The following is a 72,089-nucleotide window of genomic DNA, read 5'->3' as shown; positions in this document are numbered from 1 at the left end:
CGTGCGTGGCTGAAGCGTGCTAGCTCTGTCTCTCTGCCATTAGAACAGAGGGATAAAGTGATCAGTGCTTGTGTCACAGAGAGGGGGAGGAATGAGCATGGATGAATGGATAAACACAATTCTTTGGGCCAAGCTTGCGCTTATTGAGTGCAAGGCCTCAGCACGTGTGTCATCGAGACACTGGGATTACAGCTGCTGTGTTCTGAACTTGCATTGCTGCAAACTGGATAATCCATCCGTGGACAGTTTGTAACCGCAAGAGCCACTTTCTGGGTTCATCAGTGTTGGGAACAGATTAGCGCTGGGTAGTGGATCTCATATGCCCTGGTCAGAGGCCATCCCTGAAAGGCTTAAGGGATTACGGCACAATGAATTTTCTCTCACACACTCATTACAACCAATGATATTTAGTCAAACGAAGACTTCGCTAGATTAACTATTGGAACTACCCACAAAGCATTACGTTGCAATTACGGTGGCGGTCCTTACCTGTTGCTGGAAAGATTGCTGTTGAGGTGCTCATTCACATATACAACTGTTTAGATCTTACTTTTTTAATGATGCTATTAAGTTTTCCCCACCCACAGTGTGGATATGGTATTAGATATCTGGATTCTCAGAATTGAGACTCATCTTTAGTCAGTGTAGTTGTCCAGATGTACGTTCAGAAATAAAGCTTTACCTCAAGTTCTCCAAAGCCCATGACGCACCAATCCGGTGACAAAAAAACGGACTGTTCTCACCTCATGTAAGCTGTGTCTGGTCCCATCTTGACCAAAAAGCAATGAAAGACAGGTGGCTTTTTATGTACTCTCATGACTTGGATTATTTGATTAGTTTGTCTCTTCAGTACTCACCCTCTTGTTTTTACTCTTGATTTGTTGCTGAACAGCCAATCAGAGCACTGAGTAGATGCCGATTTTTACATTCTGAATCAGCCAAACTTGCTTCTTTATGACTTCAGCAAGAGGCAACGTGAAAAACGTCGAACAAATGCACAATGAATTTTCTCTCACACACTCATTACAACCCCTGATATTTATTTAAACGATGACCTTACTAGGTTAATTATTGAAACTACCCACAATGTTGCAGTTATGGTGGCGGTCCTTACCTGTTGCTGGAAAGATTGTTGTTGAGGTGCTCATTCACATATACAATTGTTTAGATCTTACTTTTTAATGATGTTATTAGGTTTTCCAGATCCACAGTGTGAATATGGTATTAGATATCTAGATTCCTGGGATTGAGACTCATCTCCAGTCAGTGTAGTGTCCAGATGTACATCAGAAATGAAGTTTTTTCCTCAAGTTCTCTTAGGCCCAAGACACATCAAGCAGGTGACAAAAAACTGACTGTTATCAACTCATGTCATCTAGGTCTGGTCCCATCTGGACCAAAAAGCAATGAAAGACAGGTAGCTTTTTATGTACTCTAATGACTTGGATTATTTGATTAGTTTGTCTCTTCAGATCTCACCGTCTTGTTCTTACTCTTGATTTGTGGCTGAACAGCTAATCAGAGGACTGAGTTGATGCCGATTTTACATTCTGAATTTGAAACTTCCTTCATTATGACTTCAACAAGAGGCGACATGAGGAAAACTTCAAACAAATGCCTAACAGACACTCACCAATGACCCGATACTGCCCAACATCTGGCCGTTGACCAGGCTTTTACAAGAAATGACCTACCTTACTGTACTTTTCGTGCAATTAAAAAACGTGCTTTTCTGGTGTCAAGTTGAACAGCAGGCTCCTATGATAGCCAATAATTATTAACAATGTTAACAAAGTCTAATTAACAATTAACAAAGTCTACAGTGTTTTAATAAATGCTACCCATCAGGTTTTTCAGATCTGCAGAGTGAAGGAATCCCCCTGTCTCCTACCAGCCGAGTCCAAGAATGGAGACCGATCTTCAGTCAGTGCAGTTGTCCAGTTGTACTTTGATTACCTTCAGTAGCTTCCTCACTGCAATTGTGTAAGGTTGGGGGGGTTTGGGGTCGGAGGCTAAGTCCCTGTTTAAAGACACCACAAGCCCGCTGCATCAACAGACAGGCCATTTGAGCGCAGGGCCTAGGATGAGATGTAATTTCCCATCTGCTTTATGGGCAGTTTTGATCCCTGGGCTCTTGTCAGCGAAGCCCTCAGTAAAGATATCATCAGTAATATAAGGAGGACTCTGGCAATACTCAAGGCCTTAAAAGGCACTTTGCTTTTGCTGGCTCTCATGAATGGCTTAAGGAAAGGGAGAGCACAGGTCACGAGTAAACGGTTTGCAAACACTATATCGGATTGCACACATTAAGTGGCTTAAAAGAGAGCTCAAACATTCAATTACAAATATGTGACTTCCGTTTGAAGTGCTGAAAATATGCAGCTGGCCCAAATTATTACCTTAAAAAGCAGAGAATCTGTGCCTGATGTTTGCCTGATCATCAAATTGGTCTTTTAGACGATGAACAACTTTTGTACTCATCACCTTTTCACACACTTTGACAGGAGTGACTTAAACATTCGAAACAAGGAGTTCTCTGTGCGCCGCTGAGAACATATAGTCTCTCTTTGAATCAAATCCATTTCAAAAACACCAAATCAAGTCATAAAGCAGTAGTCGATGAAAATCCCTAGATTTGTAAAGTCTGTCTACCCTCTAATACTTTTTGAAATGTTTATGAGTTGGAATATTTGGAAGGAGCTCCTGCGATTGTCGTCTGAGAGTAGAGCAGTTTTTTGTTTCGCTCATTACGCCCTAACAGAACTTTGGCATGTATAATGACTTATGAGCACCCCGTTAAGTGAAGTATGTACTAAACAGCATGGGTTCTGGCCTGGCGAGTAGTTGCGGGAGCTCTAATATGAAACATTAACTTGGCTCAACCGCAGCATCACAACACATGTTATTGTTTGTTGCCAAACGGCACTTTAATTGAGAACAACAGTAAATCTGAAGTAGAGTAATTGGCAGACTAGTTGGGAACATGTGTTCACATCCCATGTCGAAGTTTGCATGGGTTAGTTTTGTTATTGCTGCTGATTCTTTTTGCGGTTATCATATTTCAATTCATTTGACAACTGCTGGAAGAGAAAATCTCGATTTGTGATTCCAAAAGAACGTTCTGAATGAGTCTTCAGACACAATTTATTTCTGTGTTTTTCAATTGCTCATAGTTCTTCGGTTCATTGCTTATTGAGGTAGTGGTTGCCGTTCGACTCGCATTCGGTAACCCAAGTGCACATTATCCTTTTTGGTTTAGCGGTTGTGTTTGTTTTCCTGGACCCAGGCCTCTTCCTGAGAGCCCTGACCAAGACAGATAAAATGGGGAACTGTCATAAGATTATTCCACAATGAGTAAATATGAGTTGTATTTGCACAGGTGACTTCATTTTCTGGCTTTCAGACGTCTTCCTGGAATTTGCCTCCATCCCGTTTCAGTTCATCTCATCTCACAAATCAGAGCCATGCATCCCTTTTCCTGCCTCTCTCGCATTACATTTCCGCTGATTTTGGCCACTATCTCTTTTTCGCTTGTTTTCCTAAACCGCGACACTCCCCCTCCCCTCTCACTCTTGCGATGTTTCATTATTAGTTCTTCATAATCTCCTCTCCTTGGCCCTGATCTTGATCTTGTCCTCCTAGGTTTTCCTCTATTTTTTAGCTCACTTGTTTCATGGCTTTCTTCCCAGCAACTTCTCGTGGAGTGTATGTTCCTCCTCCATATTCTCCAAAGAAACTATTCCTCTCTCCCTTCAGCCTTACCAGCCATTCTGCTTAGGAAACCCAGCTGTTTCCCCTATGTCCTCTGTTTCGTTCTCGCTCCCTCTCACTTTTCTGGCTGGCTTTCAAATGGGAGGATTGCACTTAGAGCAATAAAAAAAGTCTTTTGAGCTGGATGACTCTTTGTGTGAGTTGCATACCCAGATGTGTCTCCTCAGCCGTGATACATGTCTTGTGTAAAACATTCTCATTAGTTACTCAACACTCCTCATTCCCGGCCGACAAGGGTTTCCTGATGACAGTTTCCCCACCCGTCCACCCTCCAATGAACCTCCTACTATAACAATTCGTAGTCTTGATATCTCCTATTTAATGTTGGGTTGAGAATACAGAATATCGGGGCCAATTCATTTGACGTAGGCTGTTGTGGTGATTCATAAATGCAAATTAAAATCAAAACGCAAGAACCCATTAGTCATTTTATTTTGCATAGTGTGTCACGATGTACAACAACCATGGCTGTGTTTGGGAGGATTCATGACATCCTAATAGAAAGAAAGCATGTATTTTCTTTTCTTGGGCCTCCACAACGTGGGTTCCATCACATCTGTGACACTGACCAGTTGGATCACAGAGACTCTTCTGGTCAAAACATTTAGAAAAGTTCTTTTTGGAAGACTGTCATACCATACTGTAGGGCTGCACGATTCTGGCTAAGATGAGAATCACGATTTATTTATTTTATTTTTTTTATTTTTTACTCAAAGAAAGATCACGATTTTCTCATGATTCTGTAAATGTAAAATAAAGTCTAAAATGAGTAGGCTAATATTTTTGTTAATTCTCAAACATATGGTAAAACAGTGATAATAATATTAGGCCTATGTGTAGGTCTACTGTTGGTTAAAATGCTACTAATTTTGTATAGACTTGGAATGGTGAACTTGAACAGACTTTAAATTTGTGCTGGTTGTTAATTCACATAATAACTTTACATTACAATAATGATAACATCAGAATACAACCATTCATAATTCTAAAGCTCTAATCAATCTGTCATTGACAACATTATTAGACCATTTTTGTACTGGTAAAATGAAACATTTGTCATTGTCAGATTCCCTCCTGCATTATATTAAACATAATATAGGCTAGAGTAGTGATACTGACCCAGTAAACATTTATTTTCATGGACAACACTTTGTGTTTGCCATGAAAGAAAAAAATTTAATGATTGTCGTAATCATAATTGTAAAAGGTGATATGATCATGTAAATGATGTGCACGCTTTAGGTTTCACTTTTACTGTATAGTTCATGTCATGGCTGCCATCTTTCTGAGAGAAAAAAAATACATGCAAATGATCACTCTGTGCAACAAACTGAACGATATTAACAACTTTATCACCTGTTATTCACAGCCTATGCAGGTTCTGTTTACTAAAGTAGATATCATTGGCAGGCACGTGTGCATCCTCCCGGTAGAAAACAAACAGTGCATCAGCTCATGTCTGATTCGCAGCCATTAATGCGTCATTACATTAAATGCCATGTTTGGGTGGAATATACCTTATAAATACAGTATGTGACACTTTAAACACCATTTAGAGGTGTCCATGTTGCTGAGCAATGTATAGAAAATGATGTGAAGACTTGTGCTACTGTCTTTACACGTCTCTCCTGAGCTTATGTAATTGGCTGGATCGTAGAAAGGCAGAATTAAGATCACGTGTAGAATAGAATCAAGATCGTGATCTTTTTTTGATTAATCATGCAACCTTTCCATATTGTCCTCTTTAGTGCTTTTTAGAAATTTTCCACTTATGGTTTTAATTCATTCTGGGGTGTTTGTAACATCAAGATGGCCAGCATGGCACTTTGATGTTTTGGATTGCCTGTTTAGTTGTTTGTCCTGAAGTTCTGACAAAAAAAAAAAATGCCACACAATCAAATACTATTATTGTATTGTTTTCAGTAAGGATTTAGTTATTGAATATTAATTTAGGAATATTCTGCTGGCAGCACAGTTTGGTAGATTTTGTTTGCTATTATACTGTTCTAGTACTAATCTGACTAGGTAGTAGATTATTTCCACCTTTTTGATGACATCACACATTCCAATAAAAATGACAAGCAAAGTTTTACCAAGAAGAAACTTGACATGTTTCTTGTCTGTGATATGACAATGATTTATTAGCCAAACACAGTGACTATCATAATGAACAAAAGTACTGTATCGTCTAAAGCCACAATTTCCCCATTTCACGATGTGGCTTCCTGGCCTGTGTCCATTTTTGGACTATTTTACTTGTTTCCTTTACAGAAAAGGGGATTCCAGGCCAGAACGTTTAGTACAGCTCAGACTCTAAAAACACGTTTGTCTCAAGGAGCCAGAAAGCAAGGGGCCAAAGAAATTTTGGCAATGACTGTTTATGACAGTGACATTGAGCAGTGTAATAGCACTGTAAGCACAAAATTGCACTTTATTGCTCTGTATGTCTAAAAATGTGAAACTATGGGAAAGAGAGTGACACGTGTTGCAACAGAGCAAGTGAATAAAAAATTTCAGTAGTGTTTTATCCTAAAAAATGCAGTACAAACACTGTGAACAGCAGAACAGAAGTGCTAATATAGAGCGTTTTACTTGTAAACTGGTTATATTTTGATATGGGCGACTCGGTGGCACAGTGGGTAGCAATGTTGCCTCACAGCAAGAAGGTTTCTGGTTCAAGCCCCGGCTGGGTCAGTTGGCATTTCTGTGTGGAGTTTCCATGTTCTTCCCGTGTTCATGTGGGTTTCCCCCACAGTCCGAAGACATGTGCTCTAGGTGAATTGGATAAGCTAAATTGTCCATAGTGTCCTGGACCTCCAGGTTGGGGCTTGAGCATTGCGCTAGCGAAATAAAAATTGGATGTTACGAAACACCAATATGGTGCAGCTAAGTATCAACTTCGATATAAATGACCCTGGTTGTAAGCAAAGTCCCTTTAAGGGAAGTCATTTCACTCTGCGGCCATCTTTGAAACACCTCTCGGGCAGTATGCTCGGGCATTCTGTTTGAATAGGGAAACATCAAATTCTCCAAAATTGCTTGCCAAGCTTACAATTGAATTTCATAATAGTAATCACCAATAAAATTAAACAACAACTGTCCCTTTAGTTTCATTTCTAAACGTCCAAATCACAAAATCTGCAGAAACTCACGTCTGGTCCAAGCCCCTTCCCCAGAGTATTGTAGGTATATTGATCGATGATTGGCTCCTGTACTAGACGGCGGGCTTTTTTCATGATATGGTGACCGATGAAGGGCTCCTGTACTATAGCCGGGGCTTTATTCACTGTAATGACAGGTACACTTTTCCCGGTTTAAAAAGATACGAGTGACATGTTTTGTGTATTCTAAAGTCTTTGGAGTAAGTAAGAATAAGTATATTCAAGTATAAATTGAAGTTTGCTTTTGGTCCACCATATGCATGCAGCCAAGTCAATTTAGTTGGGAGCCTTAAAGATAGAATTAGACTGTAATCCCTTTTAAGCTTCACTATGCTCTTGACATCATGGAAAGAGGTCTGCAAAGCCAATGTCATCATTTGATGTTGCTTAACTGTTTCACTGACACTTTGGATACCAACTATACGGTTTGCACACTGCGAGGAACAGCATAGTCAGAGCCTTTCCATGCACCATGAAATGAAGAAAGTGTTCTAAATTGTTAGATACTGGTCATTTGTGTAGCATTAATTTAATGTAATAGGAAAAAGGACTGTACAATATATCATTTCGGCATCAACATCACAATGTGTGTGTGTCCGCAATAATCACATCGCTGGATATGCAATGTTAAGTTGGGATTATAGTTGATCAACAATTGAGTATACATCACATTTGTGAAGTCTTTGCAAAGTATAACTATTACAGAGTGAAACTTTATCATTTACATGTGTTTTAAAGGCATTTCAAGAGAGTGTAAAGTAGGGATGCTCATAATAACCAATTAACTATTAACCGAAAAGGTGCGTTTTTAACAGATTATTGGTATTGGGTAAAAGATAAAAAAATAATAATAATATATATATATATATATATATATATATATATATATATATATATATATATATATATATATATATATATAGATAGATAGATAGATAGATAGATAGATAGATAGATAGATAGATAGATAGATAGATAGATAGATAGATGCGAGCAAACGGCTTTTTGTCTCATTTTACGCTTGAGCAACTAAATGAATGACAAGTCTGTTTAACTGATTGTATTTGAATTACATTACAACATCGATGCTGTAAAAGGAATCGTATAAAATGAAAAAAAAACTCACAATAATAGGTCACTGGAAGTTTATCATTATGGGAAAAACACTAGCTCGGCATATACCCTATTGTATACTATCTTTTATTACTAAGTTTCCATCATTTTAATCATTCTAGCAATAAGTAAACTTTGATCCAGACTATATTTTTTCTCTCCCTAGTTTCTTTTTCTTTGCAAATACAAAGCATCAACAAAACAATGTAATGACACCATTCACATCCCAAAAGGGTGTCCTGTCCTTTCAAATGACATTGAATAAGTCCAGGACACAGGTATGATACATCACAGACGGCCTGCCAACTATAAACTATGATCACATGACCCAGTCCACCCCCACCTCCAATATTGTCTGTGTCCTCTGAACTTTGACAATAGGTTTAAAGTGTGTGCTGTTTTTGTAAGTGCAACATAAATCCAGTAAATTTCACCCCATTTTGCTATTGATTGTGATACCTTGGGAAGCTCTGGGAAATATGTCCCATTTTTGTAGTACAATTCATTTTTTTGCAGTCCTCTTTATCACTCTGTCACATGTATTATTTATTAAATTACTTTATTTAGGAACATCTTTAACATTTAAAACATGTCTTGAAAATGGCAGCTTTTTCTGCGTAATTCAGGTCATATCCTACATAGCATCACTGTTGGATGGATACCCAATATATCCAGACAAAAAATGAAAGGGAAACAGTATTTTTCCTTAAATTATAATAAAAAATTTTTTTGTCAAATTAGTTAATTTGCAAATATGAAATCTGACACCAAAATCAAACTCAAATGGAGCACAACCAGAGCATTTTGTTTTCATCAACTTACAGGGTATAACGTTTATAGCTATTTGGGTGCTCAGATTTTTCCTGTCCTGGTCAAAATCTCCTGTTTTAAAAAAATGAAGTGCTATGCAAAAGCTCTTTAATAGAGTACTAGATATGACTGCATGGCAAATGCTGCAAAGAAAATAAAATCATATCACAAACAAATGGCTTATTATTTGAATAAAGCACTTATTCAAACCAGATCTTTATTTACTCTGGCACTGCAAACAAAAACATAGACACTTCATTGGCCCGTTTTCGTGTGTTATTACCATGCATTTTCAGTGATCTCTTGCATTGCAAACCGCAGACAAACATATATGGTCCAAACTATGGACATCTTATTAGCAAGCTATCCAATCATGTGTGGTTATGCATTACTATTTCAACCTATAATTAAGGGTTTAGATATGTCCATTGTGGTCACTTGTGTTTGGGTTTAGTTCAGGGGTGTCCAAACTCGGTCCTGGAGGGCCGGTGTCCTGCAGATTTTAGCTCCAACTTGCCTCAACACATCTGCACGGATGTTTCTAGAAAGCCTAGTAAGTGCTTGATTAGCTAGCCCAGGTGTGTCTGATTGGGGTTGGAACTAAACTTTGCAGGACACCGGCCCTCCAGGACGGAGCTTGGACATGCCTGGTTTAGTTGATAGCATTCTCTCTTTCATAACACTTTACATAAGTTTTAAGGGAACAGTCAGTGTGATGCACAAGTTACATTGAACAAATTCATGTTGAGTAGTTTGAGCAAGTGGGAAAGCAAGAAAACTATGATTTTGATTCCAAACCCACTTATTTTGGTACAATGTACTATAGCAAAGTATAATTTATCACAACAAATCCCACAACTATCACATAATTGGTCAGTAGTCAAAGAGTAGGAGCTATTTTGCGGCTGTTCAGTCACATTCCACCACATGAGCATTTACTGTATGAAATCTATATGATCTGATTTTTGACTGCCATTAGAAGAAGTTCAAAGTGCACAAGCTGTAGAGTTATGGCCTGTTTTCACTGAGTGGTACAGTACGGTACGGTATGGGTCGGTACGGGTCACCTTTGTCAGGCTTGCCCTTCCAAAAGGCAAAATCCAAAACGATACCAATGGCTTGGTGTACGAGTACGACAGAAAGTTTCAGTTGACGTCATACTCGCTCAAGGAAATGTCAAAGTAAAGCTGTACAGGTCTCACAAAATACTTGTGTATAAATGTTCATTACTAACCTTTCTATGAACAGGATTTGAGTATAGCTGCAGATCAATGATAGGGTGAAATAGCATACTCCAACCTCTGCAAAATATTAAATAAATAAATGCAACATATATGAACACATACCCTTACAGAATCCGATATGTTAGCAATTACAGAAAAACTATGCACAGTAGCGTAACATATAGCCCAGTCAATGGCAGTTTGTTCATGTTTTAGGTTGTTGAAACAATTATTTGCTCCTTTGTTTTTCAGCTTCTCCTTAGTTTTTTCACCCATCAATCTCGCGTTTTTCCGTTTCTTCAACAGTCACGTGCACGTTATCATCGTCAGCTCAAGAAGTTCATTATTTCAAATATAGATGAACACGCAAGAAAGCAAAACCACTCGCACTTTAGACGGCCTTGTGCACAACTACGGGTCACAGGGTAGATTCTGCTCTTCTTCTTAGCTTTGTGGCTGTTCATCAAGACGACGACAATGTTTGTTTAAGCTCGGGTCGACTATGGCTCGTTATTATATGTATATATTATTACAGTGTAATGTCTCTGCTGTGTATTTAAAAATGGCACTTTCTTTGTTTTCATTCTCCTGCTTGTGCACAAGCTAGTGACAAATCTCTGTAAACCAATACAGTTCAGCTGCGCTTCTTGCTTCGCCTTTTGATACCCTTTTGTTGTGCTAGGTACCCTTCTGAAAGGGTACCCAAACAGTGGTATGGTACGGTTTATTTTTTGGTACCTTTTGACAGTGGAAATGGCCATAAAAGCGGACCAAAGTGGAAACTAGCCATTATAGGCCTCTGTTTTAACAATCTAAACGCATGGTCTAAAGTGCATGATGGAGGTACACTTAGGGCATGTCCAAATCCACATTTGCTATTTTGTCTGCGTGTGGTCTAAAAGGATTGTCTTTATTCTCTCAATGAGTTATGGCTGTGTTTTGGGCATAACATGTATTAAACCAATCTCATCTCCAATTCCATTTAGAGTGAGTTGCAGTTGAGTTGCACCAAGTGGATTTGCTGTTTGTGTGGCAGACCTTGTAAGCAGAAAAACTGAAAATGTCTGATCCGCTCACAGACAAGTTTAAAGCGCTTGAGCAGACCATGTACAGAACGAATCAGATTCCAACAAAGTCCCCTGACATGAAGGAATGAGATAGCGTTTTATATATATAAATAGATAGATAGATAGATAGATAGATAGATAGATAGATAGATAGATAGATAGATAGATAGATAGATAGATAGATAGATAGATAGATAGATAGATAGATAGATAGATAGATAGATAGAGTCAGTAATTAATAATCTTTTACATTTAATGCTTTATTTTTTTATATATAAAAAATTTCGTGTGTTGCTGCATATTCCTGTGTGTGTAATAAGTAATGTGTACATGCAAGTAGGTGTATATTACTTAAAAAAAACTGCACCACTGACTTAAGACCAGCTTTAAATTGGTCAGTGGTGCGGTCTGTTTCAGTTGCATCAAAACAGTAATGCACCAACAATGCGCCTTAACACACCTCCTTTTCAGACTAGCAGGGCACACAAATGGGTGCAAATTCATTCACTATTTAATAATTGTGGCGCATGTAAAAATGATACCTGCAACGAGGTGAAACTAGCAAAAAAAAACAAAACACATTTTGCACGTGGCGGCACGTTGCACCAGCTCTATGATAGTGCCCATAAACTTATGAGTCCAATGAAGTTTTAAGACTCAGTCACAAGCTCTTTCATCGGGTAAACATGTGTAAAACCCACAGACAGACATTCAAGTGCCCAATAGCATTGATTTATGGCAAAAAAAGGAAACACAACATGCTGATGAACAGATGAGCTGAATCTGCGTGAGAATCATATCCGCATCTGACAGTATACCGGACGGTGCGCAGAGGTCTCTGTACCCCACCACCAGTGCAAGCTCCATTTCAGGAATGCAAATGCCTCGGGCTCTGACAGCCTGTGATTTATCTCCTCATCTATCCTTGCACACATCTGCCTTTGCCCTTGTGTCTGCCTGTTGCTCATTCCTCCTTCCCTCCCTCCCTCTCCCAGGAGGCCAGGGACTCCCCTGCCTGCCCTCGGAGTTCGCCCAGGGCAGCGTTACAGCCGTCAGTGACCGCGCCACCCACAACTCCTCACCCGCCATCCTGCCAGGGTCAGACGGTGCAGTGGCAGGATAAGAGGTCCCTTCTCCCGGAGGAGAGCGGCTCTGAACTGCCACCGTGTCGGTGTGAGTCTGCGAGCCTCTGCCACTGCAGCCCGCTAAGTGCTTTACAGTACAGCATGAAAACACAAGTGACCTAATAACCACACTCGCTCTCTGTCAACAAGGATTACGCTCTGCCTGGAGTAAGAGGAGGCTGCTGGCAGGCTGGCTAGCACTCTCTCTGTGTATGTGTGTGTGAGAGTTTGTGTGTGGACAAACAGAGATGCAGGTTAGTTCTCCTGAAAGAGCTGCAGGAGAGCATCACACAAACTGCAGCAGAGCCGTCCCAACGGAACGCTCCCAAAACCCCCCGTCTAAAAGCTTTAAACAACTGCTTACAATTCCACAGCGTCTACACTGCTCCTCTCTCAACAGGCAAGGACGTCTGCGGGCTCTCCGCTGTTTGTCTCATCTTCGTGGCCTCTGGCCCCGCACGCAAACACACACACGCTGGTGCTTCTCGAAAACCGAGCCCCCTACACCTCGCGCGCCACCCCACCCTGATTTCTCATTTACTAGTCCACACTTGTGCGCGGGCTGCTGAGAAATGGACGCCTGGTGTGAGGTCAGGTGTGATTCATCACGCTGCGTCTGGGCGAAGAGTTGACATTCGTAAAGACACTCGCTCTGCTGCCATTGTAATTGAGTCTCCTTGTCTTTTCTAGGACACCAGCAAATATAACTATGTCAGGACGCCTCACAGCTATATATTACCCAGCTCAGCGAGAGAGACAAAGGGTGAGTTATCATTCGGGCAGCAGATAGAGAGAGGGAGGGAGGCACATCTGGACATCTGCAAGGTGGGGTTTTGAGGGCTGAGGTCCGGGGCGAAGCAAATTTTTTATTTATTTATTTTTTTTACACTTGAAGGGTCGTTCCCATAAATGAGCTGAAATGATAGCTCTGTATATGTATTTGATTGGTTGTCTCAGATGTTTTCTTATAAATTTTTTTAATATAAAATATACACATTTTTTGTTTGCACATTTATAATTACTGATAAAAAAATCAAATATTAAGTGTTTAAAATAAATAAAATTAATATAGTTAGGGCTGCGTTTTAGCATTGACATCACAATGTGCATATCCGCAATAGTCATATTGCAAAGATTTGTTACAGTAAGTCTGGATTATTGGTGACCAGGAACTACGGAATTGTATTTAATCACTGTATTTATATGGAAGTTATAAGATTTATGTAACAAAAAAAAATATTTTTGTCTTTGTTTCTTGTCCAAATATCTACATTTCAAAGCAAAGATGATTTAACTCTTACTGGCAGATCATTTTGTTTGTTTGTTTGTTTTTTTGACATATTTCATCTGAATTTAAAAAAACAAACATATTTTACTTGACCTAAGATTTCTTTTTTAGATATTTGGACTAGAAATGAGACAAAGCAAAGTGATAAACTATTTTTGCATTATGATTATTCAATTTCTATACATGAATACTCGTACACACACCCAAAAAATGTCAAATAGTGCTATTCAACTATCTTGTGAAACTGTATTAACATTACAATATTTATCACAGGAAAATAAAATATCGCATATATTGTGCAGAGCTAAATATAGTACTTTTTGATGTATTTAGATTTTTTCTTGATTGATCAAAAACATCAAGTACTCTCATTATTACAGAAACAAATAGTTTCCACAAAAAAATAAGATGCAGAACTATTTGCAAGGAATACTACTACTACTACTACTACTACTACTTTTAATAACAATAATAATTTTAATTATAATAATAACACACTCTTAAAAATAATTTTATAGCAATGTCATAATTCTTCAAAACAATGTTTAGGTAACTAATAAATTAATATAAAAAATAATATTTTTATAGATTAAAGTACATTTAAAAAATAAAATAAAACAATTTCCCCACACAATAAAGGTTTTTTCTTTAAACCATCACTTTTAAGGGACAATTATTTTAGGAGTGCATTTAGAACTAATCGAAAATCATCTAACAGTAAAGACTGGACTAAATAAGGCAAAAAATCTCACTTTTCCATCTTGTGATTATTTTACATAATACATTTAATAAAACAGACCCTGCAGGCACAGGACATCAACATGATGTCATATTGACGTTGTACCCCAACATACCCCACGTCATGGGGATGTTGGATTTTGTTTGGAAATGAAAATCGGGTTGACGTCAGAACCCAACATCAGACTGACGTCAATGTCCAACCTAAAATCTACATAAAATCAACCAAATATTAACATCTAATCATGGTACACCTTGACAGTGTGTGGACATTACCACTATGACATCTATCAGACGTTCTCCGTCTCTCTCCGACACAACCTAAAATCAACCAAATATCAACGTAATTTGACGTTGTTATTGGACATCAAAATAACATTTTCCTTGGATGCTGGCTAGACATTGAATTTTGGTCACCTGACGTCATGGCCTGTACCTAACCTAATATTTACGTCTTATGATGTTGTGTGCCTGCTGGGAGAAGAAAATCTTCCAGACATCAAACTTTTTTTATTGTTAATTTATATGTGAAAGAAGCAAATACTTAAAAGCTTAAAAGCTAAAATTGATATATTGCAATGAATAAAGGCCAATTAAAATGAATATGAAAAGTATTGCTCACTATATTGGCCATGGAAAATATGTGGAATTTTTGAGTTCATGTACAAATTGTTAAAAAAATTGAGATCTGTGTACTGTAAGATCATAAGGTCTCTTACTTGCAAGAAAAAAACCCACATTTGATTTCATGTCAAATGTTTACATCCACATTTGACTGGTACTTTTTTCACTAAGCTTCCACGCTGAATTTCAGAATATACATTCTTTTCATCAGTTCATGCAAGGCCTTGGCTTATATTCTACTGTTTGAGCTGCCTGAATGGCCTATATGAATGGCCAATTTTTGTAGAAAAATCTCATTTGTGTTTTTTCTTTCCTGCATAAAGCCAACAGTTATTATCTTTACCTTATGTAATGTACAGTACATCTGTGAGGATTTTTTTTCCCATTCAGCCGTTGACCCTCAGCATGAATTCAGAAATATTTTTTGCGCTTTTTTTCACACGCTTTCACAGACTTTTACAAACGTAGTCTCACTAGGTCAAGACCACAGCTGGGTCATGAAGTGAAAAAAAGGGAAAAAGTAAGAAAGAAATCAGGTCTGTGTTGACATTCATGGGGCAAAGGGCCTGCGCACATTTGCAGAGGTCATCGGAAAGTAAACACCTATTAATGGTTACCTGCTTGACGAACAGATAAGCAGGTCACGGTAATGATTAAGCCACAGCTTGCTGGGTTACAGGCCATGTGTGCACAAAAGCATGCAGGGCGAATGCAGGTTGGTGCTAAAGAAACAAATAGTAATGGTTATAGGACAACAGCCTTTAAGCTGTGATGTATCACAGCATCGAGACACACACACACACCTGCAAGAGCAGTAAAAAAACACACTTGTCAACAGCCATTAGCACATTCATGCAGGTACTGTATTGTGGGTGGTTTGTTGACTGTACAGTGCAGGTTAGAGCGAGAGAGAAAGGAGGGAGGAGGGGAGGAGAGAGAGATAGAGAAAGAACGAAAGAAAAGAAAAAAAAACGCTCAAGTTCACAAGGTCATTTCCAGCCCAGGGATAAAGTAAACTGAGCGAAACTGCACAAGCTGCAACTTATCAGCCAGCCTGCATGCCAGAGCTTTCTCCTCTGTGTGTGTGTGTGTGTTATAATGTGTGCGTTTCACAAAACAAAACAGAACAAGATGATCGCTTCTGCTTCAAGTGCTTGTATCTTTTTCCGCTCAAAAACTGTAATCATAAACTTTCTCATGATTCACGCTATTCATAGAAATCTCAGATATTCACAAAATGTCATTTGGAATTAGACTTTTTGAACCGCTCTATTTGGAATGATTCTTGAGATTGTGTCCTTGAAGGAAACAAATATTAATTTTTTTCGCCCCTCAATAAACCGTTATCTGGGTTTAGCGCATTCATCAAATTGTATGAGCTGATCAAGCATTTCCAGTGCATAACGTTATCTAAATGAACAAAATCTTAAGACTTAATGAAAACAGATATTCAAGGCTACTTGACAGGACACAGGCAATTCCTTTTCTTTATTCACACCAAGAATGCGTTTTTTGGCCCTGATGGTCTCAAATGTTCATGAGCATTATGAAAATATGTTTTTATATAAATAAATTAGTAGTTAAAATATGTCGAGCTCTCGCGCTAGATATTTACACTCGAATCCTCCCTATAAACACACTCCCCCCCCCCAAAAAAAGCCATTTGACCTTTTTTCCATCAATTACTTGGAGATGTGGGTGTGAATTGTGGACACGTAGAAATTCCAGACATAATCGAAGCAACACTTTGCCATTTCGGCTAGAGCTTTTAACATTGTGAAAAGTGCACCGCACTACTAAATACTTCAAAATGTTGTTAACGTTTCTATAAATGGGTGGAATTTAATTGTTTGTTCACCCCCACTCCTTTCTGGAGGTCATTTATTGCTTTTAATTGGTCTCCTATAATGTACTGTCATCGCATATTCTGCTAAAGCCGGCTTCTCTCAAGAGTGCTTTAAGTAAATCTCTGCTATTTGGTATCTATCGCTGTGCTAATTCCAAAGGTCAGGGGTAACCGTCGCAACTCGGGTTGTGTTAATTAAGAAATGAGAGGATTTCACTGGTCACCATCCTTCAAGCTGCATATAATAATAGAAACCTCCCTTGAAATGGCACTAAAAACATACTTCGGCTGGAGTAAGGAAATATAAATGTCAGAAACCCTTGCGTAAATAACTAGGAGTGGGAGAGCTGTCTATCTCACCCTGAAAAGAAAAAAAAACACAGAGAGAAGGGTCATCTGGTTTCCATTAGAAAGATAAAATGGTTCACTTGGAGCCTTTTACCAGCCTCTTTGTTTCTGGGAGGCGTCCATGCTTCTCTCTCCATCATCAGCCAGTTGACACAACATTAAAGGCTTCAAACGGCCAAGTCGGACCCCTTAATCAAAAACTAATTGTAATAGATATTGGAGGAGTGCTAACACTCTGACCGCTCGGGCTGGTATCAGTGGTCCAGAGCTGGAGATACTATTAAACACAACACAGACCTGATAGCTGCCACAGGGTAGAAAGAAGAACAAGAAGCAGAAGGGGGGGAAAGTGCTAAGTGCTACATATGGCTGAAAAGACACATGCCCTGTGAAACCGCACTTCTTAAGATAAGTTTACCGCCGTCCTGTCAAACTGTGTTAGTTAGCAGCAAAAAAGGAATTTGAAAACAAAACTTGAAAGTGGTACCATCGAGGCGGTCGGGAACAAGGCTGAAAGGCCAGGAGAAAATGTCAGTTTGGGCAAAACATACACCCGATCGGCCTTTGAGTCTTATCAGTCCCTGGGGGATCTGTCCATATTCTTTTCCTCAAAATATTTCGGGGAGAGATCTCTGGGGATGATGACACATTTCTTGGGGTTTTATTTTTACAAGTGTGTGTTTCTAAAAGTGGACGCATGTCATTTCTGTGAACTTTTTAGATATGAGATTCAGCTGATGTCTTATTATTTATGCATATTTTCAGTTTAACAATAAAATAAACACAGTTTAATAAAGAAAATGAAAGTTCCAGTTAATCAGTGAATCAATGTGTAAATTTGTGCATCCTCAATACATCGTAAGATGTTTAGTTGAATTTGCAGTGTATTTTTTTATGTTTAAATATTCCAAACCATAAAGCAAGCACTGTTTATCTCACTTTTACTTTGCTTTATTGCATTAATCTGTGCTTGAGGTGTATTGCACTTTATGCATGATTCACTCTCCTACCGAATCAATCAAAATTAATATATATATATTTTTTTCTTTTTTAAATATTTCCCAAATGATGTTTAACAGGGCAAGGAAATTTTCACAGTATGTCTGATATTATTTCTTTTCTTCTGGAGAAAGTCTTATTTGTTTTATTTCAGCTGGAATAAACAGAGTTTTAAATTTTTAAAAGCCATTTTAAGGTCAAAATTATTAAGCTATATATTTTTTTCGATATTCTACAGTACAAACCATTGTTATACAATAACTTGCCTAATTACCCTAACCTGCCTAGTTAACCTAATTAACCTAGTTAAGCCTTTAAATGTCACTTTAAGCTGTAAAGAAGTGTCTTGAAAAATATCTAGTCAAATATTATTTACTGTCATCATGGCAAAGATAAAATAAATCAGTTATTAGAGGTGAGTTATTAAAACTATTATGTTTAGAATTGTGTTGAAAAAATCTCTCCTTTAAACAGAAATTGGGAAAAAAAATAAACAGGGGGGCTAGTAAATCAGACTTCAACTGTATATCGCTGAAAAATAAAACATCGCAATGTCCGATTTTCCTTGTATATTTACACACACACACACACCCACACACACACACAAACGATACTATATAAAAATCTACATGTTAATTTATTTCTTTATTCACAGTTATCACTTGTACAACTACTAAACTATGTACCATACTGTAATTTTGAATCTGTAAAATCATTTTAAAAATGTATTTAAACTTTATATTTTTATTTAAAAAAATTATTATGAATTGAAACTTTATATTTGTATTATAAATTAGAAATGTCGTAGTATTTAAAATATAATACATTTTTGTGTGATTACATTCTTTTACATATTTTAATATTTATGCCAGCGTGTTTTATACACATTCAAATCCGTGATCTTGCTAATATTACAACTAGTAATACTGAAAATGAATTACAATGTTGCAATTTAAAATAATAAAATATAAAAAAATAAAATAATTAGAAATACAAATATTACTGCTATTATTGATACAAATTTGGTGTTTAAATAATATAAATTAAAAATGTCATCAAATAGTATTTAAAATATACTACATTTTTGTGTGATTACATTCATTTACATATTTGAATAATTATGTCAGCATGTTTTATACACATTAATTTCTCTCATTTTGCTAATATTACAACTAATAATACTAAAAATGAATTATAATTTTGCAAGAAGTCTGGGAAAAATGTATAAATATTATATTACTACTATTTTTTAATACAGAGTTGGTGTTTAAATATTATTTTATGTTAGGTATATCAGTAATCAATGAAATCTGCTTGAATATGTCTGTAATATGGCTATAATGTAAACAAAACATGTAGATAAACAGTCATATAGAAAAGAGACCACATTATTAATATTCCTCTGATTTTAAGAACTGCATTAATTTGTCTTAAAAAAAAAAAAAAAAAAAATATATATATATATATATATATATATATATATATATATATATATATATATATATATATATATATATATATATATATATATATATATATATATATATATTACATTATATTATACATAACTTTATAGCTGAAACTTCATGGTATCAGTATCAGTTTAACATTGCCTATATACCCATGTGTGCTTTGTATATGCATGTATGTTCAAGACTCTGATTGAGAATTACTCTGTGACCTTAAACATTGGAAGTCAGTGTGTGTTGCCAGATTTAATTAAACTAATTGATTCCTTTGCATTTTTATTAGCAAAGGTCATTAGAATATCTAGACTTTCTGGCAGGCAAGACAGATAGGAACTTTAAGGAGCTTTTTCTCATGTATATTAACCTCTCTGACACGCTCCTGCTTAGCATATTGGAATCCCTGTCGAAATTCATGTCCGAGACTGGGGCGGGCTGTCTTGTCAGAATGATCCATAATGCAATTCACATCGCTAGCAGATGATTGAGTTAAGAATTAGGACTTCAGATACACTTGTCTTCCTCACACTGCCTGACTCAGTGGCAAAGCCCATTCTTTAGCAGTAAGTCACGCAGTCTGCTAATAAATCTACCGTACTAGTGAAGAGTAACCAGACTGATGTTGGCTGAGTACAGACAAGCGCAGTCCAAAGAGTTGATGCTTGGAGTACATTAAAAAGTTGACAGCGTTATCTCTGTGAATTCCAATGAAGGCGATGGTGGAATATGCCAAGAAAAACCATTGGAAAAGCCTGTAATCCCATCCTAAATGAGACATAGCTGCTGCTAATTCAGTATTCCCTCGGTCCTGTCAGTCAGCTGTCATTACTAATAACCTGGCTGGGGGTTTCATAGTCGTGTGTTTACAAATGACATTCTCACCCTGTCGCAGGGTCACCAGGAGTGACATTTCAATAGCTCAGAGTTAAAGGGCCAGTAAACCCCAAAATAAACACTTTCTAATTAGGTTGCTGTCTCACCTGACCATAGAACTGGAGTCTACCTCTAATTATTGCTTGTCATATTGAATTATCATGTTTGACTGGCTGGAGGCATTAAATTGTGTTGGAATTGGAGGCGGTGCAGTGTACCTTGTGAAGTGAAGTCTTCTAGCCATAATAGCCAGCTTGTTATTAAAACGAATTTCTAAATAAGTAGATAAATTAGACTACAGTAAATCATAAGGATGTAACGATTCACCGTGAGCCAGTGGAAAATAAATCGAAATATGTGACGATTCAAACCGGTAGAAATTTTGAATGAATCGCGATACATTTTTTGAACATAGGGGGCACTGTGTTTACAGGCGCAAACTCATTTTACCTGCACATCAGCGGCGAGCAAGAGGTGGGGCGGCAGAGTAAAATGAAAGAAGATGCTATTGGCTGTTTTTTTTAAGGGGAGGAGCTACATTGTTCCACCCTCTCTTCATGTTTTAGTTGAGATTACGTCAAACATCGTATAAAAATGCACACTTCAAAGCACTTCACGGTAGGGCTGAACAATATATCATTTGAGCGTTGATATCGCAATGTGTGTATCTGCAATAGTCACATCACAGGATTTGATTATTTATTAAAGATTAAAAGATAACGGTATTATTAAAAATTATTTTTCCAAATTATATAAACAACGATGACCATGTTGTTTTACGTTTAATTGTTCAATTTCTGTAATTGAATACTGTTAGACTCTCTAGAAAACCACAAAGCACTGTTTTTTTTTCACTTTTATTTTTGCTCTGTTATATTAATATATGCTTGTAGTTTATTATATTTTATACCAATGCACTACATAGAAAAAGGCTTGATCATCCCAGCTGATCTAAGTCAATGCAATCTTTCCAAACAGAGCTATTCAAATCATCTGGTGAAATTGTATTCATACAGTTGAAGTCAGAATTATTAGCCCCACTTTGTTTTTGTTTTTTTTTCTTCTTTTTTTAAATATTTCCCAAATGATGTTTAACAGAGCAAGGAAATTTTCATAGTATGTCTGATAATATTTTTTCTTCTGGAGAAAGTCTTATTTGTTTTATTTCGGCTAGAATAAAAGCAGTTCTAAATTTTTTAAAAACCATTTTAAGGTCAAAATTATTAGCCCCTTTAAGCGAATTTTTTTGCGACAGCCTAGAGAACAAACTATTGTTATACAATAACTTACCTAATTACCCTAACCTGCCTAGTTAACCTAATTAACCTAGTTAAGCCTTTAAATGTTACTTTAAGCTGTATAGAAGTGTCTTGAAAAATATCTAGTAAAATATTAATAACTGTCATCATGGCAAAGATAAAATAAATCAGTTATTAGAAATTAGTTATTAAAACTATTATGTTTAGAAATGTGTAAAAAAAAAAAAAAATCTCTCCGTTAAACAAAAATTAGGGAAAAAAAAATAAACGGGGGTAATTATTCTGACTTCAACTGTATATCGCAGCAAAACAATAAAGTGCAATGTCCGATTTTTCCAATATCATGCAGCTCTACTTCACAGGAAGTACAGGTGTTTCTTTTGGATGCAATTTTGGGATTCATTGCCCATAAATAAATACATGACAATAAAAACAGGTCTGTGTTACAGTATTAAATCATCACCTTAATATAATGATGAAATCAGCTGACTAACCCTAACTAACCCAGAAGGACTGAACTTTCATTACGATAACAAGAATAAATGTGCACCATTTTAGCACACAAAGATGCACACACACCTGCAAAGCTTAAATTATCTGCTTCTATCCCACACCCAAATATATGCCTGAGTGTTGTAATTGTTTGGCAAATGCATGCCGCTCTCACCCAACATTGCCCAGCCCAGGCTGCCTCACTCCCCTGTGGATAACAAATGGGCCTTTTCTCTCCGAATTTGAGGCTAAACGATGGTTTCGCTTAGAGAGCAAAGTGACTGTCCGTCTTCATAACAGTGCTCTCCATCAAAGAGCAATGAATCCCATCCCATCCGACTGGCCCTGATTAAACACAGGCAATGGATATCCCCCTTCACCCCCCACCCTTTCTCTGCCAAGACCGAGCAAAGCCAAAAGCCCTGCTATGTCAGCCTTAGCACCTGCAGCTATCAGCTTCTTTTTCTCTGGTAATAAAACACTCCTCACATCTGGAGCGCCGAGATGCTTGTTGCTGCTGCCACACACTTTCATTTGAATTGAATTACCAAATGACTCGTATATTGAGGAGGTCGCGCAAAAGGGCGCACAGGTCACAAAGAGCAATAGCTTTGGGCGCTTAGCTCTTTTTTGCATTTTCGAGCTTTTTATTTTCTGTTATTCAAATTTGCATATCAATTTGAGATGCTAAAAATGTTTAGAGATTTGATGAGAAGCGTGGATATTGGCAGTGAGAACTGTGAGAAAACTTGTGCATAACCTTGTTGTAGGGTCATAGTGAATGTCATGAAAATTATAAACAAGTCAAAACAAAGGATATTTTTTCCTCAAAGATTAGAGATCAAAGGCCTGATCTGGAATCAGTTTATTTATTTAATTTAGAATAATAATAGAATAGTATCAAAAAAGAATACTATCTTTTTATTTTTTTCCACATAGGTTATTTACATTAGAGTTATGTTACATATAATTTTGATATAATTGAATAATGTTTTTTGCATTACTTTAATTTTATGTACACTCATTGGCCACTTTCTTAGGTACACCTTACTATTACCGGATTGGATCCCCTTTTGCCTTCAGAACTGCCTTAATCCTTCGTGGCATAGTGAGGTAAAATGAGGTACTGGAAATATTCTTCAGAGATTTTGGTCCATATTGACATGATAACATCATGATGCGAATCTCCCGGTCCATGATATCCCAAAGGTGCTCTATTGGATTGAGATCTGGTGACTGTGGAGTTCATTTTAATACAGTACACTCATTGTCGTGTTCAGTCTGAAACGATTCGCGCTTTATGATATGGTGCGTTATCCTACTGGAAGTAGCAATCAGAAGATGGATCAGCAACAATACTCTACTAATGGGTACTAATGGGCCCAAAGTGTGCCAAGAAAATATCCTCCACACCATTACACCATCACCCCCCTGAACTGTTGATACAATGCAGGATGGATCCATGCTTTCATGTTGTTGACGCCAGATTCTGACCCTACCATCCGAATGTTGCAACAGAAATCAAGACTTATCAGACCAGGCAACATTTTTCCAATTGTCCAATTTTGGTGAGCCTGTACGAATTGTAGCCTCAGTTTCCTGCTCTTAGCTGACAAGAGTGGCACCCAGTGTGGTCTTCTGTGGTCTGATGCTTGATTTGAACTGCAGCAGATCGTCTTGACCATGTCTACATGCCTAAATGCATTGAGGTGCTGCCATGTGATTGACTGATTAGAAATTTGCATTAACAAGAGGTTGGACAGGTGTACCTAATAAAGTGGCTGATGAGTGTAAGTTCATATGGTGATTAGTGGTTGGGAATGACACTAAGTACCTTCTATATTTTAACATGTTTTATGGGAAAAGTTGTTTGTGATCAGCATTGGTTCATCATGTCACTTTCTCATCCTCACATGCTTATGGTTGTGTTTTTGTCTGTGTAACAAAGGTATAATATGTAGATATTGGTACTGTGCTTCAAAACATTGAGGTCGTTTACATGGACGCCAATATTCCGATTTTAATACGATTAAGACAATACTCTGATTAAGAGTCTACCATGTAAACAGCGATTTTTGATTACCTTAATCCGACTAAAGTCATAATTGTATTTAAACGAATGTGGAGTATGCCTATTTTAGTCACTTTATTAAAGTGCAGTACAGACATGTAAATACCTTAATCAAACTATTACTGTTTGTAAAGGACCACAAACACCCACATCACGAAATGCAGAGTTTTTTTTTCTTTCCATTCAGCGTGAAGTATCAAATTCCATTAAAACAACAATTAAACAACAATTAAATGTTCCTAAATGAAAGTAAAAATGCCAAACAGCAGTTAAATTAAATAAATTAATAATGAAACACCTGAAATTACATGAAACTCCAGAGCGTAGTAACACAATGATGTTAAATGATCTATGTGCTATCATATTAAAATTGGATCATGAAAGGAACATTCAAAAAGCAACCCATGTAAACACCTTAATCATATTATTGTCTTATTCAGATTAAGGCAAATAATTCGATTACTGATGTCCATGTAAACGTAGTCAGTATTGTATGCCACATTCAATTAATTAAATACAGTAATTTACTGAAAAAATTTGAAATTTATTTGATGTTTTTACTATATTTTTATCTGTATAATTTATGCAATCAGAGCTGCCAATTTTTTACTGTAATTTTTTACAGATTTTTTAAATTAAAAATACAACAAGTAGTACTCTGAAAAGGTCTTTCTAGTATATATTGAGCTCATATTTAGTCTTACAGTTAAACAATGTATTTATAGTTTTATATAGTTTTATAAAAGTTATTTAAATGTGACCGTATATGTCACCGTCTATGCTCTGTTGTTTTTGCACACATTTGAAGAGCAGGTAAAACAAGAAGTAGGATTATATGAACCGTTTGAGTGATAAGTTTGAGCCAGTTCACTGACTTTTATGACTTGTCGCCTGCTGTTCACATGTTGATGTGTTTTCATGTTATGGTCTTGCTCCATGAAAACTTCTCATTTTCTTGCGCCCAATGTCCAGAATGGCTGTCGGGGTTAAGTTTAAGCTTTCACAGGCGTACAATGACAAAGTAATGGTGTGTTAAATATATGCTCAAAGGCTTTTGGATGAACCGCATTAATGTATAACTAAAAAACGACACACACCGCAAAGTTGTACCTGTAATATATATATTTAATGCCTGTATTCTTTCATAGCGCGCTAAAATAACATAGAGATTAAACCGTAGCCTGTGGTATTCAAGTGTAACACCCTCATTCAGAACAGAACAATGTTCCCATGTTGGCGCAAGACCAAGAGTTTTCTGGAAAGTCAGCAAAGCAAGACAGACACTACAATCTTGATAGGCTTGTCTTGTTTTAGTGTTGGGTTTCCATCAATTTCAAGGGGGTAAAATCTTACACCACTGAGGCTGCAGGCACAAAGCATTGCACAGCTATTGCAGGATGGGAGCTTGAAGCTCTTAGGAACATTAGCCTGAAAGAAAACAAACGTGGGTCAACTGAATTAACCCAACTCCACACTGGCAACCAAGGAAAACTCCCAACAAAGAGCCTGTCATCTCTTACTGACAAGGACCAATCTGTACACACTGACCTGAAGTGTCCTGCAGACTACAGGAAACTCCCCTACATACTGAATACTCAGCCAGAGCTAAAAAAAAAAAAAAAAAAAGTAGCATAGAAGTAGGGCTGGCTGTTTAACACAGGCTTAGCATTTTTTTTCATTTATTTTTTTTTTAGTACTGTAGATGTACTCTGAGCTCCATAGGGAAGTTTTGAACGCCGTTTAAACCACCGCATCAAAAGTTTTTTTTTTTTTAATCATCATCTACATGTTGTTCTGTCAAGATTATTGTGAATATAAACTCAGAATTCTGATATTTCAAACAAATCAGATTTTTCAACAAATAATAACCTGAATTTCAGACAAATAATAGTTTTTTCTATCAAGATAATTGTGATTGTAAACTCACAATTCTAACAGGGTATCCGTGGGGTCTTAAAAAGTCTTAATGTCTTAAATTTAAAAAAAAAATAAATTTTAGGCCTTAAAAAGTCTTAAATTCACTGTAATATTGTGTTGTAGGTCTTAAATAATTTTAAACAGGTCTTAATGTCCCTATGTCCAAGTAAAGCTACCCAATCTGGCCAACACCCAATAACCGATAATCAATCTCAAAACTACTTTTTTTATTTATTGCATAGAGATTCACAACAGCTGTTAGACATTTTCATAGCATTCCTCATCAGGGAAAGAAAACTAAATCAACACAATCCTTTACATGATTTTCCATTAATATAAAAAGTATTTAGAGAAGTAACGGGCCATTCAGGAAAAAAAAAATCCTTAGTGTTTAGCCCTGTAAAAGTCTAAAATTTAATTCATAATGGTCTTAAAAGAGTCCTAAAAAGTCTTAAATTTGATTTGAAGAAACCTGCAGAAACCCTGTTTTAACCTTTTCCTTCACAACAATACAAATAAGAGCAGTGAGATACTAAACAGACGTAAACTCACAATTCTGAGAAAAAAGTGAGAATTCGGAGATTTGAATTTAACTCATACACAAACTGATTTGTGAGATTTCTAGTCAGAATTGTGAGATGTAAACCGACAACTCTGAGAAAAATCACAAGATCGAATTACGAGATATAAGCTCACATTTCTCCAGGAAAAAAATTTATCAGGTCAAAATATAAACAATCAACGAGCTTTAAAAAACCAAAGCTTAATATGAGTATTTTCAACTTTACAAGGTTGTTTTTGCATCGATGTTGTAATGTAATTACAATACATTCAGTTAAATAGACTTAAGCATTCATTTAGTTGTTCACGCGTAAAACGAGATGAAAGATCATTGTAACCACTAGTGATGTCTGTAGCAACAGGCTAGCACAGAAATTCCATTGAAAATACATGGCGGGGGGAAATGGAATTTGATGGAGTTTTTCTAGTCCGATCTGACACCCACTTCAAATCGTATATATCTAACAGGCAGTGAAGATCGCTGATTTTTAAGAAATCAGATCTTAAACGTGACAATTTTTGAATGAAAGCACAGTTTACTGGAAGCCCTTCACTGTAAAAAATAAATCCGTAAAATTTACGGTAAAAAAACGGCAGCTGTGGGTGCCAGTACTTTACCATTAAAAATACGGTACAAACCGTAAAAGTAATTTCAAATTTTTACAGTAAACTACCGTATTTTATTAATTTAAAGAGGTAATATGTCTGTATTTGAATTACCAACATCTACACATCTTTTGTTACACAGTTAGACATGTTAGCACACCCATATGAAGGTAAAGATGAGGAAGTTATATAATGAACTAATGCTCATCACAAACACCGTTTCCCACAAGCAGAAAAGTGTATCAGTGTATAGAAGGTGCTCAGTGTCATTCACACAGCTACTAAACACCAGTATGGTAACACACATAAAATTAAAGTCATGAAATAAACATTGTTTATCAACATTAGATGTAACATAAATCTCTAATGTACATAACTGATGGGGAAACAACTAAAAAGATCCATAGTAATGTCAACAAAAAGCATAAAAAGTGATGTGCCATACAGGGAATTCTGGGAAAGTCAGTTTACGGTTATTCGCCGTATATATTAAGGAAACATACCGTTAACCAGGTTACGGATTTGTACTGTAGCATTTTTACAGTTTTTTTTACCGTTGAAATCACGGCCAGTTTTTTACAGAGTTGGGCTGCCTGGCTGAAAATTAAAAGTCCATGTGGATATAGCCCATTGTGACATAATCAGAAATATGAAAAAAGTAAGAACTATATAAAGAAATAAACTCAGATTAAGGCACACACAAAAAGTAACGTAAGTATTAAGTATTAAATTAAGTCAAGATTTGTAAAATCCAAACTCAGTTTAATTCAATAAAAACAATGTCAGAATAACAGTAGGTCAGAATTGTGAGGTTATTTTTAAACTAATTGTTCTGAAAAATAAAATGCAACTGTGAGAGACTCGAGAAAAGGTGGAATCACTTTATTTTGATGGTCCCTTTAACGCATTTCTGTTGACTTTGTTACATTGCATCTACATGCCAACTAATTCTCAATAGATTATAAGTAGAGTGTTAGGTTAGGGTTTGGGTTAGTGTAAGTTGACATGTACTCGCAAAGTTTCTAATAGTCAGTTAAATGTCTGTTGAAGGAGCAGTATCAATAGATATAAAGCAGACAGTCTACTAATACATAAATGAGAAGTAATTGGCGTGTAGTTGCAATGCAAAGTTTAGTCAACCAAATGTGCAATAGGGACCATCAAAATACAGAAAAAGTCAAAACTTCTATGTTTTTCTCTCAATTGAATGTAATCTTTACTGAAAGATGAGATAAAACTAACATATCTGAAGAAAAATTGTGAATTGAGATGGATAAGTAACAATTAGCCTTTTTAATAGTTGTGTTTAACTTTAGGTAAAGTTCTGATAAAGTTAAAATAAGATAATAAGCATAGTCTTTGGACTATCAAACGTTCATGTTATCACACTTTGAAACAAAGCAATGCATACTATTTAATTACCAGCCAAACAACATTAATTGAGCTGTTGCAGCATAGCAACACAGCAATACATTAACTGTTGCTTTGTTTTTTGTTTTAGTTCTATTGTTCAGTGTCACATTATCCTTCAGAAATCATTCAGATATTATAATGTTGTGCGCAAGAAACATTTCATATAATAAATATTGAAAAAACCTATATATCAATTTAGAAAGTTAAAATAAGTTTATAAAAGTGCTTTGTAAACGTTCTAGATTCATTCATTCATTCATTTATTCATTTTCTTTTCGGCCTAATCCCTTTATTAATCAGGGGTTGCCACAGCAGAATGAACCGCCACGTTCTAGATAATTAAGCTTTTAAGACTAACATTTTAAAGATAGTAATACAATCTAGTAAATATGTAGCATTTGAACCTAACACGCCTTTGTTTACAATACATTTGTAAGCATTTAAACCAAGCAGTGCAATGTGAGGTTGTGTTTCTCCCTCACGTAGCATTACAGTAACGGCAGGACATTAGCTAATGTCATTATCTCCTCTCCGAGGTCAAAAGGCCTAATCTTGTATTATAGGATTTGTAAAAGACAGAAGTGATCTTATTCAGGCTTCAGGATAACAGGCAATAATACCCAGTTATTTTGGATCGTGTCAGAATGCCTTATCGTTAAACCTTACCATGTTTCATCTCATGGAAAGACCTACAATAAGTAGTTTGATGTCTTCTACTTTGCAAAAGAGCACATTAACATGGTAAACGCATCTGTCAGGACGTGTTTCTGTAAATAAAATCCATCTGGATTTCTCTGCGCAACACATCAAGCCCATACATTAAGCTAAAATTATCTGCAGCAACTAGGAAATGAATGATCAATCCTTTGAACTTGATTTAGCATGTCAGAGATGTCCAATAGAGCGCATTTAATCTATTAGTCCCACTACGCCTAGTCCTCTATTTGTCCACACACTGAGTTGCTTGGCAAACAGGTGTCCGTTGTGAATGACTCTCCACCTCCCATTATGAAGAGCTACCTTTACTAACAGCCCTGTATTAAAGTGTCATTATCTCCTCCACCCCTCTGTCTTGTGTGCCATGCACAAATGGAATCCAGGACCAGGCCTTTTATAATTCGTTTTTTTTTTCTCTCCCTCTGCTGGGTATAAATGTCAACGTCCTATTGTGCGAATTACAGGCATTCCCACATCAGCGCTGATTGTTCCATGTGTAGTGGTGGGAGCAGAATAGAGCGTTTGATTTCAGATAATGTAGAACCAGACAAAATGCCACTGGACTTGGCAGGGCCCCTATTGTCTAAGTTGGCAGGCTGAGCCAGAGACCTGAATCTGAGACAAGACTGCGCTGGGGACCGGCAGAAAAAGAACGCCTCAGTGGTGTGGATTTCACCGACTGTTATAACACAATTTGTCAGGTTTTATGATGTCACTGACAGCTGGAATTCATCCCCTTAACCTTTTCAGGTTGTGCGCTTTAATGCAATGCAAAAGCTATAATTTGTCACCTAGCGGAGGATTATTTACTAAGTCAAACTCGCTTTAGCGGTAGAGGGTGAAATATTCGTGGTCTAGTCGATGTGGTTAGATGCACACAAACAGACATTGTTGGCTCTGCTATGATTGGTGCCCCACCGTGAAAGTAGTGAGATCATGCTTTTATGACATAGTGTGAATAAAATAATTTGGTAAAATTCGTTCTTTAATTTTCAGGGTTTTTTTTTTAATTGGCAAAGCTACACTTTTATCAAAGAAGGATTTGGACTAAAATTAAGTGAAAACTGACTGAATTTCTAGCTTCCCATTAGGACGATACCATGTTTCATATAATTCGATATCAATAATTATTTAATATTTTTTTAATAATCCATTTAGGAATATTAGGTTATTTTTTATTTAACCACTGTTTTAATTTACCATCATTACAAGGCAAATAGTTTTAATAGTCAAAAAATATATATATTTTAACAAAATATCAGATCTTTTTATAATAAAATATAACATAATTTATAATAAAATAAACATAATTGTTAAAGAGACTCTTAAACTTGATGAATAAAATGTTCCAGAGTGTGTGAAATGGTAAAGCATAAGTACTGAACAATCAAAGCAAACTTTAAGGTAGATCAACATCTTAAGGTGTCAATAATAAGGATACAGTAAACTTCAAACTCTGTAAACAAAACAAATTATGATAATTAAATTTGAGCTTTCAAGTAAAGAAACCAACCTTCATTACTTAAATACATACTGCAACATGACAAATTGTGAATTGAATGACTATATTACCCCCTATGCTAAAATTTTTTCAGATGGTGAGCTAGTGGCTGGGATGCACAAGAAAAGAAACCAAAAGCCACTCTGGTGACATCCTTTTCTATTTACAATCTCCTCACTGCTGCTAACCACCGCACAAGTATATAGAGAAGAGTAAATAGCACTGCAGTGTTTGGATGCACTGTGTTTGTCTGAGGTAATTAGTCTGACGTTATTACCGAAATGTGTATATGCCATACCAAGTGTGAAGCATATTAGTTAGTTCTACTTGCATGAATCGTGGTGCACTTGCAGCATTCGGAAAAGTTAAGATGTTTTCAACTAGGTGTGGCTGGAAAATGCATCCGCATCACGTGTGCGCCACTTGCATAACATATGCGCCATGCAAGTCGCACGTCTCCGCTGGAAATGGCAAACTTACACCCTAAGCTTATTGGCATTCCTTCCAAGGCATGCGCTCAGCGGACACATTTTAATAAAATTATAGTGCTTCATACTGAAACTATAAAACAAACTTTCTTTTTATCGATATTGACAATGGTGTTCGGTCAGTAAATATCGTTACCAATTGTATCGCCCAGCTCTATTTCCGATATCTTAACATTTCTTTAACAATACTTATGGTGTGTGCGTGTGTGTCTGTAATATACAAAGGCAGCTTGAACTGGAGACTTAAGAGATATTTAACACATATTTTGGGTCGCATGCTCTTTGCAGCACATGGTTTTCATGCACACCTGGTCAGGGAAGCACAAGTTTGTAATCGTCGGTAAATTGCTGCAAATGAAAGACCCAGGAAAGTGTGTTTAACTGCTTTTATTAATTCAATTTAATTTAACTTTTAAAAGATAATTTAACTTTTAACAAAGACTAAAAAACCCACAAGACATGTCACTCGTATAGTTTTGAATGGGGGAAAAATGTTACGTCAATATGGCGAATGAAGCCCCTGCATACTAGTAGGGCTGGGCCGATAAACGATATCATATCAAATCACAATAAAATTTATGTCAATAACAATGATAAGCTCTGGACTTTTTTACTCTATATTGATCTAAGAGCCAATTACACAGCAGAAATGTGCAACAATGGGAATCTAAAAGTGTGTTGATATTAGAGATGTACCGAATTTTCGGCCACCAAAACTTTGTCGTTGTGTTATGTTATGCGTTATTATGTTATGCTATTCAATGGCCCCTTAAATTTTTGTGGCTTCAGTCATTGTTGGGGTACTCTTTTAAATTTGGAAGCATTGACAACTGATATCTATCTATAAATATATATATATATATATATATATATAGTTGAACATGGAAAATAACTGCATTTATGCCATATCGTCCAATCCTACCTATTAATACAGGAGCCAATCATCGATCGCTATAGATTAACGTTCCGAAGCTGGGACCAGACCTGTGCTTTTACCACAGTTTTTGTGGTCAACAAACACACTGGAATCTCAGCGAATACTTGCTTCACGGGCATAAGAAATATGTCCAGACAACGATTGAAATCTTTTTTTTTATTTATTTATTTTTTTTAGAATATGCAAGTAGTACACAAAATGGGATCACATACAAAGAGAACAAAACAACAACAAAAACATGAAAATACAATGTGTACGTGTGTGTGCGTGCATGTAAAGGTAACTAGGTGGATAGTCTGAGTACATACATATGGGAAGAAGAAAAAAAAAAAAAAAATATATATATATATATATATATATATATAGATGTATATATGTATGTATATATATATATATATATATATATATATATATATATATATATATATATATATATATATATATATATATATACAAACATCATGTATAACCACAATTAAATGAAACAAATAGCATAGATAATAATAAAATAGATAGAGAAAAAAAATCTATCAGTGGGTAGGGAGTGACAACAATGATAGTAATAAAAAATTTTTTTACATTTAAATGAACCAACTGTATGAAACCTACACAAGGTACAGTCCATCCTGTGAAATGCACATCACATGACAGTAACTACTCAAACGCCTACAAACTTGTAAACAAAGAGTCATTTCTGGAGGAGATTCGCCATCAAGAGTTGTGAATTACTTCAGATGAGCAGCAAGATCTGACAAAGCAATCTTCAAGGAATGATCATGTGTAGAACAGCCATAAATGAGGTTGGTGTCATGATCTCGTTCCTTTCGAGTGCGCATTAGCTCGGGCAACCTGAAAAAATGCAGATTTTGTTTAATTTGAATGTTTAGAAACAAAACTTATGAGACAGATGTTGTTTAACTTTATTGGTGATTCCAACTATGTAATGTAATCCTGAGCTTGGTAAAGAAAATGAATGTGGACAATTTGATGTTTCCCCAATCAGACAGAATGCTTGAGCACACTGCCTGAGAGGCGTTTCAGAGATGGCCACTGAGTGAAATGACTTGCCTTAAAGGAACTTTGCTATTAATCACATGATTACGAAATCATTTCACAGAAGGATTTATTTCAGACATTCAGCTAATGTTATCGGTCACATTGCACAATGATCTTCAATTTCGGAATCTCGCAGATTAAATTGTCTGTGATTTTTGTTTAGCTTGTCAGTGGTTCTGTTTAGTAAATGCTGCTCCATCTGAAAGCAGGTACTTGGCATGCGAAAAATCAACATGACAATCACATTCAATTAATTACACGACCCTAATGCTATATATGTTTATATTTAATATTTTCTTATATTTAGTTTAATTTGCATGTGTGTTTTCATTTGTTCAGTTTGCTCAGAAATATTCTTAAATGTTCCAATCTTTAATTGTTTTTAAAATTTATTTTATTAATATTTTTATTCATATTGTTTTAAATCGTAATGCAGTTTCCACATTTGCTCTTTTATTATTCATACAGTCGTTTGTAATCTCCAGTTAACAAAGTACAGTTCGTTCCTGACAGGATTTTGGAGGGAAATCAACAATACAAACGCTATTATTCAAACAGTTGCATCTTATTTTTTATTATACTTTTAATTTTTAATTTATAAACATTCATCATATCATTAGCTTTTAATATTCACCCTATTAAAAAAAACACAATTGTCACATAATTTGCAATATATTGCTTTTGAAACATTAAATTAAAATAAAAAATATATCTTTTTTTTTGAAATAATAAGTTGTCAAATGCAATCTAAAAGTAATCCAAATGTAGTCTGAAAACAAAGACTAAAATAACTTATTTAAATTACCTATAAGTAATCAAGTTTTCTAATGTTACTACTTACAATTTAATAACAATATGTAAGTAATCTTCCCTGCATTTAATATTATAGCATTTATTACAAGGAAATTTTAAGCATACATTTTTTCAAAGCATTCCACAAGATGTAGTGTGAGCCATTGATCTTAATACTTCTGAACACTAACAGTGACCTGACGATGGCAGGCCACAGAGGTAACGACAGTCCTTACAGTTCACTGTAAGGTCACGCCCCTCCTTTCCCTTTTCATTCCAAAAACTAGATGTAGTTCCCACAACCCAAGCATGGAATATGCTTCATAATGTGTGTTTTCATGCATCTGGCCCAATAAGTTGTCGGATAATTGATATATTGATTGGTTATGTCATCATGTGTTGGTATAGAAGCTGTCATGTGGATGGCAGAACAATCCACGGGCCCCATTGTTCATTCATCAGTGCTCCGTGTCTTGGTTTGCTGCAGGCCAGCCAGATAAGCATCAGTAGATGATTGGGCGCACACATTCTTAACATGGCTGACCCGTGACATCTTGGGGGCAGTCGGGGAGTCTGTCATTATGCGTACAATGCTGGGCTTTCTTCCCTCTTATCTTTGCCGATGACATTGAGAGTTTTCGCATTAACTCATTAACGACAAGACTCATCATTACAGGGCTGGTGGGAGGGACACGGTGTGTCTCTGAGCGGGTGACACTTGGCACGGAGGAATGCGGGCTCAATCCAATCCCTCTTTTCGCTCTCTCCGGGGGCTTTGATATGAGCGTTAGTGATTGAGGGATGGGCCAGTCAAGTCCAAAGGCTTCGAAAGTCAAGAAGTGACCTTTTTTTGTTTTTGTTTTTGTTTTTTGGTGGTGTTGGTGCAGTGGAGCCCGTGCTGAATAAATGAAAGTTAAACACAGACTCACAGTTGCTAACAACCACCGCTTGCCCTATCTGGAGAAAATGTTAGTCTGCATGACATGTAAGTTTAAAGAGTGATCTCTTAAGCTCCAGAGGTCCTTCACTCGAGGGCTTTTTGCTGCCAGGAGCTTATGAAGGCCAGGGTGTTTGGCCTTTGCTCATAGCTAACAGTGCCAAGGCCTTGACTCTTGTGGTTTGCCTCTGTCAAACACGGCATGGCTCTGCGGAAAAACTCAGCTATGCCGTGCCTGTTTCTTCATCCATTAACGCTTTCAACACAGTTATATAGAGGAAAGAAGAAGAAGAAAATGGGGATGGGGGAGACGAGAGAAGAAAAAAAACTGTCTGGGAAAGATTGATAGCTTTGCTCTGTGGTTCAATTGTAAATTAGAATGCAAGTCCCTCCGGGATACAAGGGCTCTATTTGTGATTAAGAAAAAAGGCTTCATAAGTGAGAGATAGAGGAAAAGTTTGCTCCCTCTTACACACAGGCAATTAGCTTGATGAAATGGCCCTCACTGTTTTGTGCCCTGGATATGTAAACTGATTTATATAATAATGGGCTGACTGCTTGTTCTGTTATTTTCACCTTGAGTTGAACAGGAGGAGGCGTTATGGCGTACACAAAGCATTGTCTTGTATAACACCGCAAAACCCAGACCCCCGGCGAGCCCAGAACCACAGATACGATGCAAAGCGAGGTGACGGAAGAAACAAAGCAGACTCTCAGGTACAGGAGTGAGCTTAGCAAAGCTCATTGCCAGCACGACAAAGTGATAAAACTTTTATATGCCTCATAGAAATAATGGTGAAGTGAGCTTAGAGACTTGGCACTGTATACCTGCTCACAGCAGGAGTCTCACCTACCTCAATTTCTTCTGCTTTCTCATGCAAGGCAAGGACGCATTAAAAGTTATGATCTGTTTTTATATTGCAACGCGATTTTTATCAGGTATTGTTTTTTTTTCTTGTTTTTTCACACCTGTCTCCACTTGTTTGCATTTGAAAAAATCTTAAATGTTTCAAAGATTTTTTGGTTTGACTTTGGCTAAGTGATGAACTGCCATTTGCGACTTGTGCTTTGTTTCGCTAAGCCTTTGCCTCAAATGTGCTGACATTTGCAAAACCACACTTTATTTAAGAAGCAATTATACTCATATGAATTGAAAACAGGCTAAATTGAACAACTTCAGCTCCGGCTCTGACACTTCTTAATTTTTTATTATTTTTTTGAATGATTGTCTGTTGTTGTGTGTTTATTGTTTTTATGTGAGGCATACATGTAGTCAAATAACTGTCCTTAACAGTAAATTATATGGAAACAACATTAATTAAGTCGACAGTAGGTATATTGTAACAGATGGCCAATCAAAACAAAGGATGCAGAGCTTTACTATTCACAGTTACCAAAAGTGGGGTAGTACAGTAAAAATTTACTGTAAATAAAATGTGGTTATTTTATTGGCTTGTATGTTTTTAAGTAAGTTATTAGATTAAATTTAAATAATATTGCAAAGTTACTTTAGATTATATAATAAAGTAAAAAATACAAAGCATTTTGGTTAGTCCAAGTTTGAGATTTTTTACTTTTTTTTTTATCAAATGTATAGTATCCAGTGATACAGTGTACCTTACAATTCTATAATATTTTGTCATTAGGGGGAAATATTTAATAAATATTTGTGTAATGCATAAATTAATATCATGAGACAAAACATCCAATTTTACATTTTCAGAATATTCATTAATTCATTCATTCATTTTCTTTTTGGCTTAGTCTCTTTATTAATCTGGGGTCGCCACAGTGGAATGAACCACCTACTTATCCAGCATATGTTTTATGCAACGCAACCCATCACTGGGAAACAGTCCATGCACACTCATTCACACACACACAGTACACTATGGACAATTTTTATTTTACCCAATTCACCTATACCACATGTCTTTGGACTTGGACACAGGGACTCCACACTCCACACAGAAATGCCAACTGACCCTGCCGGTCCTGGAACCAGCGACCTCCTTCCTGTGAGATGATTGTGATACCCACTGCGCCACCATGCTGCCCTTTTCAGAATATTACAAATGTTAAAAAAAACATGGCGTTTTCATGCGTTTGTGAGCTCGTGGTCCTCTTCTGATTTTCATTGCTATGGCAATCGTTAGCTGTTTGTACACACATACGGTGGTCAAATTTCAAAATAGTTTAGCTTTTGATACTGTGTGGATTAATACTGAATGTGTGTCGTTGGTTTACAATCGAGCAATATGCTGGTGTTTAACTATTGCTTTAATGTTCTCCTGTTGGGCTAACATATAGACTCTGCACTCTGGAATTCTCCGTGGTGGACGTTTCTTTCTGTCTTCCGCTGAACGCAGTCAACCAATGACAAGAGGCTGGGTCATCGGAACAATGAGGAGGGGTTTGGGAACAAACAAATCGCTGAACAAGTCATATGAGAATCTTTGGGATAATTAGGTAAAAATAAATGCATAATATAAGACAATGGAAGTGTTTTTTACCTTGCATGCATATCAGCCTGTTGTTGGAAACCCCCAAAACCAAAGTATGACCTTTTATAATGCATAATAGGGGCAACATATTGGTACAAACACCTAAAAATCCTCTATTTTGATTTCACAGAGACTTTAATATATTATGAGCTACCCTTATGCATTATCCATTCATTAGTCAACCTACACTGGTCGGGTTTAATTTAGTAAAATAGACTACACTACAATTTGCACAGTACACTGAAAAAAAATTGTTGCAAACAATTTATATAGGCTAAACTAATTAAACTTAATTTGTTTGCTTAAATTCAGCCCAAATAAATTGGTTGCAACCACTTACATAACAAAATTTGTAAATACAATTAATATTTTAGTTTTTCAGTGTATGCTGTACTTTTGGTTCACTAAAAAGAGCCATTTCATAAGTGTCATTCCTTTAGTAATCATATCTCGAAATCACGTTTGCAACACTAGTCATAATCCTCCTATCTATTATATAACTTTTGGCCTAATTGTTTTTAAGTCATAAATAGTTTATAATGTGGCCACCCTACATTTCGCTGGGCCCCTATAAACAGAAGAAAGATGAGAGATGATCTTGACTGCAAGGTTTAGCTACTGCGTCTCAAATCGATTCCACAGGCATAAGGAAGGGGCAGTGCGGCGCGCGATTGTTTTGAGGAGATGTGCAGCGAAGCGGAGTTCTGTGGCAATGTGAGTGTAACATAAGTGCATTGCTAACACATGGCTGTATTCCTGGAGATGTCAAAGGGGATCTGCTTTCATGAAAGGGAGTGAGAGAGAAGGATCTAATGTGGAAGTAATTACATGTGAGAGAGTCACTGTGATGGAATGCAATACAATGTTTTCCATTTGCAGGTCAATGCCCAAAGTTACATAGTGTTGTAGATATGCTAGCACCAGCCTCTTGTTTGTCACATTTTTCAAGAGTGAGTTTGCATGCTTATTTAATGAGGAGGAGGAAAGGAGTGGAAATTGTATCAAATGTTTGTGGATAATGACATGGGTAAACAGTGTAATGTTACCAGTAATGTTTTACAATATTGAACTAATTACTCATACGATTTCAATAATAGTACTATTGCTAATTTGAAATCTAACAGTTGACTCATTTGTAGATTCATCTTCAACACTCATGCATGTATTTGATGTCAACATTACAGCAAACTGCTTGAAGTTTGAAAACATTATTGCGTGGGTGGAAATTTTGCATTGCTTTGATTTGCTTGGAGAAAAGATAAGAAGTATAGTTTTGTCAAATACAAGTGCTTTTAACTCTGCCATCATGTTACATAAGCTGCCCACCCATATCTCTTTGATCCTAATATACATTATCATTATCAAAAGGCTTTCTAGAAAACAAAACAAGTTCTTATGAGCATGCATGAATTACTTTGACAACATGCATCATGAAATAAAATCTCACCCAGGCAAAAGGTAAATTATAGCTACATCAATACTGTGCATTGATGGAAAACTTACTGTAAATTGCTGTTAAGTGTTTGTAATGGCTTAGGAATGCAAACTATTGTGGGTTTTACTCATATGATGAGGCAGAATTATGTTATCTGTAAATAATTTCTCAGAAATAAAAGTAAAAAGCTGTTACCTTGGCAGCACGTTTTCAAAAATATAGATGTTTGTACTTAAAGGGTCCATGTTTGTACCTTAAATTTATAGCTCACCTTAAAATTATATTATAATTGCACAAGCGTTCCAAACCTCTAGGAGTTTCTTTATTCTGTTGATCCTCAAAAAAGGAAAATTTTGAAGAAAGCTGAAAACCTGTAACCTTCCATATAGTAGAAAAACAAATACTATGGAAGTTAATGGTTACAGGTTTCCAACTTTCTTATAAATATCTTCTTTTGTATTCAACCAAAGAAAGAAAATCAGACTGGTCTGAAACGACTAAAGAGCAAGTAAAAGATGACAGAATTTTCAGTTTTGCGTAAACTGTTTCATTAAAAGTATATATTAGTGCCTAAATTGTACAAATGAGTACCTAAAAGCTACATAAATGCTCATTTTAAAAGATACTGGCATATTATTATTATTATTATTATTATTATTATTATTAATACTGAGAGGATATTAAAAAACTAAGAGCTACCTCTTGTTGACATTGTGTAAAACTTTATTTAAATAATAATCAAAATTTCATGAATATCACATACAATCATTTACTGTCATAACTGTGTTTATTAACTTAGCTTAATGTGTAGAAACATTATTTGGGTTATTTGGTGTGTTTCTATTCCACTGCTGGGTTGCGGCTGGAAGGACATCTGCCTTATAAAATATATGCCAGAGTAATTAGCAGTTCATTCTGCTGTGGCAAGCCCTGATGAATCAGGGACTAAGCCGAAGGATAGTGAATCAGGGTGCGTTTGTAATCACATACTGTATGAGGTTACTAATTTCACAATCATTAAAAATGGAGTTTTATCAGCCATATAAATATCTTATTATAAATATTCTCACCTTTGGCTTATTGGATGGTTAAGAAACCATTAAATGTTCATTGAAGAATCTTGCTTGAACATCATCCATGTACTTGTGACACTCATGTGGTTTTTTTTCAAGCTTTTTTTTATGTTATTTAATAGATAAAACTTGGCTTACAAGCTGTTTTCCACATGCTATATTATGAATGAAACAGCATGTGTGGAATTTCATAAATCAGAAGAGACAGAACAAGTTTTGAACATGTAATATGAGTGACAGATGTGCAACAAATGTTTTTCATAACAGCATACCAAGTGAAAACACAGAGAGACAATGCTACTGATATGCTCACTAGATTGCATAATTCATTGAAAAATAATAACTGATGTTAACGAACACAATTTTGGATTTTAATAGCACATTACTAAACTACTGTGATTAATAAATGCTTTACAAGATTATTAATACGAAGATCATGTTAGTAAAACATTAATTAACATGAACTAATAGATTATTATTTTAAAGTATTACCACTAATTTTATAACATACATTTTCAATGTTCAAAGACAATTTAAGGGGAAAATAAAATTTTTGGGGGTGGAAAATTAATATAATGGAAAAGGAATATAATAAGTAGTGTAATAAAGGAGGAGCTATGACATCACCTTGTAGGCCAATCGGCTGCTTGCATAAAACTGGTTCCCTCAATAAAATCCCATAGGTTTTTTGAAGATTGCAAATAATAAGCTCTGTGTTCAAACACAGTTCATTAGACTTGCACGTTTTGTCCAACTGGATAATCCTCACATGAAAATATAACTTTTATAACTTTTGGGTCTTAAATGCAAACGCAAGAACTAAAAAGCTAACATTAGGCTATAAACGGACTACACTGACATTGTGACGCACGCTTATGTCAGCACCACCCTTCTAACCACAACTTTTCAAACTTATTTTTAGAAATATTGTCCATGACAAAGAATTACTCTCTTGGTTTATATATTATATAAACTATAGTTTTTTCCATGGGAAATACATTTGTTTTGCTTTACGGTAGTTGTAAATGTTTTAAAACACGTACTGTGTTATAAATGTGCATACATACTATCATAGGACATTTAAATAAGTGTATCGCTTACCTTGATGAGGCGTGATTGACAGATCTATTAAATGCCTGCAAGTTCCTTCATGGATGGAGAACAACATTCAATATTCTTTTTTGTGTCACACCGTATAACAAGTAATAGAAAGGAAAAGCGGCCCATGCTATAAATTTTAAGGAGTGTAAATATTGCAGTTACGACATAGAGTTAAATGTGTTCAGATGACGAAAAAACAATGTAAAAATCAACTGATAACGTTAAAATAAGTTAGTATGTATGTATTTTTATGAATTTATGCACACATTTGCATCACTGAGAGCAGGAAAGAGACAGGCAGCATTGGTAAGCAGTATCTTCATAAAATCGTTTTATTAAAATAAATGATCAACAAATTAATCTGCCATGATGGTCTCTACAAGTGAAGGAATTATCTACACACAATCTGAATTTCACAATTAGAAAAATACTACAAACTATAAAATGTTATTTATGAAAATACTTAAATCAGACAAATCCAAATGCCCAAAGTAAGCCGGCTGTGTTCCAGGCAGTTCAGCTGGATGATGTATAATTAGTCTCATTTAGCAACTTAATAGCAACCGTCTTTTTAAAGAAGCGTAACCGATTTCAAAAATCAAGAGTGGGTTTCAGGGTTTTCTTTCTTTTTTTAATAGATGAGCTCTGCAATGAACAATGCACTGTATAAACTACACATTCATTTACCTTTTTTCTTCAGTGCATTCAAAACAATGAGAACACTTCCATTCCAGAAATCTAAGGCTCATGGCCTGCCATCTTCGTTTTTGTCTGTTTTCGCGGGAAGCAAATTAAATGTGATTAGTTAATTTTACTTAAGCAATTTATTTAGTAAAGTTAATAAATTAAACTAAACGTTACTCTAAAAAGAGTAACTCAAATATTAATACTTAATTTTTAAAAGTATATAATGCGTTAGAAAAGTAATATTATTACCTAACTCGTGGTAAGTATAATGCGATACCCTCAACACTGGTCATAACTGTGTTTATTAACTTAGTTTAGTGTTTAGAAACTTTATTTGAGTTATTTGGTGTGTTTCTATTCCACTGCTGGGTTGCGGCTGAGATGAGATGTATGCCAGAGTAATTGGCGTATGGCGAGTATTTTTAAGACTAAAACGTGAAAGTTCAATTCAATTTAGTTCATCTTTATTTGTATAGCGCTTTTACAATGTAGATCGTGTCAAAGCAGCTTCACATAGAAGATTATAGTGAATTGAAACAGTGTCCGTTCAGTTTTCAGAGTTTAAGTTCAGTTTAATTTAATTCAGTTCATGTGTTTTAATATTCACTGCTGAGAGTCCAAACACTGAAGAGTAATCCATCGATGCGCAGCTCTACAAGTCCCGAACTATTCAAGCCAGTTGCGACAGGGGCGAGGAAGAAAAACTTTACCAATGGGCGAAAGTGAAGGAAACAAATCCCTCAAGTATCTTGAAAGTATTTTGAGTTTGTGGTAGCCACAAACCTTATTTAAGCGATTTAACCGAAATCCCATTCAAACAACCTATTGACTTTGGGATGAGGGAACTCGCTTCTGGGTCTTTGCATACAAATTGACATCATAGTTCATCCACTCTATAAATTGCAGAAATGAGGAAGTCACTATTATTGACTAATCCAACGCTATCTCGTGCAGTTTGAAACTGACAAAATGAATACTGAGTGTAGTTATTTGCTCAGTTTTATCAGTTGTCTTCCTGTTTTGTATTAATATGTAACGCTTCCATGCTAGCCGTGTAATGGCAAGCCAGCCCATCTGTCTGTATTTATCTTGTATACTTCACAAGAAGATTACATAGTCCGCTGACACCTCAGTTCATTATTAAGAGGAAGCTGACAAAGTATAAACAGACCTTATGCATGTAAAAATGCAAACACACCTACTAATAAGGTCATCCGCACTGTTTACCTTTGCAGAGATTGCTGACTTCCCCCAGGTGTTCATTATGGTCGAGTGAAATTTCATTAGTATCAACACCCTACCTGTAAATTCAAGTCGCAGCTTAGTTTTAGGGGGGGGGGTGGCAGGTTCAGCGTTGTCTGACATATAGGAATGGTTTGAAGCTGAGTATTGTGCTAGCTAGCATGAACGCTTGACATGGGAAAGAAGGAGGGTGAAAAAAAGGAGAGAAACCTGGCGTTTCAAACATTGGCGCAGCAGCCGCGACCCAATTGAGCAGTGCTGTCCTCTGCTTATGTTTCATTCATAAAGAAAAGTCTAGACTGACCCAGGCCAAACGGACACCCTATACTCAATTATCCAACGCTCGCTAAAAAGAATGAAACAGGAAAAGCTTCAGACACAAGTTACGTAAGGGATTATAATTTTTTGTGTGTGTGTGTCTGCACAATTTACACAAAAGGTATGTAATCTGGCCCTCCTCATGCGTCCCCTGGCGTCCACGGATCCTGATAGGAGTGCCAGGCAATGCTAAAGGAGAGATTAGCCGGTGCATGACCTGATGTGTTAGGACTTCCAAGAGCAGTAATGAGTGCCGCCGATCAGTGAGTGTTTGGGTCAGACCGCAGTGTCTAAACTGATCATTCCAGTCTAATGAGCTTTGGTGACTTTGATGTGATGGTCCAGCTGATTCACCGCGCTAGCTGCACTGCGCAGATTAAGGTCACGTCGTATTTTGGGATGTTACTAGACAGTGCAATAGGTCGTGTTTTTGAAGCATCTGCCTTGTAAACTTGGACCTTGTTTGTGGAGTTGGATCTGCCAGAGTCTTTGATGTGACAGCTCTGTGGCCATTTGCTGGTGTGCAAGAGGGGATTAGATTCCCTCAAAGTTACTTAAAGGGATAGTTCACAAAAAAATATAAAATAATAATAATAATCACCTTCAAGTTGTTCCAAACCTGTAGGAGTTCATTTCTGCTAAACATGAGAGAAGATATTTTGAAGAATGTTTATGTAATATTATAAATTACTTGTGGGCTGACACTGTGGCTTAGTAGTTAGCACTCTCGCCTCACAGCAAGAAGGTCGCTGGTTCGAACCCCGGCTGGGTCCGTTTGTGTTTCTGTGTGGAGTTTGCATGTTCTCCTCGTGTTGGCGTGGGTTTCCTCCACAGTCCAAAGATATGTGCTATAGGTGAATCGAATACGCAAAATTGGCCGTAGTGTATGTGTGTGAATGCAAGAGTGTATGGGTGTTTCCCAGTACTGGGTTGCAGCTGGAAGGGCATCCGCTGTATATAACATATGCTGGATAAGTTGGCGGTTCATTTCACTGTGTTGACCCCTGATTAATAAAGGGACTAAGCCGAAGCAAATTGAATAAATTAATTAAATTACTTGGTGCCTAATGTTGAATTATATAAACTTCAAGTTATGTTTCATGTATTAAAAAAGTAGCATCTTTAATAACGGAAACATTTTTGAAACCTGATCAATGTATTTTAAGCTTAATGAACATGACACCTTGATGACTCTCAGAAATAAAGGTATGAAAGCTGGTGTGGTACCTTTTCAAAGGGCACACTTTTGTACTTCACAGAGGCACATTAGTACCTTTTAAGGTACACATTTATATAATCTACATTGTATAAGCGCTATACAAATAAAGGTGAATTGAACATTTGTATAAGATACAGTATAATATGTACCTTTAAGGACCTGTTAGGAACAAAAAAAGTACATTTTGAAAAGGTACCACCCCAGTGACGCATTGTACTTTTATTTTTGAGAGTGTGTTATATGGTTCTATCTAAAATTTCTGTCAAAATTAGATTAAAATTAACATGTTTGATTTAAATTCTGTCTGTTTTGCGAGTATTCATTTAGACTTGAAATGCTTTGGAAAATGTTATTACTCAAACATTTTGAGAATGTAGAAAGAATTTTTCTTCCTCTTTTCTTAAGCTCCCCAGTCCAGTTTGTTTTATTTTTAATATTATTTAATTAGTGTAATAAACAATAATAATAGTAAAAATACTCTGGACTGATGGTAAACCCAGGAATTGCACACTTCAGCTTTAAGCTCGACTAAAAGATAATATATATGTTTTGATAACATGCCCTTGCTTAATTTGTTGGAAAACTTTTTTTTTTAATAAAATAAATTTTTAAAAAGTAATAATGGTTATAATGAGAAGTCCGACTTGTCTGCTTTGTTTGAATCACATAGTACAATCACATAGTACACAGTAGGGCTGCATGATTCATTCAAATAAAATTGTCATTTCAGATCACATGTATTTTGTTCATGTTATTTTCATCACTATAACATGCATCTGGGAATTTGGCTACCAATTTCTCATAGTTGTAAGAAACAGCTTTGATTAAAATAAAAAATTAAAATAAACAATACAAAATGACGGTTTTACAAAATGAAGGTAAATAATAATAACAATAATTCATTCATTCATTTTCTTTTTGGCTCAGTCCCTTTAGTAATCTGGGTTCGCCACAGCGGAATGAACTGCCAACTTATCCAGAATATGTTTTACGCAACGAGTACACTAGGGACACAAATACTACGGACAATTTAGCCTACCCAATTCACCTATAGCACATGTCTTTGGACTTGTGGACAAACTCCACAAAGAAATGTCATCTGACCCAGCTGAAGTTCAAACCACCTTCTTGCTGTGAGGTGATCGTGCTACCCACTGCGCCACCATGACACACACACACATATATATATATATATATATATATATATATATATATATATATATATATATATATATATATATATATAGTATATATACGATATATATATATATATACATACATACATAGATATATACATACATACATAGATATATACATACATAGATATATACATACATACATAGATATATATATATATATATATATATATATATATATATATATATATATATATATATAGATAGATAGATATATATATATATATATATATATATATATATATACATAAGAGAGTTGTTTCATTATTCACCCGTATCAGTTTGTCTTTTTTATATTGCATACTTTAAGTTCATTTATCTTGCTCACAGTAGCACAGAAAGTCTTTTATCAGTAACTAAACCGTTTTTACATGCTGTAGTTTCATTGTCTATTGAGGCATTTTAGAAGACATAGGAATCCCATGGAACCATAAAAGTTACGCTTAGTATAGGAACTCCATGCTGCGAGGCCCTTTGAGGTGAACCACAGATTTAATTTTCTGAAACCAAAGCAAAATATATTACATTATGTGCTACAACGTTCAACTGTTGCCTGGAGAGCTATCATTTATCCTCGTAAAGATTTACCGCTCACTATCGCTGTCTGAGGACTGACAGTGCACATTGTATCATGCGGAAATCATGGATAATATTCCTATGCGTTTATAAATAAAATGCTGCAATTGTGAAGCTCCGGGTTACATCACGAACGGATAAATGCGATAATGTCAAGCATTTGAGCTGAACAAAAGCTGTGTTTAGTTTAGTTTTGAGGTGTAAAAAAACAGCAGAAAAGCAGGTTTCTTTTTCACACATTGTAGCGTGTAGTATTTGAACCATGCAGTAATACAGCAGTGTTTCCTTGACATGTTGTAAGCATTGACCCCGCTGCCCTGTCTCTCTGACATTCACACCTCTTACTCTTGCAGAATGGAATGCAGATGCTTTTGTTTGCAACTTACCATATGGGCAAAGACTCGTAAAGACGCTCCAACTCTCTGACTTCTCTGTAAGTTCGGTCAGATATCTTGAAATGGTAAAGTAGGTGAAAATGTGTTGATAGGTGTCTTTTAAAAAAAAAAAAATCCAAAAAGTAATAACATCTGGCAGTATTTTGAGATGATGCTGGAATTTGAGTTATACTTTTTTTATTTTATTGAATTTTGAGTTATACATTTTTATTTAGTTTTTTGTTGTGCATATTTCCAAACCAATGCTCTTCTTATTATCAGAGACTCGTACAGAAGCCGCAACTCTCTCACCTCTCTGTAAGTTCAGTCGGATATCTTGAAATGGTGAAGTAGGTGAAAACACGTTGATAGGTGTGTCGTTCAAATAAACTTCAGAGATGAAAAGAAAAAAACAAAACATAGAAACATCTGGCAGTATGTTAAGATGATGCAAAATTTTTGAGTTATGCATTTTTATTGGGGGTTTTTTTGTGTGAAAATTTCCAAACAAATGCTCTTATTTGTTTTTTGGGTTTTTTTTTTCTTTTTTTTTTTACGCTGAATGGTTTTGGGAGTAGCTAAAATCCTAAAACTTGAAATTAAAAATAATAACTTAAAAAAAATAATAATAAATATAAATATAAAATAAATATATATATTATTATTATTATTATTTAAGGTTTACAATAGATTCACTTGTTTGTAAACAGTCAATTTTTCTTATCTACTAAAAGACAGAACATATTACTTTACAAACTGTATTGTGAATAAATCATATAAACGTGTATAATACTTAATAATATCACTTAAATCAATATATAAAATGAATAAATATATATTTACAGATTTGCATAAGTAAATAAACCAATTCAGTGATGGGCTAAAAAAATCTACATAAATCTGCGGATTTCTGCATGCTGCAGATTCCGTGTGGGCATAATTTATGACCTAAAAAGTGTGCACACACATACCTGCCCTTTTACACAGAGGTCAAAAACTGTGCTTGATATCATGAAGAATCTGAAAAATGTTGCTTTTTTTTCCGAATGTTACATAAGACATCAGAAATGTATTTCCTGGACCATGACTCTTTAAGAATATCACCCTCCCTTCCTAGGGTGACATTAGAACAAGTCTAGTCATGTTAAAACTCTAACCACCGCATAGAATGAAAACACTCATAAAGTGTTTTACTTGGTCCTGTGTCATGAGGAACTTTAAATGAGCTCTGTACTCTGCAAGATTTTATAATTAGCCTTGATTCCATAATTGTCTTGCACACAAGAAATGCATCGGCTATTACAAGAAAGCTTATATGCCTCATAAATTATATCAATAAATAAAATTTGCTATCTTTTTAAAGGTTCATTAGCACATAAGAGCTCCAGACCAACATTTTTGAGAGGTGGATTGTGATACTTGCACCTAATTTGGTAATGCTGTACATACAGTGCTTAGCATATACACCTCTTACAAATCTATCTTTTAAATTCAGATTTTTAATAGGAATAATAACAATATTATATTTGTGCATATACATTAGATTAGTCAGTACTGAAGCCAAATCTGGAACTTACCTAACAAAATAACTTGCGATAACGGTCCACAAATCTAGTATACACAAATGTATATGTTATAAAAAATATTAAATACAAATTAAAAAAAAGAGGAAAAATCAAGAAGTAAAAAATTGAAAATTTTTATTGAAATTTTGTAGGTTGTAATTTTGTTTTGCAATATTTTGTTTGAATTCAATAGTATTATCTTTCAATTTCTAAGTATGTTTGGTGACTAAAATTTTATTTTAAAACATATATCAGTTTAATAAATCAGTTTTGTTTAAATGCACCAAAATGCATTGCCTATATTCACTGAGAAATGGATAAAAATATTTATTTTCAAATCGAGGTGTACTCAGTTATGCTGAGCACTGTAGAATAATAATTAAACCTTTTGTCTCTTAGAAAAACACTACTGAAAGTAGTTTGAGTTATGAGTTGCAGGACCTTGCGTGAAGATCTTTTGTTTAAAACTTTTTTGTTACAATTGTATCCTGTTGGATCACATTTGTAGATCAGATTAGCCACGGCTGTATAACAACCACACTTCCATTAAAAAGAACCCTCACTTTTTTCTAGTGTAACAGTTTTGTTACAATTGTATCATTCTGTACATTTGTAGATCACAATAGCCACAAGGGCTCTGTTACAACCTTACTACCATTAGAAAAAGTAGCCTAATTGCTCTCTATGGCAGTTGTTATGAAGAAAACAAACTATTCATCAAAAATACAGTCATTTAAGTTGCTACAATAATAGATGTAATACATTAATAACATAACACAATTCAATATAAACGACACTCATTTATCCCAATGACTTTCATTAGTGGTACTATGTTAAAACATGATAATTGGTGATTTGTGAAATGAAAAGCCATCTAACCTGATAATTGTTGCACAGAGTTTCAGTTGTTTTCCTCATCAATGACGGAAGTATTCAATTTGACTTTTAACTAGTTCATGTTGTGGTTTAAATCAGAGAATACTGTAGCCAACCTGTATAACACTGTTTAGTGGTCATATAAATACCTTTGTTTGAGCTCCCACAGAGCTGATGAACAGGTAGCACTGATTCATTGCACTTTTGTTGCGTTTGGTCAGGTTTTTTTACGCAATATTGTCAGTAGGTCAGTAGTGGAACCAGTGTGTGACCTATAACAAAATTTAATCATACGGACAGAAATATAAGTTTATAATATACAACCATTAAAACACAGTCTGAAATCATGCATAATGACATTTTTATGAAGTGTGACAGTGGGCTCCATATAAATCTCTCTAGGAAAATAGATTTTTAATTGGATAGTTCACAAATAGTTATCATTTACATGTACTCAAGTGCTTGCAAACTTCTAGGAATATCTTTCTTCTGTTGAACACAAAACAAGATAGTCTGTGAAAAACTATATCATCACAACATGAACTAACATCCTGTGTTTCACACTTATTTCTTCAGGGCAGGAGGAAGCAGACTAGGGCTATGTTGTTGGGACCAAACAGCCCTTAATGGAGGTGACAAAACAAACGTCCTTAGAGAAAACTTCAAGAGCCAGTTACATGAGCACTTCAGGGCCTGCAGCTGAAGTTTACCCGGACACCGCGTCTTTCAGGGGGCTCGCATAAACATTACACTCTCTGTCTGGGTAATTGATCCCAAATCTTGTTTGACAACGTTTTTTCACTGCAGACACTTCACATGCTTCCTGAACATAGCTGAGCTTTTTTGGCCGTGTTGCAAATACCACAACAACTCAGCACTCATTAAATCTTGCGCTGAGTGTTCTCTGCCTTACCACTGCCAGCATGTGTGTGTATATGTGCGGTTTAGTTCAGTTTTCAAACTCACTCACTCAAACTCATCTTTCTTTTATTTTTGTTGAGATTTGTAGTTTGTGTGTGTGTGTGTATATAAATATACATACATACACACACACACACACACACACACACACACATATATATATAATATATATACATACACACACACATACATACATACATAAACATATATATATATATATATATATATATATATATATATATATATATATATATATATATACAAAGTTCACAGTACTCATATAGATTCGTTTTTTTAACTTAAATGGTTTGTAGCAATCGGTTTCCTCAAATGGTTTGAGTTGCCTTAACTTTTTTGGGGTTTTACAGTACTCAATCGGTTTGAGTTCTATTCATGTATTGGGTTTTACTGGGCTAAAATTGCTTCATTTACTCAAATGGATTAAGTTCACACTACTTAGGATTCGTTTTTGAACATAAATGGTTTGTTGCAATCAGTTTCCCGAAACGGTTTGAGTTACCCTAACTTATTGGGTTTTACAGTGAATATACTAACATAATATACATAACAATATAGAACTTATACAATAAAATATAATACTATTTATATATTACTTTTTCTTAATAGTCTTAAGTATGTTTTTCAATTTTTTGTATGTTAGCGAATTTTCTAATTTAATTTAAAACATTGTTTATTTTAGTTTTTTTTTTTTTTTTGTATTGAACTAAAATCATAGCTAATATATTAGTATTATGTTTTATTTTTTTTGGGGGGGGGGCAACAAGCTAAAACAAAATTTAGGTGTTTTTTTTTTTTATTTATGTTTTATAATTAAAATTTCATAAATTAAGAAACTATTTTAGTTTTATAGTTTTATGAACAATAATAAATTGTTTTCTTTATGTGAAGCATGTATCTAAGATTCTGTATGTCTGTAAGTATTTAAGTGACAGGAGGATTTACATTTAGTAAGTCAGTGTTTATTATTTTGGGACTTTATCTCTCTAATGGCTTTAGCTATAATGCTAATTTTGAATGGCCAAATTCAGAATTCTAATTCATGGCCAAATAAAAAGTTTAAATACTGATCATAGTATCTGTTGTGTCTCTTACCTTAATAGACTATATTATTTGCATGATGTGGATTGACAATTGGCCATAACATTATTCATGCAAATTATTTGTGTTTTTTTTTCTTCCTCGTAACGTCTAAGTTTGAAAATAAAGTACAACTAGCAGATAAGCCATTTTGTTTAAATAAGCAAGCTTTGTAAATATTACTCAAAGACTCTGATAATTCAAACAAAGGGATTTGCATTAGTAAGCAATATGCCTAAACAGAATCTAGTTACACTCACATATATACATGTAGAATCTAGTTACACTCACTTATATACATGTGAAGGCATTTTTAGAACTATTTTTTTTCCAAACACATGGTTTATCCTCAATTCATGTAAACACAGATTCTTGTAATATATTCAGATATGTGTGAGGTGTATGTGCAAAAGCAAACTTAAAACCTTCTTACTCTCGTAGTACACATTAGAAAACAAGCTGCTTTCAATTACAGACATCAACTATACCCTCTAAATCTCTCTCTCTCTCTCTCTCTCTCTCTCTCTCTCTCTTTCTCCTCTGTCATTCCCATCTCTTCCTCTTTGGCTTTTTGATTACTTTTGAAAACATTTATATTCCCTAATAACTTGGGTTTAGTCTAGTGGCCAGTGATTAAATCCAGAACAGTATGGTAATGCTGAAAAGTGTGTGTGGAAAATAATGTCCATCTCTAATTGTTCATAACAGCTAAGAAATGGAAACTTAGTAATTTTGCAATAAAAATGTCAGTTACAGCTCCATATTAAATGAAGATTTAGAGCTGTACTACAACCAATGTTTAGTTATTTTCAGACTCGCATCATTCACCTTAGCATTATATTTAAATGTGGAATGTAGACTTCATAAGAATGGTATGAGTGAGGGGGATGAGGACAAATCCCTTGTAGCTAAATATATATCAAGAAATAATTTAGTTAATTGTCAAAGTCAAGTATATCAGTATAACTTCTAAATAGAAATATGGTCAAAATAACAGGGTTGCTTATTCTACCATCTGCTAATGTCTTAATTGGTAGCCGTCCTGTGATTTTTTGTTTTTTCTTTTTCAAATATTTCCCAAATTATGTTTAGCAGAGCAAGGAATTTTTCACAGTATTTCCTATAATATTTTTTCTTCTCGAGAAAGTCATTTGTTTATTTAGGCTAGAATAAAAGCAGTTTTATTTATTTAAAAAAAAATTAAGGTCAAAATTATTAGCCCTCTTAAACTTTTTTTTTTTGGATAGTCTACAGAACAAACCATCCTTATACAATGACTTGCCTAATTACTCTAACTTGCCTAGTTAACCTAATTAACTTAGTTAAGCCTTTAAATGACACTTTAAGCTGAATACTTGAAAAATATCTAGTAAAATATTATTTACTGTCATCAAATCCCTTGTAGCTAAATATATATCAAGAAATAATTTAGTTAATTGTCAAAGTCAAGTATATCAGTATAACTTCTAAATAGAAATATGGTCAAAATAACAGGGTTGTTTATTCTACCATCTGCTAATGTCTTAATTAGTAGCCGTCCTGTGATTTTTGTTTTTTAAATAAAAATAAATTAAATAAATCTGTTACTAGAAATGAGTTATTAAATCTAGTATGTTTAGAAATGTGATTAAAAAAATATTATTTTCATTAAACAGAGATTGGGGAAAAATATACAGGGGCAAATAATTCAGGAGGGTTAATAATTATGACTTTAACTGTATATAATTAGTAATCAGCATTAATTAATTATATAGTATAGTATACAGTAGGATAGTATAGTATAGTATAGTATAGTATAGTATAGTATAGTAATTAATGACAAAATCTTAAACATTTTTAGCAATCTGGTCCCATCTTTAAAAAAACATCTTAATCTGTAGCATAGATAATATGTAATTCATATTTAAAAATAACAGACAACATGCATTGAGGAGCAGTTTATTTACTTTGGGCAGAAATTATTGTACAGCATTTTTGTTTTTAAATTCAACATTTCTACTCTTGTCATCATAAAGCTATTGCCATTATCATGTATATTCACATATCACAGCAAATGGTGCACAATTACTATACATACGTAGACGATTCAAACAGTTTGTTGTCAGCTGACCCTTTGATCCTGTTGCCTGTAAGAGAATCTATCACAGGTTAGTTGCTCCAGTAACTCAAACACGTACATTAAGGCTTACCTTCCCTGCATTTTGGTGCTGTGGGATGTTTGCATGACGATCCTCCTCCCATCATGCATTAGGTGTTGATGTCAGCACTCAGCATTCTTCAGTCTTCATAGTCCTGCAGAGAGCTCTGACACAATGCACTGCTGGTCTGCCAGACCGCTGATTATACCTAAAGTTATGAACAATTGATCATAGATTAAGTTGTTGGTAACAACAAAATTATTATAATCTATTATTTGGACTGTATTTCACTGAAAATCCTAGGTATGGTATGTATGGTATATGCAAAGGAACTTTTTTAAAGTCTGTCATTGATGATTTAAGGTATAAAATTAATTAATCAAAACACTTTATGTTGCTATGCACTGACTTTTAAACTAATAGTTCGATACAATGCAGTTATTATGTCTAGAGACATCTATTTGCATCATGTAGTACTTTAAAAATAACTGCATGTAATAATTTCTGTAAACACATCCATAAGTATAATGTTATAATTATACCCCTTTTACCCAAAATTACCCCTAAACCCATGCTTAACCCTAACTATATCCCACCTAATTTTTAACTAAAGTGTATTATGTTATCAGGAGTTTTTGATCATTTTATGATATTATTGTTATTGTCTACCTTTATATTTGAGTACTGAGCAATGTTAATTATTGTTGTTAGGGTTAGAATGAGGGTTAGTTGCATGTAATATTATGCAAATTTATTGTTATTACTATAGTAAGTACATGAAAATGTGTAAGAAGGACACTAACGTAAAGTTACCCTGTTTTTGCCACAGAACTTGAAAAATTTAAGAACACTGTACCTAATAATTATTCTTTCTGATGTAACTGCATGGCAGTCAGAGGCACCAATATAGAGTGACACCAAATTAATAATACAAACATCCTGCTTGTAAATATAGAAATGCAAGTTCATATATTGTTATTTATTATTATTATTTTACTTTGATGTAAAGGTAAACGAAAATGGAGGTTTGGCATTCAGTCTAAGAGGAGATTATTAAAACAAATTAAGCTTTTGCTTTATAAATTGGCTCTGTAATCCATCATTGGAGAATCGAACTCTGTGATCTATCATGAATCCGCTGGCTTCTTAGATTGGCCCTTAGGGCAAACAGAAATAGACAGGGAGAGGGTAACCTGCACCAATTGAATGAATCAATCACACAGAGACACACACACACACAAGCACAGCGAAAAGGGTTTTTTATAAATATAAATAAGCATTTAATCGTCACTAATTATTTTTGTTTTTAATAGATCAAGTTTAAACTTTTATCGTTTTTATTCTTTTTCTCAATATTACATGTATTACAGCATCCCCTCTAATTCTGACTCTTTCATCAATGCCTTTATTTTAATATTTTATAAGTTGTAAAGTAAAGGCACTCCAAGTATATGTACCAGATGATAAAAAGAATGAGCTTATAAGCATAGAACAAACTAGCAAACATTGCAATTAACTCTCAACTTAACTAATGTTTGTGTTAATGTCGAATAGCCATACGTGCATACAACAACAAACAGCAATAATCACTTCAAAATCTTTTCATAATTAGATGCTGCTGGTAAAGATTGGCTGCATATGGCAAACAATTAGCATAATTTCATATCACATACTGCGGTTGCATTATATCAGATTAATGACAGCAAAACTTAGTTTTTAATTTATTTATTTATTTGCACAATGAGTGTATTTAGCTGAAGTATAACACTTGAGTTCTGTTATGTATAGTTCCATTATACTACAGTTATAAAAGCTGCTGATTCTTTACTGCAGAACTGTAGCAGGTCATATGAATATGCTTTCAGTCTAGTTGTACTCTGATATTGTTACCAGAATTTAAGAATTAAGAAAAGAACACAGAAAGAGTCCAAGCTGTATGTGCTGCAGTATACCTGAATAAGATCTTTTTTTCATGGACTACGGCAACAATTGATCCATATTCTTGTTTTTAAGAGTATGCATATCAGGAAAACTTACTATCCTGTGAAGAAGCAGCGAGTCTTCTGAATTCCCAGGACAATGGTGTTGTTTTAAGACTGAAGGTAATGCTGAACAAATTACACCATATTTGGGCACAGAGCCAGGCTTCTGTAGAGAATAAAACCATAATCCTATTCAATTTGCCCGTAACCGATATGAGATTTTCTTCAATGAGTTGGAAGAATATGTCAAGGGAAGTTTTTTTTAGACCTTTTTAAATGACAAACAATAAAAATGACAGCATTGCATGGGAACCTTTACATCAAAAGCACACTTTTTTCATTAATGTATTTATAAAAATGTTATGTTTAAGAAAACTTCTGGTTTAGGTGAAACTGACAAATAGTGGACATAATCTACTTTTCCTTAATTGAAAAATCAGAACAAGTACACAGGGAATGCAGTTTACCATGTCAGTTTTCTGTGTTAAAGTTACTGAAAACGTTCTGTTCTGAATGGTGCATTTTAAAATCTTTCACTTTATTTAGCTTATGCTTAATTAATTTGCATTAGTAAAATAAAGTGTTAAACAGCATTATATATGTTGTTGTTTGTACTCATTTTTAAGTCACTTATAGTCTATTATAAATTTCATTATAAACTGCAGATATGCACACACAAGTGTAATCAGTTTGAAATTGATCGTGCTTTCTTTAGGTCTAGTAAAACAAAACGGCTCGTTTTCAATTGCAACCGCATTGTTGTATTGGCCAAAAGATGTGTAATTGGTAATTAGTGCGAAATATCAGAAAATGCTTCACCGTCACAACAGATGTGCTATATACTGCAACCACACCAGCTGACAGGTCTATTACTTGCTCGTTTGGACACGTTTTAAACCACAGCGTCTGATCCAGTGGTTTTCAACCCTTCATTAGACTTACAGAATAAATTCAGTCGTGTGGGTTCCACCAGAAATTAAACCACTGATCAGATCAGCACAAATACAAGCATTTAAATAATGATGGAAATTTTAATTATTTAATAAAAATCAGCAGCACTAATAATAATAATAATAATCAATCATAATAGTAATAAAAATAACAATAAAAATAATATTATTAATATTATCATTATTATTACAGAAATAATGTTAATTAAATGAAACAAAAAAAATTAAACTTCTTTTAGGTTTTGCTGTAATATTTTATCCCTTCACGATGCATCAAATTAATAGCCCAAGGGTTTCGGAGAGGCGTTTCTACTTTTTGTTATTATTGCTAGCAAATTTATATTTCAAAGGGTAAATTATGTTTATGTATTTCAGACTTCTGATCATCCGCTTTAATCAGTCTCCTCGTGTTGATTAGCCTGGTTAACCTTTGCTCCATACTGGGTCCGCAAGGGTTAATCAGGCCGGGATCTCGGTGACCCGAGGGTCAGATTCCCTCTATCTCATGCTTGAAGGATACGGTGGAGGCAGCGATAAGATTAGGGTGAACTTTCCTCTTCCAACCTATCAAAGCGCAATAGACACCTGCGCCTAAACCTGCGCTTTTGAGAATTACTATGTCATGTCAACGACTTAAAATGAGAACACTAAATGAACTGAGTGTGTTCAATAAAATGAAAAGCTAAGTGGAAAATATTTCGTTGAAAATAAATATATATGTATTTTCCAGTATAATATTTAATAATCTAATTAATCAAACAGAGATTAGCCTTTTCTTTTATGGTTTTAACGTCTGGTTTAATATGTCGTCTGACGACTGGCAGATTCGTTGCGGTTTGGATATTCGGCTTTGCTTATTCAATGTCTATCGATTTATTCGCTTATAACTCCTCTTACGGGAGTCACATCTTACACACTCGTGTCCCGGCGTGCGTACTTTACTTTACAAACAATAATAAAGTGATTTACCCCCTTTCTTCGCATCCCAGCCATGGAAAATCGTTAAAGATCCTGCTATTTGTGTGTGATCAGTAAATATTTAGTGTAGTGTCTCGTCCTAATCGATGGAGGTCCCGATGGGGGAGCGCTATTGTGTGTGTGGACGCTTGCTGAGCTCTGTGTGTGAGGACTCTTTCTTGTGCTCTGCGTTTTACGATGATAAATGCACCAGGACGACTTTGGTTGCACTTTACTGATCAACATCAAGTTACTTCTGCACAACCATACACACATACATGCATATGCGTATAGGCAAAATGGCTCAATTGTACTTGGTTTCTATAGTGGGGTTTGCTTTTATTTTGGATTCTTTAAGATGCCAGATAAAAATATACTTTTAAATAAAATGTTGTTTTGGGGGTTTGAATGAAGTCCGTCGTTTAATTGGCTTCTTTCGAAGTCTCATATTTGAGGCCTTTGTGTTAATATAAATTACTTTCACTTGGCGTTGGAATATGCTGCTAGTATGACGCTGGTAAACTGATATATGAATTCTGGCGCTTTATTTATTTATTTATTTATTTATTGTCAGTTTAAATATCTATTGAGTGGTTTTAAATGTAGCTGTGACATTGTTTATTTAGCTCATATTTACGTTTATTACCAACAACTCATTCCTGAATCATGCCTCTATTGTGTATTGTCATAGTTGAAATAGCAGAATAGACGATTGAAGCGCCCTGCGTACACAGAGCAGGCTCTGAAAACCTATCATGCATTGGCTGAATTACTTTACTTCAACTATAATTGTCTGCTCTATGGCAATTTGACGTCACTCGTGAATGCAATATAGTTTGACAGTCTGCCGTATATGGTGTTGTATTCTAAAGTGCTGTTAGTGGTCTTAGTATCAAATTCTTATAGAAAGTGTATTCTCATCTGTGTTCTTGTAGACTTATAATTGTCTCCTAGTGAACTTAATGACATATTTAAAACAATATTTACTTAAGGGTAAATGTTTATAGCGTCAATTATCGAAATTCATTGATCTAATAAAGTCCTCACTTTGGACTTAACCATTGAAAAAGCGACAAAGGCATATCACTGTTACTAGTTTGCACATAAACAGACAGGTGTCTCTCCTGACTTCACCCCCTCCCTCTAGCAATCACACAGCCCACACAAAGCAGCTGCACTGAGGAGGTTTTTTACCTTCGGTGGAAAAGAAAAAGACAAAAAGGAGCATCTTTTTACTTTTTTTTTTTTCAAAAATATAAAAATAGTAATAATAGTAAATTTGTCTTCAAAGTCATCAACACGATTATCCGTCTATCAGGATATGTAGACTAAATATTAACATGTGATTCAAGCGTCGCAGAAAAGTTTGACCGATTTTACTTGTCGGTTTGTGTTTTTCCCTCCCTGAAGTTTTAGTAATCATTCAAATAAACAGAGAGCCGCATTTTTCTGTATAAATCCGTGGAAAAGGAAACGCTGATTCCACTGCCATTCAGAGCGTTAATTCGCACAGAAAGAGAAGACTAAATATATTTTTCATATAGGAGAGGATGCATCACGGGGAAGACGAATCATCATATGCATTTGGTATGTTTGGGCTATAATTGTTCGGAATCCGTTTTACTTAACATGTACATATGCATGTTAAAGTGAGCCGGATTGTTATGTGTTGTGAATTCATTTGCAATATATAACTATTGATAAAAAAAAATTTAAGTCATTATATCACATATCTACAACATCTTTGAGCAGAACACTTTCTCCGTTTATTATTTTCGCTAGAGTTTTTACGCATTTCTTTCTTTATTTTTGGTATCTGTCAATAATTGTGTTGATCATTTTGCTGTCAGTTCATAATTGATGCTGATGTATTGCATGTATGTCTGTCTATGCGTGTTTGCTAGTCTTATTCTTGCTTTGAACGGGAAAAATAACAAACGTAAGTGTATTCGCGAGTTAAAGTGTGAAAATATTAACACTCACCTTGATCTTGGGGTAAAATCCACTTTGCATCGGTTCGTTATAATTTACTTCTGCTGGATTGCTTTCGGCTGTCTTGTTCACTGGCTTTTGAATGGTCTGTGATGAGGCACGGTGTTCAGTTTTGATCGTTTCAATAAACTGAACAAAATTAACCGAAACGCTGCAATATTCCCGTGCGTGAAAAATCACTCCGGAGAAAATGTGGAGCGGAGACCTACAAACGCACCTCTGCAACGTCCAAGTCAATTAGAAGGAAATCTCAAAAGCATTAATCAGATTAAAATAGGCGCATGTTACTTTGGTGTATGTGAGAGGCGAGCGACCGATGTAGTTTCCATTTAAGATGGCTCTTCCACCTTAAAGAGCGATTCCAGGCAGAAATAATCCAAACGCTAGGAGGCGCCCATATACTGCTGTACGTCCAGTCTCTTCTGCATTTTTCCTCCGAGGCAGCATATGCTGTGATTTAGCACTGTACATTTTTCAGTGGACCCAACTCCGACAACCCCTGGTGATACAGAAAGTAGACTTCAACAAGCGAGCTTTAAAAAAATGTGCTCTGACTTATAACCCGAGGAGCGAGAAGGGAGACACCTCATTTGACCACCCCGAGGCTCCCAGCTAACATCTATGGCAATTAACATAAGACTCCTGGGCTTCATGTTTCTTGCTAAGCGTCATTTATCTTATGTTTAGGTGGTTTTTGAACGTATTGAGGGTTTCCTTATATCCATGTGATCCATGCGAGAAAATCGTGTTATATTTTATTAAATTATTTTGTAAGGTATATGTGGTATTCCAAGGCCCTAAAAACACAGTACTCAAAAATAATCTGTAAGAAAACGTTGAATGCACCATCAATATAAAAATAATAGCTGTTTGACCTTCGTTATAAGCTACCTCTAAATATTTGCAATGCAATCAAAGCTGTCAAACAAAAGATTTTCAGGTGACTAATATTGTTTTTATAGGCAAAAGTCGTCATGTGTACGAATGTTACATTAATATCAATTGATTCTGTTTTTCCAAACAATATATTAATTTATGTTGATAACGGTTTAAGGCGTCAGTAGTAGCCTAATCAGTTATCTCTTTTTTTTTTTTTTTTTTTTTTTGTGTACATACACTAAAGACAGTCAATTTACATATAAGACTAATGCATACGTATTAGTCTACGACATTTTTATAGCTCTTAGACTAATTAAATTAATATAGGCCCTATATGAATAAGCAACATATAAATGTGTATGCTTTTCAATTTGTGATAAAATTAAGTAAATTTAATATTCACACACACACACATATATATGTGTGTGTGTATATATATATATATATATATATATATATATATATATATATATATATATATATACATATATATATATATATATATATATACATATATATATATATATATGTATATATATATATATATATATATATATATATACATATATCCTGTATTGCTTACAAAGTAGCGTCTTACGTGTCTTTGGCATATCTTGATTACAGTGTAAAGTGCTCGAACTTACATCAATAGTCTCTCGCGTATGTTGCTTGTTCCCTCGTGAACGCTCTCTGTTTTAAATGTATTTGTCGGCGCATTATTGACTTGATGAATGATATGCAGTTTCATGATTTATAACGAGGCGTTAATGCGGATAAATGGATTAATGGAACTGACCAAATCACACACATTGCGGTCAGTCAATGGAGTGAATGGCGTGCAATGCAAGTGCCAAGAACTAAAAATTAAAAATTCTAAACGGCAGTAATATCACTATCACTGACATATTTCTTATCGTTTTGTGGTCAGATTAGAGGCACGGTAGCCTATAATTTAATATAGATTTACTTACATTTGTATAACATTTATTTTTGAAAAATAAATGGACCTCTGGAGTGTGGAAGTGGTGATAAAATAAACGCCAAACGTGTATTTTATTTGAAACAAATAAAAAATTATGACTGCATGTATTGCGATCATTTTTCCACGGAACTGTGTTCTACTCTCTTTAGGACCAAGCGGCTCCTCGACCCTTATTCCTGGCTTTGGCAAAGAACCAAGTAGCACAAGTGCCGACTAGCCAATAAGGTTCAGGGGGAGGTCCGTGAGCTCTGACCAGTCAAACACAGTCACTTTCCATATATGGCAACTCATCTCCATGGTAACGTGTGCTAAGTTGCAGCAGTCGTGTCAAAGTTCACTATATAGAGAGCTCAGTGAGCTGATCAGAGAGAAAGCATTCTGCCAGCCCAGCGCCTACAAATCGCAGTCACTTCCTAACCTCCCCCTTTTTAACATATTTGATCACTTTGATTCTCTGTTCTCTCTCTTATTATTTTTACGCGCATGAAGGAGGTTCTATAGGTTGTGATCTTTTTGTTTTATTATCGGTCCTGCTTGCCGGAGAGTTGACTTCATATTTGACTCGAGCACAGGCTGCAACTGCGCGCGGCTGCTAGCGCTACCTCATCTGAAGAAAAGGAAGAAGCGGCAATATTTTTTGCCAGTTGTTGGTTTTCTACAAGACTTTACACTGGAACTTCTCTTGTGTCGCAAGTATCTTTGAAAGCTGCGTGTCTCTGTGCGTCCGAACATCGCTCCACGCGTGAACTTATCCGTCCTGCTCTGTTCGTATCTTCTTCCGCAGTGTTTATTTTCCATTTTTTCCTTGATGGGTTTACTGGATGGATGACTGCAAGTGCCCCTGGACTTGGCCTCTAAGAGCAAGGCTGCTATTCGGCTTGCTTCAGTTTTAACCACATGCCAGGTAACGCTATTTTAGTCAAGAAATAGACTACTGTTTCTCGTCGGTGCGCAACTTTGAACGGACATTCAGACTCTAACCGACCGTGCCGATCCTGAATTATTTATTTTACCTTCCTAAGTGATAGAGGCACCGTGCTGCGTTATTTTTTGAAACAAAACATTCCGAAACCAAAAACGGGGAACAAAAAGTTTTTTTAACGTTGACTGATAGATATGGCAATGGTAGTGTGGAGAGGCTCCCAGGACGATGTGGCCGAGACCCATGGCACCCTCTCATCGCAAACCCAAGGAGGACTATCCCTTCCGACCCCTCAACCAGGCCAGCTGGGTCTGACGGCCTCTCAGGTTGCCCCTCCGACCCCTCAGACACCCGTTCAAGGACCCCCGAACAACAACAACAACACACAGTCCACCCCGACGAACCAGACGACGCAGAGCCAGTCGGAAAAGCAGCAGCCACAGCATATAGAGTGCGTGGTTTGCGGGGACAAATCCAGCGGCAAACACTATGGCCAGTTCACTTGCGAGGGGTGCAAAAGCTTTTTCAAACGGAGCGTACGAAGGAACCTCACTTACACATGCCGTGCCAACAGGAATTGTCCCATTGACCAGCACCATCGCAATCAGTGTCAGTACTGCCGCCTCAAAAAATGCCTCAAAGTTGGCATGAGACGGGAAGGTATTCGGATTTTTGTTGTTTTACTGCTGTCTTTGTCTTTTGTATTTAGCCTGACTTAATAATGCATGCTACGTCCTCCTGTGTTTTATCCCCGACTCCTCTCTCTCAATTTGCCCGTCCACAGCACGCGAAGGAACCGCCTATAGCGCTCGAGACTGAGCGTTATCACGGCGCCCTTAATGCTCGAATAAAGAACACCCTCTCCTAAGCGACTATTTCGCATTGCACATGTTCGCAGCGTTAAATTGACCATCGCTTTTATTCGGCGACGAAAACATGGGTATTTGTCTTGATTTGCAATATCACTGCAGATATGCCGTGCGGTTATGGCGAGGGAGTATGGAGAAGCAGCGTCAAAATCACATACACACACACACACTCACATACACACACTCTCCAGATCGACCACAATCTACATCTCTTGCCTTTGCTCGAAAAGTAAAGAATATTCACTGTTGCGCTTTTATAAGGATTTATTTGAATAAACGTTCCGCCAGACACCAGGTCGCTCGCAAATTCTCAACAGACAGCTGAACTGACTCTGTCGCTAGCTAAATAGGTTAAGGGTTAGCATTCATGTCTTTCTTTGTGCATGTATTCACTAGACTCGTGTTGTCTCGAAAACACAAAGCAGGCTAAAATTTGAAACATTAGCCAATGTGCGTTTTATTTATTTATTTATTGTATTAAGTAAACCATATAATTATGCTAAAATTATTTTGTGTATGGTGCAGAACATTATGTGTGCATTTCAGTAACCTAGGTTTTTATATACATGTTTATATGTATTTTACTAAACAGTATAACTATGGATGCCACTCTGAATGTTAAAAGTTCTGCACATGTCAAGTGACATATATGAATGCAATTGTTGTAGCTCCCTAGCAAACTGTGTGCTAACAACATGCCAAGTGAAGTAGAAAGAAGGTCAAGTTATGTGTTTTTTGTTGTAGAATTCAAGCATCAATATCTACAGTTTCTCTTTTTACTGCAGCCGTGCAAAGGGGACGAATGCCACCCACACAGCCACACCATGGTCAGTTCGCCTTGACAAATGGGGACCCACTGCACTGCCATTCCTACTTATCCGGATATATCTCTCTACTACTACGAGCGGAGCCCTACCCAACTTCTCGGTATGGCAGTCAATGCATGCAGCCCAACAACATCATGGGCATCGAGAACATTTGTGAACTGGCAGCCAGGATGCTGTTTAGTGCGGTAGAGTGGGCCAGGAATATTCCCTTCTTCCCAGACCTCCAAATCACCGACCAGGTTGCCCTTTTGAGGTTGACCTGGAGTGAGTTGTTTGTGCTCAACGCTGCTCAGTGCTCCATGCCGCTCCATGTGGCTCCACTTCTGGCGGCGGCTGGGCTCCATGCCTCCCCCATGTCTGCGGACAGAGTGGTCGCCTTTATGGACCACATTAGGATCTTCCAAGAACAAGTAGAAAAGCTCAAAGCTTTGCACGTTGACTCTGCTGAATACAGTTGTTTAAAGGCCATCGTTTTATTCACTTCAGGTAAGTTTTCATTTTTTTTAAATAACATCTGTATTTGATAATCTATTTTATATTGCAGTGTTTGCACAATAAAGACTAACGTCGTATTTAATAAATACTTCATTTAAGAAAATAAAGATGTGCAAGTTTTAGCCTATTAATCTTTAAGCTTTAAAATATACGTCACAATAGACACGTAAGTGTAAATATTTTCAAAGCTTTCTAATAAAAATTTCATTTAGAGTAAAATTAGCAATTTGTTGAAATTAAGAATCTAATATTTTCTGATGTGTTATTTTTTTAAAGCATCGGCGTGTCGTCCATAAAATACAACATTTCTGATTATCGCTAAAAATATTTAAACATTTACGTCCCGTTAAGAATAAACTGTAACATAAATTTTGTTGACAGCCAATATGTGAAAAATATTCATTTATACGAATTAAAAATAATAATTAAAGATATAATCTTATTTGTAGCGCTTATTACTCATTTTTAATTTAAGAAAAACAATGAAATACAAATCATGAAAGAAAATGAGCACTATCGACACAGAACAGCTAAATTGTAGCTTTATACATTTTTTGTAGTTTCACAATACATCAACATATGATCTTGAAGGGCAATCAATTATTTGTATTTATTTGCAATGACAGATATTAAGGATGTCATGCTCGAAGGGAGGGGTGAGGCTGCAGGAAGGGAAGACAGGCCTAATGCTCCGTTTACACACATCACAGCCCAGCTTTTCACTTTAGCCGATAGTTTTAATTTAATGGACATTTTCACGTTGCGATAAACGCCTATGGATAGTTTAATTGTGCTTTATTGAAGAAGAGGCGACGAGACATTTCTGTGCGTTGTTAAAAACTCACAGTTCTTCCTTGTTTTGTTAGGATGATCTAGGGATCCAAGACACATGCTGGACTCGTTCCAGAAATGGGTCATGACCCTGACTTCCTTTCTTTATTTGTGTATCACAAAGCTAAAGCAAAAAAAAAGTTTTACAGATTTAAAACTTCATGGTGAATAAATTCTCTTGGAAATTTATGACTGGAAAAGATTTACTATAAGCATATAAGCACAATACATGTAGCATCAGAATGCAAATACGCTGTTTGCTGATTTTACAAATAATATTCCACACAACAATAAAATATATATTATAAAAATCAATCAAAATCTAAAATATGAGATTTAAATGGAAATGTTGTTAAAATGCTATTTTTAAATGTCATGTAGGGCAGCTTTTTGCAATCGCCTTACTGATTTAAAGTCTTATTCCATCCCTTGTGGATAGGTTGCTCTTCGAGTTTATTGTCGTTCTTTTAAACATTTTCCCAATATGATCTAAAAGTTTACAGCTAAAGAGTGTGTAGTTGAGTAATACTCTGGTGGGAAAAATACACAGGATAATATGCGTCAGCTTCGTCTTTTTGTTTATCATGATTGTATTTAAATTCCTCATCTGTATTTTATTTTTCCCCGTAATATTATTGCCCACAAGCTATCGATTCGTTATTTTATGGTGATTACACGCATCACGATTCAAAGTGTTTAAAACTATTTGTAACTCGAACACAGCAATACTCAGCCAATTAGCTCTCTTGTATAAAACACGTGCAGCAGAACTTAATATTATAAATAGTCTCTTAGGGTGTTAGAACGTTATGTTGTCTCGTATAGCTCGTATATTTTTTCAGAAAGCGACTGTTTTGTGTTTGTTGCAATCTGTGTATACATTGACATAATAGCGAATTTAAAATAGTATGTGTTAAAGTTATGTGGCTTGCCTTTTTGTAAATTGGTTGTCCAGGTGAACTGTTAATGCAATAAACATTTGATTATCTCTCTTTTTCCTATAGATGCTTGTGGCCTGTCAGATGTGGCCCATGTGGAAAGTTTGCAAGAAAAGTCCCAGTGCGCTCTGGAGGAGTACGTTCGGAGCCAGTATCCCAACCAACCAACTCGATTTGGGAAGTTATTACTGCGCTTGCCCTCTCTCCGTACAGTCTCATCTTCGGTCATAGAGCAATTATTTTTCGTCCGATTGGTAGGTAAAACCCCAATTGAAACCCTCATCAGGGATATGTTGCTGTCGGGGAGCAGTTTTAACTGGCCTTATATGTCGATTCAGTAGGCAGAAGGAATGATCAAAGGGGCTGTGACTACAATAGTTAGCGCTTCTTTTGTAGAAGGAAACGGCTGTTACACGAGTTTACTTTCACGAAGAAAGACTTTCATACAATGACTGTGAATTTTAAAATTGAGACATTCAGTGAAGCCTCGAAATCCAGAGATTGCTCCCAGTGTCATTCTGAACAGTTTGTTCTAATGTTTTTTTTTTATTGTTTGTTGTTTTTTATTTTGCAAAAAAAATAATAAATGCAAAAATGAAGACATGAATAACCCACTAAAATTAATACAAGACATAAGAAAAACAAAGGATTTCTATAATCCTCTCATCAACAGCAAAATTATAAAGTGCATTTAAGCGACAATTTGGAAAAATTAGGGAAAGAAGAGTAACGTTCTTTTTTCCCAAATTGCTATATTGTCCTGTGTCCATGTATCTATAGCTGTTTTTGTAATTTTTGTTCCTCCTTTCTGGTTCCAAACCGGCCTATGTGATTCTGTAGTATGCAGTTGTTGTTTATTTTTTTTTTTTTTTTATAATTTTTTTTTTCTAATAACCATGACTTCTTCTGAAACAGTTCAGTAATGTAAAGACGTTCTTCGAAAATTCGAGAATTAAAACTAAATCCACAGCAATATAGGCTATGCTTAATGCTGCAAGCGCACTTAACTCTATGGATGTCCCTCAATGAACAAGAGTAGGGATTATTTTCATAATCGAATCGAACTTGTATCCACAAAATGCCAGAGCACTATTAATGTACCAGTGTGTTACTTTTCATAACACTGATAAGACATGCCCCCAAAAATAAATATTCCTCAAAATGGATGCAGAAGCAATACTCAACTCTGCGAAAAACTGCCATTTGCTTATATGCGACACAACAGTGTTTGCAAAATGTCATCTTATCGGTTTTAGAGAGTTACGACCTGCTTCCATTTTTATATTTGGATTTGGGGATGATCGTCAGGTTGTAATGCAAAAAAGTACTGCAAAGTATTTGATTTTACAGTAAAAGAAACCCTCCCACTTAATATTTTCAAATGTATTACAGACGGTTACCTAAAGTTGCGCCCAAGCGAATTTTCGCTCTAGTGTTTTGCCACAGTAAACTGTATTTTGAACGTGAGGAAATGATGGGTCATCATTCTTTTAATGATAAAGCAGCAGTATTATTAAGACGTCCCTATAAATGCCCCTCAACACTTAAAGCATTAAAGTGCCTGTACAGCGCAAATGTGTTATTAACGGTTACTGAAGTCTATACACCATGGGGAACACGCTTAGGATTTACAAAATAAGTCTTATAATTGTTCATTTCACTTGAGGGGAAAAACAAGTAGAGGCAGTATTCTTGTAAATATAGGTCAATTCATTTCAAGGACTTTTCTTTATACAGCGTATATGTGATTAAGAATAAAACTGTGGTTGCCAATTTTTTCGGTAATACAAATGTCTTCAAATGAGTGACAGACTTAGCTAGTAGCACTGAAAGTTCTGTTTGTAATGTACATACATATTAAGAGAAATGTTTTTTTTTTTCTTCTTTTCTTTTTCATGTATTTAGACTGTGAATGCATGGCCACAGGTCGCTAACCTATTTTACCTTTGATATATATATAAATATAAATATAAATGTAAATGTTTTTGACTGTATAGATATAATCTGTGCATTCAGTACACTAGCCCTTGTATTTAAAACGACAAAAAGGAAAAAAAAGTTCGACGATAGGTTGACACTTAACAGGGTGAGCTGGTTTGGAAAGGGGTGGCTATTTTGACTTGGTGTTCTGCTCCTTTTCGGTCTGTAACAGATGCCTTGTGTGTGTATGTGTGAAAGCTTGCAATTTCGTCCTTGTTTTGAGGCTTTTCTTCAACACACAAGACACCATGTTGTGATTGGATAAAAAGGGATCATATTGTGTAGTTGATTGAACAGTTATTTTGGGCTGTTCTCTGCCACATATGGACCAGTGAATGATACATGATTGTAATTATGAACAGTTTAAACTGACCCACGTTTTTATATAAATATATAAAATATATTACTGCAGGGTATTGATAACGTATAGATACTTTTTTATTATTATTGATTATTATTAATTGCAAGTGATATACGTGAGTGTGTGTGGAAGTTTATAGTTGAAAACAATTCTTGTTTGTTTGTGTTAGCTTATTGTAAACAAGCATTCTGCTGTAAATTTGTTCTTGGTATTAAATTATAATTTATGAATTTGAAATCAAAAGGCTTTCTATGTTGTGTTATTCATGATTAACGGACAAATCTGTCTGTTCAATCTGACAGTGGAGTCATGCTGTCTCCTACTGCTGAAGGTTGGGTTTACGTGTGTGTGTGTGTGCGTGCGTGCGTGCGTGCGTGCGTGTGTGTGTGCGCGTGTGCGTGTGTTTGAGAGAGAGATTGGTTTGGGGGTGCGAAGGTAACTCTTAGGTTTGCCATGGGAAATTGTCCAGATTACGTCTAAATTTGGCTATGTAAATACACGTGCAAAGTGCAACGGACTAAAGTAAAAAAGCTACGCTTTTAATTTGTCCCTTTACACCTTACTTTTTACACATTAACCCCCATCCATCCTTGATAAAAACAAATATCAAGCACCATGTCATACTACTTACCAGCTGTAGATTGGGTGCGTCTGCACAGAGGTTCTTGCTCATTGCCTTGTTGGATATTACTTTCCATTTAAATATATAAAATCTTCCCGGAGCAGGTACTGACACGTCGGAACTGAAGTCGCGATGAAATGCAACATTGGATGTTCAATACATGTCAAATAAAATGCCATCTTGTTGTAAACGTGACAAATGACAAAATGCAGACTACTGTTTGTTCTACCTTGAAAGCGGTATTTTATGTGTCACATTTAGGGCTATCTGTTAGAGGACACCAAGCGTGTGAAGCTATCCTGTAAACTGCGCCTTCAACTTGGTGTCCTATTAGTTGAGTCAATATGGCGTCTTGCAATTCAACGCAAGCTACGGCTCCCCGGAGCAAAGCGGTGTCTTGTAATAGAAACCACATTGCATGGGGGAAAGGCCCCCTCAGTTGACAAGAAGGCCCAAAAAAGGCTGCAGACACCAGTGGTGTTAAAGTTTTTGTAAAGAGTCCAAGAGTCCTAAAATACGAATATTTGCCTGATGTTTCTATAGTCGGTATAATTGAAACTCCCCTCACCACCATTTTTAAGGCTAGCCTAATTGAACAAGATCATGGACGTTTTTTAGCTTTTCCGTAAAATAAAAAAATAAAACGAAGGTCCATGTTCGTTTTACAAATTTGACTAAATTATGGATGTAAGAAAACAAAAAGTAGCATCCTAATCTTAAAAAGCAACTTTTGATGGTTGAGTAATGTTACGAACAATAGGCCTAATCAAACCACTGCTGCCACCATTAATTGTTTTTAATCGCATAATAACGAATATGATAACAATAATATATGTTTTTAATTAATCATACAAAGCTTAATAAGCTTTATTTTCCATGTATCCTAAATAAATCTACACATACACACACACACACACACACACACACACACACACACACACATTTTCAGTAAATATTCAGGGTCCTCCCGTAAGTGATCGGGAAGGCAAGAGTTATAGCATAATTCGGGTAAGTTTATTTGTTTCAGGGCTATAGGCAAACAGGCCCGTTTAGATGACCGGAAATGATTGATGGGTGTTTGTTATTGTTTTAAACGTGGTCCAGGATGTGTGTTTGATGAGAGCGCTAATGCATGTAGCAAAGGAAAGCTTGTAATTATGACACAGTGATGAGACCTATTAACTACTCGAGATACTGTTAGTAGTTGTCTAATGATTGCATTGACATTACTGCTTGAAAACAGTTCCAGTGTATAAGTCTTTGCAAAAAAAAAAAAAAAACTCCGTCGTACACAAAAGTAGTATGCTACGTGGCAGCATATTTTGTCAAATAGGAATTGTCCGTTTCTTCGCTTTAAATGCACGTTTTGCTTTGATAGGCTTACCAAAGCAGGTTAGCAGTAATTTGGATCATGGCTTCACAGGCTTGATTTTAGTTGACAGAGCGTGTGTTGAGCCTGAACTCTATAATTTGCACTTCTGTTCTTTTATTAGCGTCGGACAACGAACTAATGAGGTCTCCCTCAGTACAATGTCACTTTTATTTATTTCTTCGTGGAAAAAGTACTATGGGATATGGCTGGCCGATCTGAGCCAACAACAAATTTCTAACTGATATATATCTACATAGCAGACATTTTAAACTCAATTGGTAAAACCCATTACCAACCTCTCTAAAGGTGCAAGCCTGAGCTACTGTACTGTCAAATTGGCCGTTGCCGCCATTCACCACTGTCTAGGCCACAATAAATTGCATATTCCTGATACATAAATGTAGACGAATTTTAAAAGTTTGTACGTAATTATCTAACTTAACATTGCTGCAGCAGCTAACACTGATTTTTTGGAGGCTTTCAACTTATTTCAAAATCAAATTAACGATGATTGCCCTAAGCCTTGCTATAACTTCATGATGAGTATACGTTTTGGTCATGCTTCTGTTAGACCCTTAAAAAAGTCGTCATTGCTTTGAGATAGACTATCATTGTGTTGTTCGTATGATGAGCTCGACGAAGGAAGAGCCAGCAATTGGTTTCCATAGCGACCTCCAAAGAGAAGCGATAATAAGCAAAGCATAGACCCCCACTCCTTTAGAAAAAAAAGACAATTTAACATCTACGTTTGCTCCTTCACGTCACTTGAGTATCAACATATTTCTGTTTCATTATATTTATTGTCCCTCCTATGATTTGGTAGTGAATATATGAAAACGTGTCCATAATATGGGCCCTGATATAAATTTAGGATTCATATTTTATTTTATATGTGAAAAAATTTACTTCGTCACTTAGTGCTTTGGCTTTTCCAGTAAGTAGGCCTAGTTTAGACAACTTTTGTCTTCCGTCGTCTCTATATATTTTTTTCCAGCCAATTGCGTGGAATTTTCTGTAACTGAGCAATTAAACAACAATTTAATGTGACCCAGTCTAGCACATACGTTTTTCCCTGAGCTTTTCACAACTGTGCTGAGCAAATGCTTGTATTTTAGCTCGTATATGTATTTATAATTTCAAATATTACTAGATTTTTTTTTAAACGGCCACATCCATCATTGCAACAGTATTTGCTTTTTAATCATATCGAAAGCTAAATTATCATACATAAAGGGTTTTAAAAACGTAGCACACCTTCCTGCGAGATATGTGCATTTTTGTCTGTCCGTCTGTCTTTGTTATTTTGAATAAAGTGCTTTAAAATAGACTTGCTGCTCTCGGCTCGGTGGGTTCCTCTCTCTAAATGTTAGAAAATTGTGCCATCTACCCGCTATTCACAGAACTGTCACTTCCAGGACCTCCCGAGACCTTGAGCCAACTTTAATACAAAAGGAGAGACTGGGGGGTTGGTGAGATGCTTCGAAGTGTAGTTTGTTCAATATGGACTAAAACAAGCATTAAATCAATAACATTAAAGACTTTGAGCTTGATATATTATTTTAGTAGCCTACCATACAACATACCGACGTAAGGGAAGGGTTACATCGCT

At 35.6% G+C, this 72,089-nt stretch overlaps 1 protein-coding gene and 1 long non-coding RNA gene across 4 annotated transcripts; one reads left to right on the top strand and one right to left on the bottom strand.

Annotated features, from left to right (window-relative positions):
* Window positions 1-53,305: 53,305 nt before the first annotated feature.
* LOC130245751 (uncharacterized) lies at window positions 53,306-59,916 on the bottom strand. Of its 2 annotated transcripts, XR_008839358.1 has the most exons (3): window positions 59,394-59,916; window positions 55,559-55,669; window positions 53,306-53,729 (listed from the first exon to the last, which is right to left on the bottom strand). It is a non-coding gene; the product is annotated as an uncharacterized LOC130245751 (long non-coding RNA). The 2 variants fall into 2 exon arrangements; XR_008839357.1 differs by lacking the exon at window positions 55,559-55,669.
* A 1,700-nt stretch (window positions 59,917-61,616) lies between these two features.
* On the top strand, window positions 61,617-68,729 carry nr2f2 (nuclear receptor subfamily 2, group F, member 2). 2 transcript variants are annotated; one of them, XM_056478180.1, is made up of 3 exons: window positions 61,617-62,845; window positions 63,822-64,367; window positions 66,212-68,729. In XM_056478180.1, the coding sequence occupies exons 1-3, from the start codon at window positions 62,380-62,382 to the stop codon at window positions 66,484-66,486; spliced, it is 1,287 nt and encodes a 428-aa protein (XP_056334155.1). In that variant the 5' UTR covers window positions 61,617-62,379; the 3' UTR covers window positions 66,487-68,729. The 2 variants fall into 2 exon arrangements, with proteins under 2 accessions (XP_056334155.1, XP_056334157.1); XM_056478182.1 differs by having other exon boundaries at window positions 61,619-62,845; window positions 63,840-64,367.
* Window positions 68,730-72,089: the final 3,360 nt, after the last annotated feature.

Source organism: Danio aesculapii, chromosome 18 (genome assembly GCF_903798145.1).
Source record: "Danio aesculapii chromosome 18, fDanAes4.1, whole genome shotgun sequence".
Lineage (NCBI taxonomy): Eukaryota > Metazoa > Chordata > Actinopteri > Cypriniformes > Danionidae > Danio > Danio aesculapii.
This window is presented reverse-complemented; position numbering and strand designations above follow the sequence as displayed.

What these genes read in the sequence shown, in the direction of transcription:
- nr2f2 (XM_056478180.1), top strand. Translation starts at nt 62,380, where the DNA reads ATGGCAATGGTAGTGTGGAGAGGCTCCCAGGACGATGTGGCCGAGACC. An exon ending in AGTTGGCATGAGACGGGAAG is followed by an intron (nt 62,846 to 63,821) that starts GTATTCGGATTT and finishes CAATATCTACAG; the next exon opens with TTTCTCTTTTTACTGCAGCC. An exon ending in CATCGTTTTATTCACTTCAG is followed by an intron (nt 64,368 to 66,211) that starts GTAAGTTTTCAT and finishes TTTTTCCTATAG; the next exon opens with ATGCTTGTGGCCTGTCAGAT.